The sequence below is a fragment of the Arvicanthis niloticus genome, chromosome 6, assembly GCF_011762505.2.
Source record: "Arvicanthis niloticus isolate mArvNil1 chromosome 6, mArvNil1.pat.X, whole genome shotgun sequence".
Classification (NCBI taxonomy): domain Eukaryota; kingdom Metazoa; phylum Chordata; class Mammalia; order Rodentia; family Muridae; genus Arvicanthis; species Arvicanthis niloticus.
In genome coordinates this window covers 51,013,741-51,074,688 of record NC_047663.1, presented here as the reverse complement: position 1 = coordinate 51,074,688, position 60,948 = coordinate 51,013,741, and the positions used below count along the sequence as shown (strand labels likewise).

General features: G+C 45.7%; 2 protein-coding genes across 4 annotated transcripts; one reads left to right on the top strand and one right to left on the bottom strand.

Moving 5' to 3' along the window:
* The first annotated feature begins 13,497 nt into the window (after positions 1-13,497).
* Zfp3 (ZFP3 zinc finger protein) lies at positions 13,498-24,715 on the top strand. Of its 3 annotated transcripts, XM_034507788.2 has the most exons (3): positions 13,498-13,867; positions 15,236-15,299; positions 21,895-24,715. In XM_034507788.2, the coding sequence occupies exons 2-3, from the start codon at positions 15,281-15,283 to the stop codon at positions 23,412-23,414; spliced, it is 1,539 nt and encodes a 512-aa protein (XP_034363679.1). In that variant the 5' UTR covers positions 13,498-13,867; positions 15,236-15,280; the 3' UTR covers positions 23,415-24,715. The 3 variants fall into 3 exon arrangements, with proteins under 3 accessions (XP_034363679.1, XP_034363680.1, XP_076792535.1); XM_034507789.2 differs by lacking the exon at positions 15,236-15,299 and having other exon boundaries at positions 13,501-13,867; XM_076936420.1 differs by lacking the exons at positions 13,498-13,867; positions 15,236-15,299 and adding an exon at positions 15,335-16,431.
* A 15,440-nt stretch (positions 24,716-40,155) lies between these two features.
* Scimp (SLP adaptor and CSK interacting membrane protein) lies at positions 40,156-60,449 on the bottom strand. Its single transcript, XM_034507812.2, has 5 exons — positions 60,327-60,449; positions 48,793-48,916; positions 46,487-46,550; positions 43,543-43,616; positions 40,156-41,206 (listed from the first exon to the last, which is right to left on the bottom strand). Exons 2-5 carry the CDS (start codon positions 48,902-48,904, stop codon positions 41,001-41,003), a joined length of 456 nt encoding a protein of 151 aa, XP_034363703.1. The 5' UTR covers positions 48,905-48,916; positions 60,327-60,449; the 3' UTR covers positions 40,156-41,000.
* Between the last annotated feature and the right edge of the window lie 499 nt (positions 60,450-60,948).

Sequence of the window (60,948 nt, the reverse complement as noted above, 5' to 3'; positions counted from 1 at the left end):
AATAAATAAATGAGTAAAAGAAAAAGAAGGAAGGAACAAAGTCAGGTACCCTTCAGAAGAGACAGGCCAAGAGCACCAGGGCTGTGAGGTTTGGGCTAGCCCTCCAGAAGATACAGGCCCGAACCATCAGGGCCGTGAGGCTTGGGCTAGCCTACCAGAAGATACAGGCCAAGAACACTACCAGGGCCATGAGGCTTGGGCTAGCCCTCCAGAAGATACAGGCCAAGAATACCAGGGCCAAGAGGCTTGGGCTAAGGCTAAAGAAGCTCTCCCTCATGGAGCCCAGGAGGTTAAACCCAAGATCCCGAGGAACACTAGCCAAGCTCCATCAACTGGACTGTACCACTTATCCTGAGCTCGGGAGGGGTCCTCATAGGCTCACCATGGGGGCGGGGTCTCAGAATGTACTGCTGGCTCAAGGCCAAGACTCAAACCAAAGTCCAGGCTCACTCTGGAGTTCCACGTTCAATTCTGGTTCTGGTTTAGGTTCACAACGGTACCGGGTTCACATGAAGACCCAAAAATGTCCTTTCTCTATCCTCTCCTTCCTTTTTCCTTCCCTCTCCATCTCTCTTCCACCCCACAACTTTCTCTACCTAAATGTTTGTGTTGAAATAAGTAAAAAACAACTGTTTGGATTAGGAAAACTAAAACATCAAATCCTGGACTGCAGTTTCCGTTCAAGGGGTGGATTGTCCTCACCTCCACGCCCTGCTCCTGTGATGACAAGCTGGCCTGTCCCGGCTCATCTCACAGGCCTTTCCAGTAAGAACAGATAAGATGGGGAAAGATAGAGCCCAGGCACATACCTAGAATCGTGGAGGTGACAAAGGTCACCGTACAGCACACTGAGGCTGTGTGTGTGCCTAGGGAAGGTTTGTTTAATAAATAAGAGGTCATGGGAATCCATGTGCCTGATAACCACATGGAGAAGTGCTCTCCCTGACATGTGACAAATCAGGCAAATCAGGGCCACCAAGAGGCCTCTGCAGGTAAAGGCACTTAGAAACTGAGTTCTATCTCCAGGACCCACATGGTAGAAAAAGCAAATGAACTTTTTCAAGTTGTCCTCTGACCTCTACATGGGCACCATGGACACACACACACAAATTTTAAAACGAAATCAAAACACTGATGTGATATCATGTATCCACTGCAATGAAGGAAAAAGTATTTGACAACTATTTTAGGTGGCTCAGTGACTCTCTGATTCTGCTGATCCATGTGGTGGATGACAGACGGCTAAGCTACAGGACGAGGAAGCAAGGCAGCAACAACATCCTGTGACAAAGCTGTTCTGATGCTGGTTTTCTTCCTTGGGTAAACAGGAGCTCAGTTTGTCTGCAGGAACAGCCGGTGCTCTGAACTACTGAGCTACCTCTCTAGCCTCTCTCTCTTTCCTTCATAAATGTGTATTTTTAGTAGGTTGGAGAGGGGCCTCAGCAGTTGAGAGCACAGGTTGCTCTTCTAGAGAATCTGAGTGTGATTCCTGTGACCCACATGGGGGCTCACAACCATCTTTAACTCCAGTTCAGGAGATTCAATCTTCTGGCCTCCATGGGCACCAGACAAGCAAGTGGTACACAGACACACATGCAGACAAGATACCCAGAACCATAAAATAAAAAATTAAATATATATTGTGTATAAATGTTCGTGCAGGCCACAGCACACATGTGGCCAGAGAACAAGTTTCAGGAGTTGGTTCTTTCCTTCCACTTGGTGAGGCAGGATCTCTCTCTCTTTCTTTTAGTTGTTTGTTTTTTGAGACAGGGTTTCTGAGTGCTGGCATTGAAGGAGTGTGCCACCAGCCCAGGCTCTCTCTTGTTCTTTCTACTGCTGTACTGTTTAAAGCAGACTAGCCAACCTATGAGCTTCTGGGTCAGTCTCAGGACTCTGCCTCTCCTCTTGTAACTGAATTATCTGAGTAAGGGATTACAGATGCATGCCACCACATCCAGCTTCTTACTGAGTCCAAGGGATCCGAGCTCAGGTCATCAGCACCTCTATTAGCACCACTAGCACCTCTATTGCCTGAGCCACCCTCTGGCTCAGATTCACCTATTTTTAACAGATGACATTTACTGCATGTGTGTGTGTGTGCTGGGGCTCGACCCCAAGGCTTCATTCCTGGGGCAACTTTAACAGCAGCATTGGTATTTTATAATTTTACAACGAGAGCTTCTCTATAGCTTTAAAAGGTTTGGGGGCATTTATTGTAAGAATAATAGTTGGCAGTCATCTGTTACCAGGAACCAGGACAAGTTAGAATCCTCAGACAAGAGTCTGGAGGAGGAAAAAAAAAATGCAGAAAACAACTAGTGTGAGTGAGCCCACAACCAGCCAGAGTTGTTCAGTAATGATGTGCAATATCCTTTGGTGACTCATACAAATACTTGGGGATGGCCTTGTCTCGATCTGTAGATCTTTGACCTACATTGGATTTTGCTAGTCAGGGCTGAGCCATTGGCTTGTGGGACAGGAGTCAGGGAAACACAGGTTATGTCAACACACCCAGTTAAAATCTCACTCGGCCCACCTTTTTTTCACCTGTCAATTGTATCACTCACCCTGGCCTCAGCTTTAGTGTCCCTTTGACTTCTTGCCTTTTCTACCTGGCTATAGCAGCCCAAGCAACCCCTACAGCCTGCTGAGTAAGAACGTGATAGATGTTCTCTGGCGTCCGTTCCTGCTAAACCATCAGTAGAACCAACTTAGCATTGGTTTCTGTAGAAAGGATCTTTATGTACTGTGTGGAAGCATCACCTGCCAATAAAACCCTATGGCCAATGAGCTGAATTAGAAGGTGTGACATCCAGCAGAGAGAGAGGGAGAGGGAGAGGGAGAGGGAGAGGGAGAGGGAGAGGGAGAGGGAGAGGGAGAGGGAGAGGGAGAGGGAGAGGGAGAGGGAGAGGGAGAGGGAGAGGGAGAGGGAGAGGGAGAGGGAGAGGGAGAGGGAGAGGGAGAGGGAGAGGGAGAGGATTCTGAGAAATAGTCAAGCTGGGGAGATTTACCCCAAACGCTGAAGGAGGTAGTCACATGAAAATGAGGAGAGGTAACCAACCATGTGGTGGAACTTAGAAAAAAATAAACCGGTAATGAAGTTATGAGCTAGTCAGGGAACACACCAAAGCTTTTGGCCTAGGCATTTATTCGTGAAATATTAAGGCTCAGAGTCATTATTTCGGGGAACAAGGAGGCTGGGTAGAAAAGCCCTGCGTCTGTAGACTGCACTGCCCATTGAACGTGGGTGCACCTATCTTGACTTAACTAGTGAGTGGTTTTTCTAAGCAAAGATACCACCTCCTACCTGGCTGTGTCTTCCCAAGTACCTTCCGCCTCACAGCCCCGTGGCTCACCAGATGCCCTGAGTATCTGTAATTAAATGTATCTAGATGGTACTTGTGGTGCCTTGACAAGAGAAACAGGCTCAACTGTTTGAACACTTGGTCTTCAGTTGGAGGTGCTGTTTGGGAAGGTTTGGGAGGTATGGTCTTGCTGGAAGAATTATGTCACGGCGGGGGTGGGGGATGGGGTGAAACTTTGAGGTTCCAAAAGCCACATGTAATTTTGAGTTCGATGTCTCTCTTCATTCCTGCAGTTCAAGATGTGAGCTCTGTGATTTAAGTTCCTGCTCCTGTGCCTTTGCTTCTCGGTCAGGTATTCCAGCCCTCTGGGACTATAAGCCAAAGAAGCCCTTCTTTTTATAAGTTCTCTTGGTCATGGTGTTTTGTTACAGCAAGTAGCTAATGCAATACTGTTCTAGTGTCTAGGGGCAGAGAGGTAGAAAAAAAACCAGACAATGGTTGATAGGAGGTGCATGGCTGTGTCAGACAAGGAGCCAAAGGGTTCCTGTTGTGTCCCCTAGGTTTCAACTTGGTTTGACCATAACTTCCCCCGCTATGCCCTCATTCTTCCCTTTTGGAATGTCTATGCCATTGTGTGTTGGAAATGTGAGCCGATGGGTTCGTGTGTCCTACCACCATTGCTGAGGGCACTTCTGCTGTCATGTCTTCCCAAGCATATGGAGTGCCTCAAAACGTGAATCAAAATAAACCTTTCTTAACAAAAGAACAAAAGAAAGAAGGAGAGAAAGAGAAAGAGAGAGAGAGAGAGAGAGAGAGAGAGAGAGAGAGAGAGAGAGAGATATGTAGGGCCACTTGTGATGGCCCACATCTTTAATTCCAGTACTCAGAGGCAGGGCCAGGCAGATCTCAGGCAGATCTCTATGAGGTCAAGGCCAGCCTGGTCTATATACTAAGTTCTTAGTCTCTTAGTCTGCTTGAGTTATACAGCGAGACTCTGTCTCAGGAAGAAAAAAAAAGAACGATCTATAATGGGAATTCAGCTCTCATTAGATATTGTTGAACTTACTGTGACTATGAAAGTGGAGCACAGTGGTGTCAGTTTCAGACGATGTCAGAGACTCACAGTGCTGAGGAGGAATGAGTGTGGAAAACTTTCTGGGGGAGGCTTATACATGTTCAACCGCAGAGGGTTCATTAGGGAGAAACCGTGGGAGCACACTGAGTGTGGAGGAGTCTTTAGCTACGGATTTGATCTTCTTCAGTGTCAGCAAACACACCTGGGGAAATCTCTGTGAATGTAAGGCAGAATTCAGCCTTGCTAGTCTTGTTGGGACCTCAGGTTAGAAGAACTCTGACTTTAACAAGCGCAAGAAAGACTTCCTCAGCGCTCCTGCCTGATTCCACATCATTGCATCCTTGGGAGACAAACCCCATCACCTACCGACCATGGCAAGCTTTCCAGCAGAACATGGCTCTTGCTACACAGCAGGGAATAACTGGAGGTTAAACACCGAGTGTCATAAGTGTTGGAAATCTGTCAGCTTCACACTTTGTTTCCACCTCAGAGAGTCTGTATTGTTAAGAAATTCTTTATATGCAATGAATGGAAATTCTGGCTGGCCTAGGTCAAGCTGTATGATAACACTGAAGAATTAATACCAGAAAAGAGTGTTGGAACTGTAATGAAAGTGAGGATGCTTTAGCCAAACTCCTTTTTATATATAGATTATTGTTGTAACAGGCTAGAGAGAAGACTCAGGGGGTTAAGAAAACTTGCTGTTTTTCCAGAGGACCAGAATTTGGATCCCAACACCCAAGTCAGGTGGTTTACATCCAACTGTGATTTCAGCTCCAGGGAATCTGACACTCTGTAGACACCTTCACACATCATACACACACTCACATACACATTCACACCACACACACATATACACACTAACATAGACACCATACATACACATATACACACTAACATAGACACCATACATACACATATACACACTAACATAGACACCATACATACACATATACACACTAACATAGACACCATACATACACATATATACACATAGACATCACATACACTCATATACACATATACTCACTCTCCACATACATTTATACACTTACATACACACCACACACTCACACACATATACCATACATACACACCATATACACACAGATACATACACAACACACACACACATATACCACACATACACACCATATACACACACATACATACATATCATACACTCACACATATACATTCACATACACACAGACACTTCCATACACACACACACACTCATGCACACATATATACTCACACACACATACATATACACACCACACACAAACACACATATACACATACATACATACATAGGAACATAAACACATATACATACAGTCATATACAAACACACACAAACACATACACATCTCATTCTAAATAGAAAAGTAATGAGTGAAATTCTTAGAAGGAGATGGCAAAGGCTTCTTGTATCTCTGTTCTGGAACAATTCAGCCCTGGTATGAGGACTGGCAACCTCACAGCAAAACTAAAGCAAGAGGCAGACAGATCCAGGACAACACAGAATTCTCTGTAGTAGGGGACTTACTGACCATGATGCATGGCCCTGGGTGGCTGTAAAATCACTTGCATCCCCACAATTTGGGTAAGAACAAAGGGTATTTATTGGTCAGATCAAACATGACTTCAGGGCTGGATAGATGGCTCAGCACTTAAGAGCACAGGCTGCTCTTCCAGAGGACCCAGGTTCAACTCCCAGCACCTACATGGCAACTCACAACCACCTATACCTCCAGTTCCAGAGGATCTAATGCCTTCTTCTGGATTCTTCAGGGCACCAGGCATGTGTGTGGTACACAGACAAACAGAAAGACAACACACACTTATTCACATAAAATAAACAAAGAGAATGACCTCATTGTAGTCACAATATACCTGGTTTATCTAGAATTCTATCAAAACGTTAGATGCCTCCAGTGTCGGGGTCTTGTTGTAAGTTGTCTCTGTTTGCCACGCTCATTGCTTTCGTCATTGTTCTTTGCTGAGAAAGTGCATGAAAAACTCAGTGGGGTTAGTTTGGGGCAATCATGGTAGTTATAACTCAAAATGGCAGCAGTCATGGCAAGCTGAATACAAAACACTTACATAGATCGTAAACAGTTTAAATGTCTGTTCTGTGAGACTCTGAGATCTTTGGATCTCTTAAAGCCACGTTTTGGTCTCTATAAAGGAAGTACACTGGTAAATTTGTTACAACTAAGGCATGGCTTGTAAGCCGGAAGATGGAGTCTAAGACGCTGTGCAAAAGAGTCCTCGACCCTCTGAAAGGTAAATGGGTATTGGATCAAATCTGAGGAATGAATGCTGACTCTTGGGGCCCACTTTCATCATATCCTGGTATTTGGAAGGGGATTGAGCCACCTACCCTTTAGGATGAAACATGTTAGATGGGTTTGTACAGACACACCATTGCTGCCTGAGTGAATACACAGTTCCATTCTAAAGCAAGTCCCCTGTGAGCTTCTCACACCTTCCCATTCCCTCTTAACATGCACACAAATGAGGGTGAGTTCCCACGCAGACACACTGATTCAAGACAGGGCATGAGCCCTGGAGCCAGGGAAGGCAAGTTCAGCTTTCCAGAGGTGACTCTGAGAGGGAACACCACCTCAGGGTTGTATTTCTGTGTCTCAGCTGTGCCTCACCTTCTGCGAGGACACAAGCGCTGCGGTCTTGACCACTTGCTTGGAAGGGACTTGTTCCAAACAACCTCTGGTGCTTAGGAATTTTGGAAAAGCTGGATCAGACAGAAATGGCTGGAAGGAGGTCAGGAGGCAAAATGCCTGGGAGGAGGCTAGCCCAGGGAGAGAGAGCTGCAGGGACTGCCTTAGTCACAGTCCACAGAGAGGGAAGCGAGGCATCTCTAACACACAGCTCTGTCTTCAGGTCTCCATGCATTTGTTTGTAGCCCAAATACCCATGATGCTAGACAAACACTAGGTGTTAGGAACATGTTTTGGTTGAACTCTATATGGGGAGTGGAGGCCTTTGGAAGTGTCTCCGTTTATGGGGTTTACAGTAGAGGGCTACCCCAGCAGGTCTATGCCACCTAGTCCAAAGGTCTTCAGAACTAGCCCCTGGTTGGTTCCTGGGAGATAACTCCTAAGGCCTTGCAATATTCTGTCTGATAAGAGGGACTTTGTATGCCTGATAAAGACTTTTATGAAAACAGTACGCTATCTCATAAATGGTTGTTTGAATATGGCCAGGGATGGGGGCCAGGCTGTACTAGTTGATTTTCTGACAAGTCTAGAGACTGAGGAGCCAAAGGTTTGTTTCTTGAACTTTCTATGCTTATGTAGTAAACCGTGACCCGTCCTCTAAAAACACAAAACAGAAAAAGACTGAGTGCCAAGGCTTGAGCGAGTTTTCTTGGCTGGTAGTATTTCGTCTGCACTGTCACACGCTGCTGCTGGGAGAAAAAGTGATGTTCGTGTGATTGATTATCCTGGGAAAAGACAACCGGAAGCTGGTACCTGGACTCTGTGCTGTGTAGACAAGGCCTCAGATGATTCAGGGCAATGTAATGTAATCACAAGCTCCAGGGATCCCAAGAACCTGAGGATTCGTCTTGGAGGTCTCAATGAATGTAATCATACCAAGCTGAACAGACAGACTCTAGATCCACCATAGTTCAAAGGGTGTCAAAGATAAGAACCTGTAGGTAGCTGGGTGTGGTGGCACAATCCTGGAATTCCAGCACTCAGGAGGGCCAGCCTGGGCTATATGATGAGACCTCATTTCAAAAAACCAAAATTTATGCCTTTTTACGCTATCGTTAGTGTTTCTTTCTTTCCTTTTTACTGAGTATATGATATGTGTGTGCAGGCACACGTGTGCTACAGAAGTCTGTGCATGGAGGCCAGAGGACAACTTTCGGAAACCATTGTGGGTTCTGGAGGTTGAACTTAGGTCACTGAGCTTGCCTGGCAAGTGGTCTAACCTACAGTGCCATCTTGCTGGCCTTACCCTTCTTCTCCCGTTATTTGTGATTTAACCTGTATTTTAAGTTGAAAGTTGTCATTGCATTTGGTGTGGCGGGTGTGTGTGGGGGGTGGGGGGAAAGCTTGTGGCTCATACCTTTAATCCCAACAATCAGGAGGCAGAGGAAGGCATATCTCTAAGTTTGAGGCTAGCCTGCTCTAAGTTCCAGACCAGCTAAGGCTACCTGGTCTCAAAAAATAAAATAATACTAAATTTAAAAAAATGTAAATTGTTTTTATACTTAGTGGTCTCTTCTCTATTTAATCTCCAGTTCTTTTCACCTATATATTTCCTACAAAAAAATTTTTTAGCCTGTTTTTGGAGACAAGATGAACCACAGGCTGGTCTCAAACCAGGTATATAGATGAGGATGGCCTCGAAAACCTAATTTTCCTGCTCCGCCTCCTAGGTGCTGGTGTTACTGGCGTGTGCCTCTATGTCTGGCCCTACAAAAGTATTTTTTAAAAGCTAAATGGGCATTTTTAGAATACTGCAGCAGTTTGATTGCGTTTGGCAACAAGTAGAAGAAACTGGAACTGACAATTATAAGGTTTATGCTTCTCTCATCTCAGAAGCTGCAGTAGAGAGTTCTGGTGCCTAGGAAGCCCATACATGCTGCTAGCTTGCCACCAGACACCCTTAGAGTTCTAGGACTGTCTTCAGATCCAGTGTGGAGCATCTGTTTCACAACCGCCTTCTGGCAGGAAGTAAAGGAAGGTCTTTGTCCCTTGTCGATCCAGGAAATCCCCTGAAGGGGTTGTCTCATTCAGGTTCCAAAAGTCACATGGCCACCCTCAGCCCACAGAAGCCTGGGAATTGTGCTAAGTTCAAATGCATCTTCCCTCTCTTTTGAGAATACAGAAAGCAATCCTTGAAAATCCGAATAAGTAACAGGAGAGAACACAGCGACTTAAGAATTAAACATCTGTATGAAAAACTTGCAAAGTATGGCAAACACGCCCACAGAACATTTGGTTATTTAAAACAAAACCAGAAGAACAGTCCAAAACTCATCACATGATTCTGTAGAATGAACATTAGGTCCCCACCAGGAGCACCGAGGCAGGTGCCATTGGAGGCATGTCTATACACAGAGCAAACACCAATCTGTTGGGGAAATTGGTGACTTTTGTAGAAATTCCATGAAGGCCACAAGCTCTACCATGTGGTTCAGTTCATTTTCTTTGCTCCATCTCCAGTGCAAGCCCAGCAGGTGGCAGAACCTGTGATAAGTCAGCTTCTCCGTCCATTGTGTTAATTGACACAAATAGCGGCCACACCCTGAGATCTAACAATGGGCAGCACCCATGACGAAGCTATCATACATCCACAGGTAGAGTCTTCTTCTTCTCCTCCTCCTCTTCCTCCTCTTTCTCCTCCTCTTCTTCCTTCTCCTCCTCCTTCTTTTTGTGTGCATGAATACCTTAGCTTTAACATGTCAGTGGACACAAAGAAACACTTTAGAGGGTGGAGGTTGTAGTGGGAGCCTGCTTGCCTAGCAAGTGCAGGGCCCCGGGTTTATGCCTCAATACTGCTTAAAAAACAGTCTCCTAGAGGTGTGGTATTCCACTTACCATTGTTATAGCTGAGGTGCTGCTAAGGCTGATCGTGAACTCGTGAACTCCTGGACTCCAGCTAGCCTCCCGAGGAACAGGAAGAAGGGGTACCACTGTACCTGGCTTATCCCCTGGATTTTATACATTCATTGATATGCTAAACCCTTGGCTGAAACCATTTCATCTGTACAAAACAGCAGCTGCATCAGATTGACAAATACCCCAAGACTCAGTTTGTTCTTGTTTAATCCACTTCTCCAGCCGAATGGTCGGAATGCGTCCTGTTCACAGTCTCTTGCTGTCCCCTGGTGCCCAACCAGGGAACTGTCTCATTGTTGAGGCATAAGGAGAAAACACATCAATCAAAGGGTAACTAACAGTTTCTTCCTCTTTCAGGCATGTTTTCTGAATTCCATACCAGATAATCTTATACCCCCCCACACACACACACACAGTTCTTCAAACCCTTACCTTCTACCTCCAGAAAATCTGTCTCCTTCTGGGGTGACAGACTTCAGTGGTAGCTGCCATTATACACAGCCTAGTTTGGCAGGTGCTGAGTGTCACGGAGCATCCTACTTCTTCTCTCTCATCCTTATTACCTCTCAGAAGACACCATAACTCTCCCCTTCCTCGTTCCTCCTCTCCTAGACACCCCACCTCTTTCCAAGACAAGGTCATTGTTCCGAACCCACAAGGTAGCTCAAAACTGTAACTCCAGCTCAAGGGGATCCAATGCCTGCTTCTAGATAAACGTGATGCACATACAAACATACATGCAGGCAAAACATTCATATATACAAAATAAAAATAAATAAAAAATTTAAAGGACTAGTGAAAAAAGGACCACCTCCTGCTCCTGTCTCAAATTCAATTTGAATTTAATTGAGCTAGATGAGGCATGGTGTTGTGAACTCAACTGGTCAGCCTCTGTTGGGTCTGTATGATGAAGGCCCAATTCCCAATATGACTGTGTTTGGAATAAAGAAGAGAAGAAGAAACTGCTGTTCCTAGGTGGTTCCAACTCCCTGCAGCTGGAGTGGCCCTGGTCCTACCTGTAAGCCACAGGCACAGTGTACCTGGATGACAAGGAACATTCCTTCAAACTACCTCTGAAGTCAGAGGATCTGGTTATCTAAGCATGGGAAAGACATGAGGTTTTTTTTTTGGGGGGGGGGTGAGGCTCAGAACTGGTACCTCTGGTCTCCCTCATATGACAGTTAAGTCTGGAGAAGGAATTGCCCTTTGGGTGAATTCTTTACATCTTCACAGCTGGAGGTAGGGTTGGGTACCAACGACTCAGTTAAGCCTGATTCAGCAGCACCCGCAGTTGCCTTAGTGTACAAGAATGAGACAGGAGTGTTATATTTAACACATTAGGACCCAACCCTGCCAATGGCCCCAGAGGGGTGGGTGACAAGTTATACATAGAGAGGTGCTCAAGGAAAGCCGCCTGTTCTCTTGGTGCTATCTGTCCTTAGGAGATAGTCACATCACTTAAAGCAAGGTGCATTTTGTGTTGCATCATGTAACGTTGGGAGTGGAGGCTATTCTGAGGTCAGTCTAGCTGATAGGAGAAACGCAGAATATGGAGACATTGGATGGACAAGGACAAGAAGTGTGTACAGGTGGTGGGATCAAAAGAGTGGCTAACAGGAAGAGAGAGCTGTCTGAGCCAGCTCCTTCTGTTAGATAGAGTGCCCCTATCCTTGGCTATGTGCCTGTGAGAGAAGAAGTGGCAAACACCCAGAGGCCATTCAAACCTTAAGATCATTTCTTTTAGCATCCTAACATAAAGCCATTTAAGTTTGAGATGCCTCCAAATAAGATGAGGGATATGGCCCACAGGTGACTGAAACTACAACAGCACTAAATCTGAAACAGTTGTAAACTAATTTGAGGAATGTGATTTTAAAACATGAGGAGCCAGGTGTGGTGGCCCACAGCTGTAATCCCTGCACTGTCAGCTGCTGCAGGAGGACCAGGAGCTCTAAGCCAACCTAGGCTGCATAGATCTAACCTCAAAGACCAAGATAGGCAGCCTGGGCTTGAAGCTCTCTGTCCCAGATGTTTCACCGGTAAGAAGGGAAACAGAGAGCAAAGCAGTTGATATTTTATTTTATTATTTTATTATTTTATTTACTCTGAGAATCTAGAAGTATGCTCAAGGTTTTAGTCCTACAATTTTATTTTTTTTTCAAGAATAAATCTGTTCACCCTTACCTATAAACTCGATTCTGTTGGGATCCTGAGTCTGCTAGTGTCAGCGGCTACAAGGAGACACAGCTGGGTACAGCCAGCAGCAGCCTACACTGTCCCTTTCTTCCTTAGGGACCCCTAATCAGGTGAAGCCAGAACCATGACTTCAGCACAGAAAAAAATTTCAGAATGATCCAGTATTAAACAAAGGAAGTAGCTTCATTGTTCAGACACTGTCCTGGTTAGTTTTTATGTCAGCTTGGCACAAGCCAGGGTCAGCTGAGGAGACTTCAATCAAGAGGATGCTTCCATTGGATTATCCTGTACACAACTCTGTGGGACATTTTCTTGATTAGTGATTGATGTGGGGGGACCCAGGTCACTGTGGGTGGTGCCACCCCCGGCTGGCAGTGACTTAGCTGAATAGGAGTCTCAAAAGGCAGTGAGCAGTGCTCCTCCATGGCCTCTGCTGCAGTTCCCACCTCCAGGTTCTTCTTGAGCTCCTGACCTGGCTTCTTTCACTGTGGCCTCTGATTGGGATGAATAAGCCAAATAAACCCTGTCCTCACCATATTGTTTTTGGTCATGCTGTTTTATAACAGCAACAGAAAGCAAACTAATACAGAAATAGTTACCAGGAGAGAGGACAGTGTGCAACCCCAAGGTTTCTCAAGGGAGAGCTACACTTAGGTGTCATTGGAGGTACATTTATGGTCCTAAGTTACAATCTTCAAAGGATGTAACTTGCAATAAGGTGGATTTTTTTTTTTTTTTTGAGATAAGGTCTCACTGTGTAGTCCTCTCCTGGAACTCCTTATGTAGATCAGGCTAGCCTCAAACTCAAGACATCTTTTTTCCTCTATCTACTGAGTTTTGGGATTAAAGGAATGTATTACCACTTCTGGCAAATAAGGTTTAAAGCTTCAGCAAAGCTTAAGATGTCAACCTACCCTTCCCCACATAGAGGTCTACTTCACTGGGCATGGTCGCTCATTTCAGGATCGCCATATTCATAGTCACATGCGTACTGAGCTAAGAGAAAACCAAATTTAGTCAAGAGAGGAAAGCCAGCAAGTAAAGCAGTTCTTATTGCCTGAACAAGCTACGGAAATCACACTCAACCTTGAGATTTTTGTCAAAGCATCACTCCCTGAAGCCTTCCTGACCTCAAAGCAGGTCTCCCCATCGCTCTTAGCGTACCCTAAATCTAGGAGCATGGGTTGACAGACTCTGGAAAGCGGGAGGTGAGGCACAAACGCAGCTGCTCAACATGTCCCTGTGGAGACTTGCGGAGCTTCAAGTTTTCCAGCCCAAGGAAAAGCCAGGGGCGCGCAGAGCGGCTGCTGCGGGGCGGAAGTGCAGCCCCAGAGCCGTTCTAGGAATCGGGGAGGACCCTGAGCGTCAGTGGTCTGGGACACAGTGGGTTTCGCGAGGTGCACTGGGACATTCCAGCAAGCCGACCGGCTCTTGCCCGGCGAAGATGGGGTGAATTAGGGCGAGAGCAGCAGAAGGGAAAGCTGGGACGGGCTTGGGGGCGTGAGCCTGCCGGCCACCTGTTCCTCCCGCGAGTGCGGCTCGCGCGGATTGGCCGCAGTGCCGCCCGGCACCGGAAGTGGCCGGTGTGGGTCGCCGGAGACAGCAGACAACAGCTGCGGTTCTGTGCGCGCCGCGGTGCAGCGCCCCGGGCCCAGCGGAGTGAGCGTGGGCGGCATCCGCCAGCGGTGAGGCCTCTCTGGTTCCGTCATGGCCGGGGGAGGAGGGCGTGGGGCTCCCGGCCTAGAGCCGGAGTCCTGACTGTAGGCCCGCCCCTGACTCGGGTTTGCTGTGTGACCTTGGACTTTATGGCACCGGGGGCTCCCACTCATTCGCACACGGAGAGGGTGGAGCCTGGCTGTCAGGGACGGAGCCTAATTCTGCTTCCAGGCCTTGTCAGCCAGGGAAACTGGAGAAGCAGGCTCCGACATGGGCATGCCTAGGACCTATACCTATTTTTCTTTTCTCTCTCTCTTTTTTTCTTTCTTTGGTATTCCATTCCCTAAGTATACTGTTAGAACGAATAGCAGGCAAAAATTGAGGGCCCCGTGGCATGTTGTGACCTGTGCTGGCGGGCAAGACATTGGCTTATTAAGGTTAAAGAAGGACGATAGAATTGGGACTAAAGAGAAGGCTTAGCGGTACTTGCTGCCCTTTCCAGAGAACCCTGGTTTGGGTCCCAGAACTCAGTCAGGTGCCTCATATCATCTGTAACTCATGTGCATACACGTCTATAACTCAAGTAGCAACACACATTTACATATAAATTAAAGAGTAATAATAATAATCATAAAGGATACTGAATTGAGCACAGAATTGACAGAGTTCCCTTGATCCCCGGTACCGGAGGAGGAAGATAATAGTGTCTTGGGAGAAAGAACTTTTTTTGTTGTTTTAGTTTGATTTTTTTTTTGAGATCGGGTCTCACTACATATCTCTGGCTAGTCTTTATGTAGTTCAGGTTGACCTCAAACTTTGAGAGATCCATCTGCTCTGTCTCCCACGTGCTAGGATTAAAGTTAAGTGTCACCATGTCCGGCTAACAACTTATTTTTATAAAAAATTGATATCAGTTATTTGTCAAACACTTCTCTGGTTTCTTTGGGGACAATGATGAATGGAATCTCTAGTTAACCTTCAAAACAACCGAAGATTTGTCACTCAGATATCACACAAACTCCACTTAATATTTACCAGGTATCAGAAATGTGCTAAGCACTGAGATTAACAAGATAAGTCGAACATTATTCTTGGTCATAGTCTGAAGCAGTGGTTCTCAACCTGTGAGGTACAACCCTTCTCAGAGTTGAATGTCCCCTTACAGGGTTACCTAAAACCTTTGGAAAACACAGATATATACATTCCCATTCATAACGGCAAAATTATAGGTCTGAAGTAGCAATGAAAATAATTTTATGGTCGGGGGTCACCACATGTGTATTATAGGGTCAAAGCGACATTAGGAAGGTTGAGAATCACTGCTTTAGAGAAAAGTAAATGCAGAATACAGTGGCATAATATCTGTATGAAGAAGCAATGCTTGTTGGGGCTTGCAGATCAGAAGATGGAGGAGGACTCTCTATATCAGCTGCATCTCGAAGATGTTTGCTAAGTGCACAGGTGAGCAGCAGTATTCCAGGAAGTGAGAACGATCTGTTTCCAAAGGCAGAGAAACTTTGAAGAATGGACAGTGTTTGGCCTGCAGGACAGTGGGCACACCTGCAGCTGCCGGTTGTTGTTGGAGAATGTGAGGTAGGATGTGGGGAAAGGAAACAGGCTCGATTAGGAAAGCATTGTGAGCCATAGGAAGTACTCATTCTGGAGGCCTCCGAGAGAGTAGCAAACAGGAAGTAACGGAAACTAGTTAAGGAAAGGTGAGAAAGGGGTTGGGGGAAAACCAGATTCACAGGACCGAGGGCTCTTTCCTGCAGAAGTTAGTGAGGACTTCCGGAGGAGGTGGGCCTCAGGCCAGATGAGTAATGGAACCTGGCTCACCCTGGCTCAAAAATACGCACTTCTCATTAGTTGCTGTTAATAGTTGTGCAGGTCAGAGCTTTCTGAATGAGGTTTCTGAGACTTTTCTCCTACAGTGCAGTGCAAAGACAAGTCAGGTTTGCAGAGTTGAGGGCCCTGTTCTAAGCCGTAGAGACCTGGTAGAGGTCTGTCTGTCATCCCTCAACATGAAAACCAACTGTGTTCAGCCTCTGTCTTCAGATGGTAGTCTCCACCTTCAGGGATATAGCTCCTTATAGATTATAGATTAAGAGATGGGAGACAAAGATAGGAAACACTTGGGAATGTGCATCTGGGCTCTGGGTGCTTTCTCCTAGAGAATGAGGGTTCACGTGTGTCTTTGTTTCTGAGAAAACTAAGTGGAAAGTGACTCTGATTTCTTTGTGAGACAGCACCTAGAACTAACGCTCTTATTGTGTCACTGGCAGAATTTAAAGTAAATGTAATAATGTGAGTTTTGTTTGTTTGTGATAGGGGCTCATTGTAGCCCAGGCTAGCCTCAAATTTTCGATCTTCCTGCCTTAGCCTCCTGAGTTCTGGGATCACCGATATGGGGATCCTATATCCTATACCCTGCTCCTATATCTAACTTTTATTCTGTCTTGTTTCACTCTGATCAAGTGATTTTTCCATATCTGGTTGTACAGATGTAGATTTTCCAAATGCCGACTTCCTTTAAAACAAAAGAAACCCTAGAAGGTGGTGATCCACGCGTGACACTGATTGTCTGTAATCCCAGGTACGCTGGGGGCTGAAACAGCAGCACTGTGAGTTGGAGGCCAACTTTGAAAACTTAGTGGGAGCCTGTCTCAAATAAAAGAAGAAACAAACAGTGTGTGATGACACACGCATTTAATACCAATACTTGGGAGGCAGAGGCAGGTAGATCTTTATGAGTTCCAGGCTAGCCTGGTCTACATACAGAGTTCTAGGCCAGTTGGGACTATATACTGAGACCCTGTCTCAAAAAAAAAAAAGGAAGGGTTGGAAGTATAGCTTAGTGGTTGAGTCTTGGGTTTAATCTTTAGAACTCTGAGGGGAAAAAAAATTCATCAAGACCCAAACTATGAGATAAGCAACTGTAGAAGACATGAAGATTTGAAAAGGAAGGGCAGAGGGAGGTGGGAAGTACATAGATGCTGAAATACCTGCTCCTGAAAACTGTTCTTGGCTGGGTATTGGCATTCACTTGTGGAAATAAGTAATTCTCCTCTACTTTTATTTTACACAGCATCCTGTAAGTGATCCAGACTGGCTTCAGTCCATGATCCTTCTGCCTCATCCTCTTAAGTGATTAAAGCCTGTAAGGGAATTTATGCGAGACAGTTCTTCCCAAATGAAATGGTGCCATGGACAGAGAGGATAGCAACAGCTAGCTCAGCATGGCGATGTGTGCCTTTACCCCAGTGCTCGGTAGGCAGACAGGCAGATCTCTGTAAATTTGAAGCCATCTTGTGAGTTCTAGGCCAGCCAGACTTACATACTTCCAAAGAAAAGATAGTCACAACTTCATGATGTATGTATCCTTACACAGATTTTGACAAAAAAAAAAAAAAAAAAAAAAGGAGAAATCTAGATTTGGGGTCTTTCCTTACTCCATGTTCTTATGCTAGGCATCGCCCCAGGTAGGGCGGTGGTGGTCAGCAACCTCTTGTGGCTAATTAGGAAGCTAGATGGAGAAAAGATCAGAGGAAGGTCACCTGCAAAATCACTTCCTTCTCTCAGCACCTGGCTCATCCTCCAGTCTCTCCCGTCTCTCGGGCTCTTAGTTCTTCGATGTTCCAGTGTTTTCTTACTCTTTAAGCCCTGTCTTTCTACCCACACCATCCCTTCTAATATGAATGAACATTTAAGTCTAATATGAACATATTTAAGCCAGAGAAAATCCATGACCTTATAACCCCGTCGTCATATTGCAGCAAATTGACTTCTCAGTCACCGTCACTAGTGTTGCAGGATATTTGATGACACTGTGAACCCCAAGATTGTGTTATTTACTGAAAAAAAAAAAACAAAAACTTTCTAGTGGGTGCTCAGCCCTTAGCACCCACCTTTAATTCCTCTGGCAGGAATACAGACACACCCTTAGAATATGCCTTTAATCCCAAACAATGAAGGTAAAGTTAGTTTGTAGAAGGAAGTAGCCATCTTTGAAGTGATGTCTGATCAAGTGACAAAGTGATTAATCAGAGAAAGATTTGACAGAATAGGATCTGCCCAACTCTTAGAAGAAGAGAGAGGAAAGGGAAGCTACTTGAGGTGCAGTGCAGATAAAAAGAAGGCAGCTTTACCCAGACGGTTATAGAGATACTGGTTGCAGAGAGAGAACAAGTTAGACAGACAGAGAAGACAGAACAAGCCAGCGAATGAGAAGGAGCCAGAAGATTAGAACACATTGCCAAAGTTAGTAGGAGGCTAAATAGAGCAAATCAGTCGGAGGCCAAGAGAGAAATCAGATTGAATCAGTCGGCTTGGAGGGGAGTTTGAGTTGGAACAGCTGAGTTAAACCAGCCAGCCAGAACTAGAAAGGGTGAGGTCATTCAGCAGTAAGTCTCAGAAACTGAAAACATTCTAGGCCTAGATAAGATTATATGGAGGTAGAAGCTTCCAGGACTAGGCCTAAGGTAGGAGACTGAGACAGTAAGCCTCCGAGATGACAGTTGCATCAGGAGAATAAAAAAATATATTTACACACTATACTTCTGTTTCATCTCTGGCTCCTTTATCGTCCCAGTAGACAGCTTCTAGTTTGTAAATTACTGAACCCATTCTGGGGCCTTTCATGCTGTGGTAAATGTTATATCACTGTGGTAAGTGTTATATCACTGGGCTGCATTCCCAGGGTTTTGTTGTTGTTTGTTTGTTTGTTTTTAAATGAGGGGGCCGAGGTCTTGTTAAGTTGTCCAGGCTGGCCCCCAATTCACAGTCCTCCACAGCTTTCAGAGTACTGGGATTCCTGGCATATCCCACCATACCTGGTAACATGAGATGCTTTACAGTTCCCTTTCACAACCGTGGTGACTTCCGTGACTCTATTGTGACTCTTCACTAACCATTTTTTCTCTTAATGGCAGATTTCTCCACCTACCTCTTTATTCATAGACAATGAATAAAAAACATATAATCTACTCAAGTTAGGTTAATTTTAGTTGCCAAGAGGGTAATTTTATGTGATAAGAATGAGCAAAATGTTGAAGAATCAGGTAGAATAGATTCCGAGAGGACTTTTAATTGAGGGACAGCAACAGCCCATGGCAGTATCACAGGAAGGAATCAGGAGCATCTCCAACCATGGTCTTCTGTTTAGACTCATCTGGAAGCCAGAGGACCTGTTAACCTGTTATGTGCCATACAAGCTAATGTTCTTAGCCAAAAAGCAGGTGGAAAGAGAGGTAGAAAGATGTTGAGGGGATGAGGGAGGAGGAATTGATAGGCAGCGTTCTCACCATTAATTTTAGATCCACGGTTCTGTCTCCATGTCTGATGGTTCTCACATTACACGCATGCTTGGTCCTCTCAAATCTGTGTCGAGAGTATTGACTATTTTAAGCTTTTAGATCAGTCTGAAAATGGACTCTATAGATATCTCAAAACCCATCTTGTCCAAAACAGAGTTCATTCACCACCTTCCTGCTTAAACTAAGATAGCTCTCCTTTCAGTATATCCAGATCTTGGGGCATCATTATCCATCCCATTACCACCCCTCAACTTAAATGTAATCTGACACATTCTTTGATTCCTACTCTCTTGGATTTTTGTTATATTTAAAAAATGTTACTGAGCCATCTCTCCAGCCAGCCTATCTCTTCTTTACAGTTGCTGTCACACACTGAGTGGATTATGGAATTTGACCTTTTAAATATTCCTCCTGTCTATTTCTCTTCATTCCCACTGCCACTGCTGGCCTCCACCTCATTTCTTTTAGCCTGGATGACTACACTAGCCCCGTAACCATCACGTCTACTGATTCTAGTTCATCTACTAAATGGCCACTTGTATGCATCTACCTGATATTCTGATTTGAACAGAGGCTACTCCTCAGCCTCAAATCATTCCACAAGTCTACTTTTTTTTTTTTTTTAAGATTTTTACAGTGGTGGCACACGCCTTTAATCCCAGCACTTGGGAGGCAGAGGCAGGTGGATTTCTGAGTTCGAGGCCAGCCTGGTCTACAGAGTGAGTTCCAGGACAGCCAAGGCTATACAGAGAAACCCTGTCTCGAAAAACCAAAAAAAAAAAAAAAAAAAAAAAAAAAAAAAAGATTTTTACTGGGTTGGGGTGGGGCAGTTACAGACAGGGTTTCTCTGTGTTGCCCAGGCTGTCCTGGAACTCACTCTGTAGATCAGGTTGGCCTTGAACTCATAGAGATCCCCCTGACTTGCCTCCCACATGCTGGGATTAAAGATGTGCACTGCCACTCAGCCAAATCTACTGTTTTTAAGGATGAAGTTCTTTGCCCTGCTTATTCCCCATGAGGGTCACTTTTGGATTTATTTAGTGATGTGTGTGTGTGTGTGTGTGTGTGTGTGTGTGTGTGTGTGTGTGTGTGTGTGGTGTACCTCACCTTCCTTTACACATTTAGTCCTTTGACCAGACTCTGGCCGATGAGATAGTGACAGGCAAAGGGAAGCACATGGTACTGTTGCATGTCTGTTACTGGGGCATGATGTCATACTTGGCTATCATCTTTAATTAAGAATGTGCCAGCATGCTCTTAAGACTGGGAAAACCAACCAAGAATGCCTGCCTCTGGACTTCTTTTATGCAATACAGAAATAAGTTAATGCCTTGGCTAAGGCATGGTGCCTAAAAAATCTTATTGCCAGGTATGTTGGTACATGCCTCTAATCCTACCACTCAGGAGGCAGGGGCTCTGAGTTCAAAACTAGCCTGGTCTACATAGTGAGTTCCAGGACAGCCAGGACTACAGAGAGACCCTGTTTCAAAAAATAAGTTATATTCAGGCATAGTGTCTATAATCCTAAGGCAGAAGTAGGAAAATCCTGAGTTTGAGCCTTGATTGGACATAATGAAACTCTTTTTTTTTTTTTTTTAAGTATACATACATTATCATATGAAGTCAGGCCTACTTCTAATATAATAATCCTGGGAATTTTACTATCCCTGCCACAGAAGTGAATTCCAAATGATAAGAAAGTGAGCCTGGTCTTTGCTCAGCTGGCCAACAGTGTAGAGCTAATCCTGCAAGGGCTCTTTGGGTAGTCAGAACGCTAGTGCAGTCCAGCAAACTTACCCTCACTTCACCCAAAAGTAAGGGGCTCAGAAGTTACTCTCATGCTGATTACAGGCTGCCTTATCAACCCTTTGAGTAGGTAACCCCTACGTTGTGCACTGCTCTATGGGGCTATTGGGTAATGCAAATAAGAATACATCCTCTTGCCAAACACTGTATGGCTCTTTCATCTTACACTCAAACATTATCTCTGTTAACTTATCACTTTGGTTTTTCCTAATCCTTTTCATACACCCTTTGATTAATATGGCCATTAATTCCCCGAAGTGCTTTCTTTATCACTTTGAGTTCTCCTGTAACTCTGTCAGTGCCACACAACTCTTGCCAGTATCTCTGCACCACACCCTTCCTGTTGCTGTCAGATGTTCTGCCTCTGATGGTTTTTTCTCACTCCTTTAAGTCAGTATCCACCATGCCGACAGCAGCAGTTTGTCATTGCCTCATTGGCGGGGTTGTCCCATGTAGCCACCAGTGGCTACGGGAACTGGGTTCATCTGAGAGGAAGCCTGGGAATGAACGGGAATGGAGGGCGAGAAAAATGTGGGGCCAAGACAAAGTTCTCTGATCAAGGCCCAAAGTTTAATATTTTGCTTTCACATATAAAGGGGAAGCCCCGCCCCCCAGAGTCTCTTCTTGGTTCAGCCCAGGGGCTGGGTTAGGAGATAGCAGTCCAAAAGGTGTCAAGGCTAGCTCAGCAGGTGGTCCCTTTTTTTTTTTTTTTTTTTTTTTTTAATATCAGTAGCAGACTGTAGGGTGCCAAGGCTGGCAAGGCAATGCCTCTCCTAGGTCCTACTGTTGTTTGGTCTGTTGTGGTAAAAGACTCAGGCCTGGGGTAAGGGCACAGTCCCAAGTCTTAACCAGTGCCATGTCTAGGCTCTGTGTCCACCTGCAATGTCATTTAGATAGGACACAGATCAACCTCACATGAGCACCGTCTCTCGTTTCAGGTTGTGATATGGGGACTGAGAAAAAGGAGGTGCTGCCCAAGGAAGAAATTTCTGAAGACTCTGAGCCACATGGGCCAACATTAGAAAAACTTGCACAGGAGGTTTACCAAGGCCATGAGTTTGGAGCAGCAAGTGAGGAAGACATATTAGAGGGACATTTGAGAGAGTCCTCAAAAGAGATTATAGAACAGATGTATCCTCAGGAGAGAGACTTTGCATCAGGGTTAATTATCTTCAAGAAGTCGTCCGTAGGTGAGAAAGACCAGAAAACCAGTGAGAGTCCAAGAGGCTTCAGTCCTAACCCGAGTGTACTGATGTGTCATGGAGGTGCTACAGCCGAGAGGGACAGCGCATGTGCTGCCTCTGGCCAGAACTTCACGGAGAGTCTAGAGCTTACTAAAGCACAGGGGACTCCTGTGGGAGAAAAGCCTCACACATGTAAAGAATGTGGGAAAGCTTTTAATCAGAACTCACATCTCATCCAGCATATGAGAGTCCATAGTGGAGAAAAACCCTTCGAATGCAAAGAGTGTGGAAAGACCTTCGGGACCAACTCCAGCCTTCGAAGGCACCAGAGAATTCACGCCGGAGAGAAGCCCTTTGCTTGTACTGAGTGTGGCAAGGCCTTCATTCAGAGCTCACATCTGATCCACCATCACAGAATCCATACGGGAGAAAGGCCTTATAAATGTGAAGAATGCGGTAAAGCCTTCAGTCAGAACTCGGCCCTTATTCTGCACCAGAGAATCCACACTGGAGAGAAACCGTATGAGTGTAATGAGTGTGGGAAGACCTTTCGGGTTAGTTCACAGCTCATCCAGCATCAGAGAATTCACACAGAAGAAAGATACCACGAGTGCAGTGAGTGTGGCAAAGCCTTCAAGCACAGCTCCGGCCTCATCAGACATCAGAAAATCCACACAGGAGAAAAGCCCTATCTGTGTAACGAGTGTGGGAAAGGCTTTGGTCAGAGTTCGGAGCTTATTCGGCATCAGAGAATCCACACAGGGGACAAGCCCTATGAATGCAGTGAATGCGGGAAGACTTTTGGCCAGAACTCAGAGATTATTAGACATATCAGAATTCATACTGGGGAGAAGCCCTATGTGTGCAAAGAATGTGGGAAGGCCTTCAGGGGTAACTCGGAGCTCCTGAGACACGAGAGGATTCACACTGGGGAGAAACCCTATGAATGCTTTGAGTGTGGGAAGGCGTTTAGGCGGACCTCTCATCTGATCGTCCACCAGAGAATACATACCGGAGAGAAACCCCATCAGTGTAATGAGTGTGCAAGAACCTTCTGGGATAATTCTGAGCTGCTGCTTCACCAGAAGATTCACATTGGAGAGAAACCTTATGAGTGTGACGAATGTGAGAAGACGTTCAGCCAGCACTCCCAGCTCACCATCCACCAGAGAACTCACACTGGGGAGAAGCCATACGAGTGCCAAGAGTGCCAGAAGACCTTTGGCCGGAGCTCCCACCTCCTCCGGCACCAGAGTGTTCACTGTAGCGAGTGATCTGCAAACCAGGCAGGTGCTGTGTGGAGGCTGGAGGCAGCCTTCTCTCTCCGCTGCTCTGTTCCCAGCCTAAGATCAGATGAAGGGACAGGGCCTCCTCTGCCCATCCGCTGAGTGTGTGTCGGTCGTCGTCTGAAAGTGATGAGGCAGTTTTATGAACTATTGAGAAATTTTAGTGTACTAAATTAAATCACAAAAGTTGTTTCCAGTCTTAATCCTCCTTTGGCCTTTTCTTCCTTTCTGTCTCCACAGGGGTCTGTACATGTGTCTAGCCTAAATTGTTGTTGTTCTTTATGAAAAGTGGGGACAGGATTCACCATTCCTAAGAACCAGAGAGTTGCCTCAATATCTCCTGAAACGTTAGAAAGTTATAACCTATCCTGTCCACTGCTTAGCTTTGGGATACTTTAGTTAACCTTTCCCTCCGTTTCTTTTTTTAAGCTTCAAAATCTTCCAGCCATAATGAACATATTGTTTTGGCTTTTGGTTTTCCCAGATCACCAAATCCTTCCACCCAAGTTCAGCACAGTTACTTTCTTTTTTCCTTTCTTTCTCTCTTCTTTTTTCTTTTTAAGACATGTCTCAAATAGCCCAGACTGACCATGAACTCCATTTGTAGCTGAGGATGACCTTGAACATCTGAACCTCCTGCCTCCAGAGTGCTGGGATTATAGTCTCAAACCACCATTCCCAGTTCATGTGCACTGGAGATCCGACTCAGGGCTTTGGGCATAATAGGCAAGCACCAACTGGACACTGTTCTCAACTCGGTTTCCTTAAACCACCACTATTTAGCAAAAGAAAAGGCCCTCTACCCAATCCGTTCACTTGAACATTAGTGACAGGGTTTTGTTGTGCCTGACATGCTTGGAAGAGAATGAAGGCCTCATGTTCCCAAAGGAATCTGTGTGTGTGTGTTGCCTGAGAGGAGTTCTGGTTGACAAAATAGCCTTCATCTTACGTTTGCTGTATGTGTATCCTCTGTCCTCTCTCTACCTGTCACTTGGTTGTTTCAGGGAGATTTCTCAGCTTTCCTCATTTAATCTCCTTCCCCTTCAACTCACCCTGGTGTCAAACGTCCCAATATAGCTGTGGCTAGCAGTCATGATTCTATGCAAGGAGAATCTTGCCAAAGACAAGTCATGAGTTAATTTCAGACCCACTCTCAAGAAATAAAGGCCTCTCAGTCTGAAGCCATTAACTACCCAGAGAAATTCTGCAGAATCTTCAAAGGTATGTCAACACCTGTCTTCTCCCTTCCCTAACATGTTAAGCAAATAAAGTATGTCTTTGCAGATGTCTCAGTAAGTCTCTCTGTTGTGTTTTTCTAGGCTGCCTTGTATTTCCTTAGGGCCTCAGCATGACTTCATACTGCTTTCATTCCCACCTTGGCTCACCTTTCCCCAAGTGCACCATTGTGCCTCGCTCTGAGGGCGTGTATTCACTCTGCCCTGCGTCTGCTTTGCTGCTTCAGATTCTTTCTCTTTCATAACAACGTGCTGTCTTTCAAACTCCTGTGTGTGTGTACATGTGGTGCTTGTGTGTGTACATGTGGTGCTTGTGTGTGTGTGTATCCATGCAATGCCCAAGACCATGTGTATATATGCATGTACATGAAGTACCTGTGGAGGCCAGAAGAGGGCATCAGATTTCTCGGAACTGGAGTTGCATGTGGTTGTTAGCCACCATGTAGGTGCTGAACCTTGAACCCCAGATCTTTGAAAGAGCAGCCAGTTCTCTTAACTGCAGAGCAATCTCTCCAGCTCCACCAAAGTTTCTTTCTTTCTTTCTTTCTTTCTTTCTTTCTTTCTTTCTTTCTTTCTTTCTTTCTTTCTTTCTTCTTTCTTTCTTTCTTTTTTTTTTTTTGGTTTTTTTGAGATAGGGTTTCTCTGTATAGCCTTGGCTGTCCTGGAACTCAACTCTGTAGACCAGGCTGGCCTCGAACTCAGAAATCTACCTGCCTCTGCCTCCCAAGTGCTGGGATTAAGGGCGTGCACCACCACTGCCCAGCCCCACCAAAGTTTCTTGATTTAGAGTTTTAGGGACATGCCTGAGACTAAAACACTTGCAAAAACAGAGTGGTAGACAGTTGCAATATCAGCCAGAGGTGATAATTAAAAACAAACACCCAGGACTAATAGGCTGGAGAGATGGCTCACCATCATTCCCCACCACAGCTAATTTCAACGCAGGACGGAAGCATTGTGCAAAATTAGCTCTGGCAAGGCAGAAAAGTTGGCTCTAGTTCACCTCTGAAACAGTCCTATAGCTCATCTGTGTGGTTTACACTTGTCTCAGCAGGCTTCAGCCATTTATGAACTAAAACAGCAGATCTTGGTGTACAGGTACCTGATAGAGTCGAGTTAACATATGCCCATTGGTTGACGTTGGATCCCGGTGAGATACGGAGTACACCACCAACAAAACTAACAGACGCGGAAAGGCAAGCAGCAGGATGAAGGACCTGGGTAGTGTGCAGTAAGCCCATCCCCGTGCACCTCGCACCTCTACTCTCCGTCCCCATGACCTCCGACCTCTTGATCTAAGGATACCAAGTCAGGTCCCTCTTCTTGCATTCGGAGGAAGTCGGGCCGAGGGCCCCCATGTCTGCGAATGCACCAGTATCTCTTTTAGGCCTCCCTAGCTTCCAGCTCCGCTGACATTGCACATCTCTTTGAAGCACCCAACCTCAGATCCCAATACCCTGTTAACTTCCACTTCCAGGGTGCTCTCCAAGTCGAGGTGGTTCTCTCGAACCCTACCCTGACTGCCCGCGCCTCCCACAAGCTGAAGTGTGCTGTGTTGTGCGGGCTGGGTTCTGTGAGCGCCGCTGTGGAGAGCTGGATGGGTGGAGGCTGCCCTCTAGCGTCCACAGAAACCTCTTCCAGCGCAGCGGTAGCGCCTCGAGGAAATCACCCTCCCTCTTAAAAAAAAATCACTGTTTGTTCGGTGTACGTTCAGGTCATTGTACAAATATGTAGTGAACTCTGAGCATACTCTCCACATAATTCTTCACTTTCCTTGCTTCTCATTAGACCTGTCTGTTCTTTATATCGTTATCCTTCAACTTTCATGTCATATAATATCTATATGAAATCCAGGATTCATAAAAATATGTGCTATTTTTCTTTCTGAGACTGATTAAATACATACACACAACACTTGCACTATCCCACTTTCCTATCCGTTCCTCTGTTCAGAGTCACCTAAGTTGATTTCATAACTAAGCTTTTGTCAATTGTGTGCAATAGACATGGGTGTGACTGTGAGTGTCTCTATAATATGTTAGCTTAAGAGTGCTTTGGGTAAATACCTAGGGGCACTGTAGCTGGGCCTGTGGTACATCCATTTTCAGTGTTCCGCAGATTGTTCATACTGTCTTCAGGGGTTGGACCAGTAGTATATAAGTTTCCTTTGTCTCAGCACCTTGTCTGCATTATTTTCTGTTCATCTTTGCAGATGTGCGTGCATCTGTGGATGTGTGTCCCTGAGCGCAGGGGCCCTCAGAGACCAGTCGTGTTCCCTGAGACACTTGATGTGCGCACTGGGAAAAGAACCTGAGTCCTCTGAAAGAGCAACAAGTGCTCTTAACCGCTGGCTCATCGCTCCAGGCCTGCTCTTGTTTTCTCTGTCTCTCTGCTTTTCTTCCTTCCTTCCTTCCTTCTGAAAAAAAAAAAAAAAAAAAAAGGATTTATTTTGGTACAGTTTGAAAGTTCATCCCATTGACCTGACCTGTCAGGTCAAGACAGCAAGAGCTTGAAACCACTGGTCATATTTCATCCTCAGGCAGGAAGAAGAAATCAGTAGGTGCTGTTTAGCTAGCTTTTTCTGTCTCATGTAGTCTGAGAACCAAGACCAGAAAATGGTGCTACCATCTTTTAGGGTGAGCTTTCCACTTCAATAACGTAATCAAGATAATCCCTTGCAGGCACATCCCCAAACCAGTGTAGTTTAAATAATCCCTCACAGGTGATCCAGAAGGGTTACCCCCTGGGTGACTAAGGTCCTGTCAAGGTCACAAACACAGAGCTTCACAGTGTATAATACATTTCCTGATATATTTATATAAATCACTAAAACACTATAAAACTTAAAATTCATCATATAACTATATTTTTTCTGATTACTTTTATAGTGTAATTTTAATTTTTTTATTAATTAACCTTACATCCTGCTCACTAACCCCTGCCACACCCTCCCACAGTCCTTACCATCACCTTTCCTCCCCTTCTCCTCTGGGTGGGTGGGGTGCCCTCTGTGTATCCCCCTACCCTGGCACAACAAGTCTCTGCGGGGACAGGTGCATCCCCTCCCACTGAGCCCAGACAAGGCAGCCTAGCTAGAACATATCCCATGTACAGGCAACGGCTTTTGGGATAGCCCCCACTGTAGTTGTTCAGGACCCACATGAAGACCAAGCTGTACATCTGCTACATATATGCAAGGAGACCTGGGTCCAGCCTGTCTGTGATGCTCTTTGGTTGGTGGTTCAGTCTCTGAGCGCCACCAGGGTCCAGGTTAGTTGATTCTCTTGGTCTTCTTGTGGAGTTCCTATCTCCTTCAGGGCCCAAAACCCTTCCTGTCAGCCAGCAGCTAGCTCAGACAGATGCAGACACCGACAGCCAAACAGTGGATGGAGCTTGTTGTTTTCTTAATGACTGTGATTTCCACTGGGCTGAGATAGAATCTCAGTGTAGTTTAGACTTGCACGTCTCCGATGTCCAGTGAGGTTGAACTTCGTCCGTGTTTGTTGGTGGTCTTCGTCTTTGGAGAACTGGCTGTTCGTTTCACTGACTCGTTTACTGACTGAGGTTTTTTGATTTATTACTTAGTTTTGTGAGTTTTTGTTTTCATTCTAGGTAATTATCATCTGTAAGATGTGTAGGTAGTAAGAATTTTCTGGGAGAGAAACTTTCCATCGGTTCTGGCTTCAAAGACCTGCACATTGTCGAGAGCTTGAGTCCTCCAGGAGTCCTAGCCCTGCCCAGGGCCCTGCCTTGGCCTGTAGGGTTCAGAGTAGACAATGCATCCCATGAATAATTTCATGTTTTCCTTCTATCTTTTTTCTGTGTTTTTCCTTCCTTTTTATTACCATCTGTTGGTCTTGTCCTGACTTATGATACAGAAATAAACAAGGAGAGCATAATGTTTGAAAAGTACAAGTTGTGCGTGTGTGTGTGCACATGTGTGTAACAGTGGCTCAGTAGGTAAAGCTGCTTGCTGACAAGGCTAATGACCTTGGTCTGATTCCCAGAACCCACATGGTAGAGAGAACTCGTTCCCAGCTCCTTCAAGTTGTCCTCTGACTTCCTCTGCACACTAGCACACCCCCACCAAATAAATAAATAAATGTAAAAAATTAAAAGGCCACAAATCATGCACTAAGAAAGCCTGTGTCCTTGCCCCACCATTTAGGGGCTGTGCATCTTTGAAAAAATGATTTTATCTCTTCAAGTCTTTTTAAAAAAAGATTTATTTATTTCATATATGTGAGTACACTGTAGCTGTCTTCAGACACACCCGAAGAGGGGATCGGATTCCATTATAGATGGTTGTGAGCCACCATGTGGGTGCTGGGAATTGAACTCAGGACCTCTGGAAGAGCAGTCAGTGCTCTTAACCACTGAGCCATCTCTCCAGCCCCATCTCTTCAAGTCTAATTGTGTCTTCTGTAAGGAGAGAGCAGTTGACAGTTCCTCACCTCAGACACAGGACGGTGACATCCGGATGTAAAGAATTCCGGTAGTTGTTAGTATTATTGGTACATATTTCATAGGACCATCATTGGAGTTCCATGTGATATGTGTAAAATGTAAGGTGCTTGACTCTAAGTCTTTCCCCTCACAAATACCAGCATGCAGATCACATTGGTTTTGGTCTCTCTTCCCCGCAGGTTCCACTGCACAAACTATTAGGTTTTGTTTCAAGGCAGCAGGTACATCTGCTATTTGTGTTTTAATTCTCACAATTAGATTTGAAATATTATTCTCTATGACATTGTGTGTGTGTAGTGTGTGTGCATGAGTGTGTGCATAAGTGTCTGTCTTTGTGTGTCTGTGTGTATAGTGTGTGTGAATGCATACTTCATGTGTGTATGTGTGTGTGTGCGCGCGCGCGTGTGTCGTATGTGTATCCATGAGCGTGTGTTGGAGGGGTGCTTGTTGGAGAAAGATATTCTTTGAGCAAAATGGCCACCATGTTTCTTAGATCAACGGTGTCAGTTTGCAAGAGACTTTGAGGATCTGGGCTTGTTGACTGTTGACATGCCTCCCTTGTAGGAGGGGATGGACAGAGCCCCTGTGGTCCCACCTGAGAGTCCTGCTGCTCCTAGCTGAGTCTGTACAGTTCTGCCATGATCGCTCTTGGCCTGGGCATCTCGGGTGGAGTCTATAGGCTGTGGGTGGAAGGAAGTTAAATGAAGAGGAGCTTCATCTGTCTGTGTGTGTGTGTGTGTGTGTGTGTGTGTAGAAGCGGTCATCCATGCTGGGTGAGGATTCCCCAGTGCTGCCGCCACCGAGCCCTCACTCACAGCCTGTAAGCAAGCCCAATCAACTCATTTTTTCCAGGGGCTGGAGAGACAGCCCAGCAGGTTAAAGCTCTTGCTGCTCCCACAGAGGACCAGGTTTGATTCTTAGCACCGATGTGGGTAACTTACAACTGCCTGTAACTACGGTTCCAGGGAATCCAGTATCCTCTTCTGACATCTTTGGGCACAAGACAGGCATAGTGTACATAAATGCATGCTGGTAAACATTCATAAACATAAAATAAATAAATCTAAAACAAACGTGTTGGTTCCCCAAGGTGACCTTTGGTGAGCTCATACTCCGGTTTGTTGTCGGGATTTTATGAGGAAAGGGATTCTTGAAGCTTGGAACATGTGCCATGCAAGGCAGAGGCGACTGTGGGAGTCAGCTTGACCATGGGTCTCAACCGAGGCTCCCTTCTCTCTGATGACTCTAGCTTGTATCAAGTTGAAGGGATGCTAGCCAGCACACTTAATGGTATATCTTGTAATGGGAACCAAGTCTAAACATGAAATTAATTTATGTTTCATTTACATATTTTTCTACAAAAGATTTCTGTTTGTTTGCTTTGAGACAGATTCTCATTGTATAATTTTTTTTTTAAACAGGAAGGGTCCCTATGTCCTCAGGGTGTTGATATCTTAACTCACCTATAGGTGGCAGTGTTTGCAACCTGTGGTTTAAAACCACAGCTTCAGGTCAAGACATCAGAAATAAACCTTCATTTTGGAATAAATAGATAAATAAATAAATAAATAAATCCCCAGACAGGTGGTGTGACTTACACACATAATTCAAATACTTGGAAGACTGAGGCAGGAAAATTAAAAGTTTGAGAGTAGCTTGGGGCTACAGAGTGAGTTTGACGTTGGCCTGAATCACCTAGCAAGCGTCTGTCTCCAAGAGGTGTGTGTGTGTGTGTGTGTGTGTGTGTGTGTGTGTGTGTGTGTAGAAGCTAAGTCGATGGTTTAGCAGGTTAAGTGTAAAAAGAAGGAATTGAGTTTGTATCCTCAGAACCCATTCAAATATCTGTGGCCCTAACTGAAGGGCAGACACAGTTGATCCCAGAGCACAGGGCCAGCCTAGCCAAGTCACCAAGTCCCAGGCCAGTGAAAGATCATGCCCCCAAAACTAAGGTGGACTATGACAGAAGAAGGCACCTGACATTGGCCTCCACATGAACATGCATAGGTGACCACACACGCATGTACGAAGCACAGCTCTCTAGATACGCAGGCTTATGTTGTTCTCTTCCTGTTTGGTGGAAAGGTAAGAGTTAAATTAAAATGGCGAGTTTCAAGTTGTCCCTTATTTATTATCTTTCTTCCCCCTCCCACAAAAAACACAAGCATCATGTGTTAACCCATGCTAAGTGACAGAAATGTCACTTTTGTGTGGCTCCCAGGAGGCTGAAAGTCCTTGTTGAGGGACAGGTATGTTGGCTCCACTTTCTCATGGCAAATGGCTCTACAAGGGACATCTTACACAGGCTCTTGGCTTCTTGAGGACATTGGTTCTTAAAGTGTGAGCTGGGTCACAAGACCGAAACTATTTTTGTAACGGTAACAGGTTATTTCCACTGTTTACATGGCCTCGTATAAACGCACAGTGGAACTTGCAGAGAGACCATGTTAGGGTATTGATTGTGACAGACTGACTGTAGAGACAGCCAGCAATCTGGATGTTCTCTGTTTGGCTATAGTGAAAGAGATTTGAAAAAACTATAGCACACGCAATGAGACGCTTCTTAATCTTTTTCATTTTGGAAAATAGATGTGTTTATAATATTTTATTTGTGTGTATGTGTGAATGTGTGTGCATATATGTGTATAGGCGACAGAGGGTGACAGAGGGTGACAGAGGGCAGGTTTCAGGGGTCAGTTTTTTCCCTCCACCAGGGCGCAGACTCAGATTGTCAGGCCAGTAACTGCGCTTTACTTGGTGAGCCATCTTGCCAGATTAGATTTGTCTTTTTTTTTTTTTTTTTAAAGCAGGGTTTCTCTGTATAGCCCTGGCTGTCCTGGAACTCACTCTGTTGACTGGGCTGGACTCAAAGTCAGAAATCTGTTTGCTTCTGCCTCCAGAGTTCTGGGATTAAGGCACACATACCACCATTGCCCCTGGCTCAATTTTCCTTCCTTTCTTTCTTTCTTTCTTTCTTTCTTTCTTTCTTTCTTTCTTTCTTTCTTTTCTTTCTTCCTTTCTTTCTTTTTCCTTCTTCCTTCTTCCCCTCCTCTTCTTCCTCCTCCTCCTCTTCCTTCTTCATGTTTTTTTTGTTTGTTTGTTTTTGAGACAGGGTTTCTCTACATACCCTGGCTGTCGTGGAACTCTGTAGACCAGGCTAGCCTCGAACTCAGGGATCCACCTGCCTTTGCCTCCTCTGAGAGGATGTATGTACGTATATGAGTATGTATGTATTTGTTGTTTTAAGACAGGGTTTCATGTAGCCCAAGATGGCCTTGAATCTGCTTTGTTACTCAGGATGGACTTACACATGGTTTCTGGCAACAGCACAGACCACGGACATCTGCATGGCCTTTGGCGGTAACATGGGCCACAGATATCAACACAGTCCTGGCTACAATAGAACCAAAAACCCAGACGTTGCCTTTGTCAGCAACACAGACCTTGGCAATCAATGTGGTCTCACGACTTCACAGGTCACCCACATCAGCATGTCTAGAGAGGCCTTTTAAGAGGTAACAATTCATGTTGTTACTGATCTTAGACTTTCGGATTATTGACATTTTTTAACTGTGTTACGTATACCTTAAATTGTCTAATCTAAGGATTGTCTAATAGACTACATGTTGGGTATCTTTTATTTAGATTGTTTACGAGTACAGGTGATTCAGACATCATGATTTTTTTTTCAGATTTTGAAATATTTTTAATGCTTAATGTCTAATGTAGGCTACCTTTGCTATGATGAAACACCATGATCAAAAGCAAGTTGGGGGAGGAAGGGGATTGTGGTTTACACTTCCACATTGTAGCCCATTATTTGAAGGAAGCCAGGACAGCAATTCAAGCAGGGAAGGAACCTGGACACAGGAGCTGATGCAGAGGCCATGGAGGAGTGCTGCTTACTGGCTGCTCCCCATGGCTTGCTCAGCCTGCTTTCTTATAGAACCCAGGACCATCAGCCCAGAGATAACACCACCTACAATGGGCTGGACCTTCCCCCATCAATCACTAGTTAATACTCTACAGGCTTGCCTACAGCCCCTTCTTTTGGAGGCATTTTCTCAGTTGAGGCTCCCTCCTCTCTGATGACTCTAGCTTATATCAAGTTGATATAAAACTGCACAGCACACTTAATAAGATATCTTGTAATGGGACCAAGTCTAAACATGAAACTAATGTGTATATTTCATTTACATATTTTTCTTTAAAAAGATTTTTTTTTTGAGTCAGGGTCTCACTGTGTAGTTCTGGCTGTCCTGAAACTCAGTATGTAGATAAGGCTGGCCTTGAACTCATAGAGGTCCATCTGTGTCTGCATCCTAAGTACTGAGATCAAATGTGTGCACTGCTGCTACACCTGGCTAAAGTCTGATTTTTTATTTATGTGTATATCTTAGCTTGTTTATCTAGACAAGCATTACATGAATTCCGTGTCGCCAAAGACCAGAGGAGGGCATTGGATCCCCTGGAACTGGAGTTACAGATGGTTGTGAGCTGCCATGTTGGTGGTGGGAACCAAACCCAGGTCCTCTGTAAGAGCAGCCTGTGCTCTAACCACTGAGCAATCTCTCCAGACTTACTAAAGGTATTTTTAGGAAGTGAATGAGCATGGCAAACTTCACAGAAATAGACAAGTCACTTTGAACTGTTACATTCAGGAGCTCACCCATTTCAGTGAATTAAGTCACAAAAAAATCTGAGGCAGTCCAAACAGCATCAGCCTCCGTATACACGTGTCTCATACTCACATCCTGACAGGACGGCTTCCATGTGCTCGAATCTCCACTGCACCCTGTATATGAACTCAGGTATAAGAGTTTCTGTTTGTGGCTTCCATTGTGATGCCCACTTTTGGATTCTGAAACATTTTGTGTTCAAAATTTTCAAGTGAGGAGTGTTGAGACCTGTATTTATTTAGTGGATTAGAAAAAGCTCTAGGTAAGGACCGGTCACTCGTGCCTTTATTTGACGACACTTTTTAAATGCTTGTTTCCCACAGACACTGACGTAATCGCAAACAAGTGGAACGAGCACACAACTTATTACCCAAAGCAGGACGCCTTTGACAGAGAAAAGAAGCACTAATGAGAACAGCAGGCTACGCCAGGCTACGCCAGGGAACGCCAGGGAACGCCAGGCTACGCCAGGGAACGCCAGGCTACGCCAGGGAACGCCAGGCTACGCCAGGCTACACCAGGCTACACCAGGGAATGCCAGGCTACACCAGGCTACACCAGGCTACACCAGGGAACGCCAGGCTACACCAGGCTACACCAGGCTACACCAGGGAACGCCAGGCTACACCAGGCTACACCAGGCTACACCAGGGAACGCCAGGCTACACCAGGCTACACCAGGCTACACCAGGCTACACCAGGCTACACCAGGGAACGCCAGGCTACACCAGGCTACACCAGGCTACACCAGGCTACACCAGGGAACGCCAGGCTACACCAGGCTACACCAGGGAACGCCAGGCTACACCAGGCTATACCAGGCTACACCAGGCTACACCAGGGAACGCCAGGCTACACCAGGGAACGCCAGGCTACACCAGGCTACACCAGGCTACACCAGGCTACGCCAGGCTACACCAGGGAACGCCAGGCTACACCAGGCTACACCAGGCTACACCAGGCTACGCCAGGCTACACCAGGCTACGCCAGGCTACACCAGGCTACACCAGGCAAAAGCCGCACCCCTCCCCAGAGCAGCGCTGAGTGGACAGTTACCCCAAAACTCTTAAGGAGCCTGAAGTCTAACGAGAAAGACACATGTGACCACAGGATGGTGATAGTTACGCTCTACAGCTGCAAGGGAAATGCCAAGGAAGGGTAGAGTGAGCCACAGGGAGGAGCCCTCAGGGTAGGTGATGCTTTCTCTGGGCTCTGAGGGAACTAGAGTTCCCAGCAGAAGGAGGTAAGAAAGAGGAGAGAGAACTTAGGACTGATTTGACATGTTGGGGAACTGCAGGTAGTTTCCAGAGATCTATCGGGCTGTGGGAGTGTAAGACTCAAAAGTTAACCTGTAAGCCCCACCCGCCCCACCCGCCCAAGGACCAGGTAATTTTCTGGGATGCTGGAAACGGTAGCTCTTGGAAAATACAGTGGCTGTATGTGTCTGTCCTTAAACAGCCCTGACAACACAAGTCTTGTTGTTGCCACTCAGCTTGGAATTCCAGAGAGTGGTCTTGTCCAAAACCTATCCTAGTCACTATTTCATTAAAGCTTGCTTCAAATTTGACTCAAAATTGTGAAACTGTTTTGTTTTGTTTTGTTTTGTTTTCTTTGTCTTATAAATCTCAGGATTAACAAGAACCCTGTAAGAGAAGGGTGAACTGCAACATTCAGGGGCCATGCCTAAACCCAACACTCTAACACCTTCAGAACTGCAGCTGAAACAGAGCAAATGACGTGATGACCCAGTGAGACAGCTGCGTGCAGCTCTAACCTGGGGTTCCTTTGGTGACAAAGCCCACCTCCAGCCAGAAAAGACGACACGGCACTCTCACCCCACCTCTCTATAGCACATCGTGGCATTTGTGATGCATGTGACACTGTCTGAATATTCGTTTGTGTTAGGGCCAAAACAAGGTCCCCCCAAATGGCAGTGCTGGTGACAGTGTTCTTAACAGAAGGACTCTGAGTGGGTGAACCCATGGATTGTTACCAGGAAAACAGAACCCAAAAAACAGAAACCAAAACTTTCTCAGGAAAGCCATTTCTTACTTCCCTTATCCAGCCCAAGGCCAACTACCTCAGGCAAGGCCATCTTGTCCTGGGATAGCCTGCTGTTCATCAAAGCACGCTTTTCTGCAGCCTGCAACCGTCCTCCAGAGATACCTGTCCCCTAAGACTGACAAGGCTTTTCTGACTGGAGGTTGTTCTCTAACCCTTGCAGTTTGGTTTCCAAAATAGACTTTTCTTTCTATTCACGGTGTGGTCTGGCTGAGTGGTTTCACTCACTTACAGTTTGTATGCCCAAGATCTCATGTGTTGAAGTATCATCTTCTATGTGGCAGGGATAAGACATAGAACCTATGTTCTTATGAATGGGATTAATGTCCTTATAATAGAAGCCCTGGAAAGCTGCCTCCCACACTCAGCATGTGAGGACAAGGCAGGAGGCACCATCTTTGAAGCTGAGTGAACACTTACCAGACACTGAGTCTGACACACCTTGCTTTTGGATTCCTTGTCCTCCACGATGACGAGCAATAGGTTTCTGTTGTTCCTTAAGTAACGAAGGCTATATTTTTGAATGTCCCCATTCAAAAATCTCCAAAGGGGAGGGGAGGTGGTCTTTAAGTGGTGGAGCCAGGTGGGAGCTCCTTAGGTTGTTCAGGGGAGGGTATCCTCAAATACATTAGGGAGCCTATGACTCCTTTGTTTTTCCTTTGCCTGTCGGCCGTGAAGTGCAGGATTTTGCTTCAACACGCCTCCTGCTATGATGCAAGCTCACTTTCCTACAGGTCTAAAGCACCAGGATCAAACCAGTCATGAACTGGAACCTCCGATGACCGAGAACCAAAATACTTTTTATTTTGACAAATGTTTAGTTTGGGTATTTTGTTACAGTGATAGAAACCTGAGAACACACACATAAGTTACCTTCTTATGGGTGCCCAGGATCTCAGACAAAAAATGGTACCGAGAAATGGTGTGCTGTTAAGAAACACCAAAGAATGTGGAAGTGTTTTTGAAATGCGTGTTGGACAAAAACTGTATTGCTGTTCACAGACCCTGAAGGGAAGTTCCCTGTAAGTGCTCAGAAGAGACCAGTTACGGAGAAATCTCGGAGATCACGTGAGAGGCAAAGGACAGGACAGCAGCGGAAAGAGGAACATCAAAGATTATTCTGGTGGGTTATCAGCTGGAAATGGGAATCAAGGAGGCTGGAAAGCAGAGGAAGGGCGAGACTGTTATAAAGCCTACTCGTGTCTTGGCGTTTTCTGAGGTTCTGAGCAATAACGAGGCCAATTGGCAGATGGAGAGGAAAGTGCTGTGTTTTGGCACTCTATCTTGACTGCTTGTAGGAAATGTGAAAAAACAGAAGCAGAACTTAAAAGTCTGGAACATTCTCATTCTGGCCCATATTATAAAGAATGAAAAAGTGTGTTCAGAAAACACCAAAGAGCCAGCCAGGGGACTGTCGTTAGGAGATTCACTTGGCTAGCTGCTCAAGTGAACACGGGGAAACAAAGAAGGCATCTCAGAGATCTTGGGGCCCTTCTTAGACCAGAATGCTCAAGCCCTGGGGGTGGAATGGTTTCCAGCCGTGGTTCAAGGCAGAGCTCAGGCCACCAATGGAACACCATGGATGCCTGCAAAGTGTCATCCCCATGAATAGGGAAGTGTATTCTCTGTGGGCAAGGATACTTCCACCTCAGTTTCAAAAGATGCCCCAGACATCCTTAAGGCCAGGCAGAGAGGCCGCATCAGGGAAGTGACATCAGAGAGTCCTGTCTAAGGTATAGCCCAATGCAGTCATGTAGAGAGAGACCTTCCCAAGACTCCAGAATTATACAGATACCAGTGGGTACCTGAAAGGCCAATGTATCCTACAAAGGCAGAGAGGCGGGGCTCTAGAAGAATAGAAGAGTTCTCAACCACTGAGCCATCTCTCCAGTCCCATAATTTTGTTTGTTTCATAAAGAAGACCAGACTGTAACTATTATCATATGAACCATGGAGGTGCTGGAGAGATGGCTCAGTGGTTAACAGCACTGACAGCTCTTCCAGAAGACCCGAGTTCAATACCCAGCAGCCACATGGTGGTTCACAACTGTCTGTAGCTCCAGTCCCAAGGGACCCAACACTGTCTTCTGAGGACACTGCACACACTACACAGACATACATGCAGGCAAAACATCCACACACACAAAATAGATATAATTTTTTTAAAGGAGGGAACTGTGGTTCTTGATTTGTGGCATGAGTTTTCAAAGCTGTTGAGGTGGCCAACCATGAGCTGTTTCAAAATATGTTAGCACCATTGTAGTTACCATGGTTACCCAGGGAGTGAGCTCAGGATGGAACTTACCTTCCTATTTCTAGACTCAAATCAGTGACTATGTAGCTGGGTCACTTGGCTTAGGCTCTGCTGTGAGACTGGAATATACACTAAGGTCCTGTGGGGCCTTGATACATTTAATTTTGTCATCCAGATTGGCAGTAGAAAACACAGTCTTATTATAAGTACCTAGCTCAATTCTGAATGAATTTATAAATGTCTCAAAACTTTTATTCTATTTTATTTTACTGGCAATTAAACTGGTTGTTGTATTTCCCTGTGTATTCGGCATTCAAAAATATATTTATTAAGTGCCTTCTATGTGCTGGGGCTTATTCTGGACACTGGGAAAATAGAAATTAGCCTAACAGGCTCTCCTCTAAGGGGCCTCGTATTCACACCGCTGGGACCCAGACACTTGAGAGTACAGCTTAAAGAGTCTGTTTCAGCTTCTGGTTCCAGTGAGCTCCATCCATGACTGCCTGGCTTGTTTCTGGGCCTGTGTGAGGCAGAACATCCAGGTGGTGTGAGCACGTGGGAGAAGTTTCTTCAGCACAAGAAGCAGAAGGAGAGAGAGAAACAGACTAGAGAACCCAAAGGCAGGACACAGCCCTTGACAACACACCCCTGGCTACCTACTTCCTCCAGTTAGACCTCACCTCCTAAGGTTTCTAGACCCTCCTAAAACAAAACCATTAGCTGGGCAACACATAATCAACACATGGGCCTGGGGGGCACACTTTATGTTTAAATTATGATAAGCCTCTAGAATAGAAAGAACAGAAAGGAAGGCCTGGAGTTCACTCATTCATTCATTCATTCATTCATTCATGCAATCATTCACCATACTTATTCACCATCCTTAGCATGCTAAGAACAGGGAAAACAAAGAAGAAAAGGCCCATTTCTGCACTAGTGCTGCCTTTGTTAAACTGGAAACAGAAGTCTCATAAGCAGATCATTCAGGATATGAGAGTTATGCAGGGGAAGCACCTAGAAGGCCACCACTACCACATGGGGCGGTGAGGATAGCACGCTGCCTAAGATGCAACGGTGGGGAGGAACACTGTATTGAGCAGGGACAAGAGAGACTACAGCAAAGGTACTTTCAAACAGAGGGAAAACACTGGGGAGGGTGGAGGTTGCCAGGAGGCAGTGGTGTGTGAAGTTAGCCAGTAACAAAATCCTGACAAATCTTGTAAGCCATGATTAAGAGTTTGGCCTCTTTCTGAGGCTGATGGGTAAGGATGAGCTTTAAGCAATTGGAGGAAGTATTCAGTTGCTCACTTTAGAAAATCACCAGCTGCCAATCAGTATTTTGGAGTCTGAGCTGCCAGAGGCAGGACACTGGTTAGGGGTTCTTAAAGTTCCCTTTGGGAAGTGCTGGCCATGGGCTGACCTCAGAGTGATGGAGACAGAGCCCTGATTGAGGCACAGTCAACAGGAGGTGGGGACACTGGCAATAAAGAATGTGAGAAAGGACCTAATTTCTGCCCTCAGCAAGGGAGGAAGTAATCTAGCATAAGAAGCCCGGGTTGGGTCATCAGTTCTCCATGGAATATATTGAACTTGGGGATCCCGTGGGATAATCAGATGGAGGTGTCCTGCAGTCACTGAAGCCTGGAACTGGAAAGAAGGGGTCGACTGGAGCTTGTGGTTGGGAAGTTGCTAGGGTAAAGGAGACCCTGAGCCCTGTGGTACTGGCCACGTCACTCCGCAACGCTGAGAGGGAAATAAGTAGGAGACAAAAGCACCCCAGGAAAGACAGGATGGAAAAGGAATGAATGGCCGCTAAAGATGTAATAGTGAAGGCTAGAAGGGACATTAAGGCCTGAACTCCCATCTTGAATATGCTGCTGCTGGATGGTGCTGACTGGGCTCTTCCCGAGGAAATCTACTTTCCCCGGTATAGCCAGCACACCCATGGCCAAAGAAAAGACAGCCGGGGGCGGAAGTCAGAAATCACTTGTGTCTTGTGTTGCTCATTAGAAATAGTATCTAAAAACACAGGAAGTAAACTTGTGTCAGAACTTGATTCTCTTTCAGGGTTTGGTTCACATTCTATAAATGTACTGGGGGTTGAGGTGTGAATGGGTGGGGTGGCTTCACAAGAACAAAAAACACTTTCTCACCTTACAGACTCTCAGAGTGTGGTGACCTGCACATCACAAGATCCCTCAGCTATGACAAGTCATAGCTTCTGGGAGGTTCAGGGTGGGTGAGGCCTGAGAGAAGGGAGACAGGCATCCTTAACCCACAGGCGACATAGGGATGGGGACTGGGAGGCTCTAGACAATCAAATATCAAGACTATGATCCCTTGCAGTGGCTCTCAACCTATGGGTCTCAACCCCCTGAAGGGTTGACTATCAGATACCCTGAATGTCAGATATTTACATTACAATTCATAACAGTAGCAAGATTGTAATTATACAGTAGCAACAAAATAATTTTATGGTTGGGGATCACCACAATCTAAGGAACTGTATTGGAGGGTCCCAGCATTAGGAAGGCTGAGAGTTACTGCCCCACAGCCACAGTCACCAAGGAAACAAAGGGGAATGTTGAGAAATGAGTCAATTCTCACAGGCACAGTGGTCTGCACTAAGGACACTTCCTCCATAGAGGTGTCAAGGCCACACCCTCAGAGTCTCAGGGCAGAGCGTCTGCACTGTCAGAAACATCGGAGCATCTGGAGCAACAGGAGACACATCTGGAGCAACAGGAACATCTGGAGCATCATCTGGGCCTCTGGAACATCAAGCTGCCCTGTCCTCTGCTCTGGCTTTCTCATGGCCGAGGCGGCCTCCTCCAAGGATTAGGAAGTGCTTGTGTTACAGTCCAGCCATTCTAGATTATTCTAAAATGAGTTATGTAAGCCTGTTTCAGCTTGCCAAAAAGGTATGGTTGTTTTAGAGTGCTGGATTTCAGTGGTTGCTGGGATCTCAACATCATCGTAATCATTTTCTGGCTCCGTGGAGCCCGAGATAGCAAAGACCTTCTTGTTTCTAACTTTCTTCACTGATGAGTACCAAGCTGATGGTTGTCTTGGAGCTTCCTGTGGGGCTAAAGCACAGAAAAAGGTTGCAATATGCAAGGCTACTCTGTACTGATGTATTTTTAACCAAGTGGCTCGACATGAGCTTTGAACACATTACAGATCTTCCCACTTCCTGGGTGACCAGTTCCCCATTTCACAGAGGAAAACCAGTCACAGACATGACACATGTCTCAGGATCATCCAAGTGCACGAATGACAAATGTTGGGCAGATCTCTTGACTCCCACATCTCTGCGCTAAGACCCCACTTCAAGGGAACCATGATGCAAACACTCAAGAAGCAGACCACAGCCAGTTGCTAGGTGACCACAGTTATGTCCACAGATCCCAGATCACAAGGATCAACTGGAGTTGATGGACTTGTTGGTTCATCCCTCCCTGTACCGTACTCTAGGATGCTCCCAGGATTGTTTGGTATTGCTTACATACAAATCTGCCTGCTAAGAAGGAAGGAAACTTTGTGTGTGTGTGTGTGTGTGTGTGTGTGTGTGTGTGTGTGAGGGAGGGGTAGTGTTCAAAGATAGACTCGGTGCAGAATGGTCTGTAGCAGGAACAGGAGTGGTTGCTGCTTTTCGTCTGTGACTTAAGATTCTCCTTGAGGCTCATGTGTAGAAGACTTGGTGTGTTACCAATATGGTAACATTGTGTGTGGGAAGGGGGGTTGATGGTTAAGAGCTTCTATTGCTCTGCAGAGAATCTGACTTCAGTTCCCAGCAACCACATCAGGAAGTTCATAATCACCTCTAACTCCAGCTCCAGGGGATCTAGTTCCCTCTTCTGGACACATGTGTATTCATGCTACAAATGCGGGCAGACAAACACATACGGACACAAAACTAAATGAAGGGTAAAAGGTGGTGGGACCTTTAAGAGATGGAGACTGGTTAGAAGCAGTATGGGTCCTCCCTTTGCTCTGCCACTCAGCCCTAAGATGTGATTTTCTGCTCTCACATGGGTTCTACCATGATGTCATATTTATCCCATGATGCAGCTTTTCAGTGCCATGCTGTTTGGACACTCAGCCACCAAAGCTGCAAACTAAGTAAACCTCTTTTTTAAAAAAGCTACCCAGCCTCAAGTATTTTGTCATGGTAACAGAAAATGGACTGATACAGTGAGGAACAGCTTAGCTACACCTATAATGAGAATCAGATTTGCCTCCACAATGATCTTGTATTTCTCCAAAAAAATCGGAAAGCCTCTGCCATTTCATTTCCTGTAAAAACGAGTTCACCTTTGGACTCCAGGACTTAGTTAACTAACTTGGTAACTTGGATTGTGGGTAAATCACTTAATGCCTCTGGGCCTCAGTGTTGTCAACTGTCACAGGAGCAACAGCACTCATCAGTTTCACAGAGCTCTGAGGGTTTAAGTGAGATTGTGTCTAACAGGGGCCAGTCATGGGACTCAGGGAACTCCCAGGCCTGATGGTCCTCATCTGTAATCACAGTGCTGGGGAAGGAAGGGAAGAGCACTCAAGGAGCTTAAGGCCAACCTGGGCTACATGAGACTGTCCCAAAAAAGGGGGAAGGGAGACAAAGTCTGCAAAGTCTTTGCCTCACAAGTATGAGGACCCAAGTTTAATTCTCAGAACCCATATCTGTCTATCTATCTACCTATCTATCTTCTATCTATCTATCTATCTATCTATCTATCTATCTATCTATCTCCATCCATCTATAGGTCAATTATCTATCATCTATCTATCATGTATCTATCTCTGTCAATCTCTATCTAATCATCTTTCTATCCATCTTTCTATCATATGCCTATCTATCATCTATCTATCTATCTATCTATCTATCTATCTATCTATCTATCATTTCTATCTACTATGCTCATCTCATATGTGTTATTTTCATGGGGTGCATGTTTGAAATCTCAGCACAGGGCAGATCCCTAGGACTCACCAGCCAGCTTGCCTCACCTGTTTGGTGAGTTCCAGCCAATGACAGACTGTTTTTTTTAAATGTGGATGGTGCCTGAGGAATTGCAGCTGAGGGCTGTTCTCTAGCTTTCAAAGATATATGCACATTCATTCTCGAGCACATGTACACACATGTACATACACATATGAACATGAGCAGGCACATAACCACACACACCCCCACATGTTTAAAAAAAAATAAGCCACCATCTGCAAGTCAGGAGATGCCCTTCCCATATACCAAACCAGCCAACACCTTTATCTCAGACTCCCAGCCTCCACAACTGTGGGGAAGTAATTTTCCCACTGCTTATGCCATCCAGTCTATATAATTTTGTTAGTAAGCTAAAAAAGATACAACAATACATTCTTTATCCCACCCAGAATGATGCTGTTATCAGCAAACTGTACTTACCCAGGTCTCCCAGAAAAGGTGAACCCCTGGGTGGCAGAGGAGGTAACTGACCTGATGAAGAGTTAAGAACATTCCTAGGGAGGGAGAGAATGAGGGAGGGAGACACACACATACAGAGAGAGAGAGAGAGAGACAGACAGACAGACAGACAGACAGATGTAGAGACACAGAGCAAGAGATAGAGAGAAACAGAGAGAAACACACACACACACACACACACAGACAGACAGACAAACAGGCAGACACAGAGGGAGAGACAGCGGGAGAGAGAGTCAGTAGTTGGTCTGAATCAAGCATACTGCTAGCTGCTTTATAAGAGAGCAGAGCGAGTAAATGGGTTGAAGATTCAAATCTAGATCCCTCCAAGTTGGAAACATTTCCATACCGTTCTAGATTCTGCATTTCATTTCTGTCACCCCAAAGAAACCATTTCCTCCAGCCCACATACATAATGGGCAGGGATTGTCGTTAGAGCACAGAGCACAACCTCTTGTGGGAAGGCGTGGTATATCAGGTATATTTCAATTGCAAGGCAGATGCACTCCCTCCTAATGTTAAGTATCAATAGTGGAGCCTGGCATGTTATATGTGAGGCCTGGGATTGAACTGACAACCTAGTACTAAAAAAAAAAAAATAAAAAAAAATTAAAAAAAATTAAAAAAAAGGTAAAAAATGCAAAATACCATGTGCTATTCCACTCACATGAAGCACAAAATGATCAAATGCCTGGCTGATTTCTTCTGGCCAGTAGGGATTTGGGGGTGCCATGGCTGAAGGCCTTAGAAGTAAGTGTCTATGATGTTAGCAAGATCTACTCTTGTTTTTTAAAAAGATTTATTTATTTTTTATTTATATGAGTACACTGTAGCTGTCTTCAGACACACCAGAAGATGGCATCGGATCCCATTACAGATGGTTGTGAGTCACCATATGGTTGCTGGAAATTGAACTCAGGGCCTCTGGAAGAGCAATTGATATTCTTGACCACTGAGCCATCTCTGCAGCCCAAGATCTACTCTTGAGCTGGGCATCTTTTACCTATGTCTGCTTCATTCATAGCAACTCGTTGAGCTGTATCCTTCCTGAAAAAAAATTCCATAGTGTACTGGCTGGTTTTGTGTGTCAATCTGACACAAGCTAGAATTATCACAGAGAAAGGAGCCTCCTTTGAGGAAATGCCTCCATGAGATCTAGCTGTAAGGCATTTTCTCAATTAGGGATCAAGGAGGGAGGACCCATTGTGGGTCGTGCCATCCTGGGCTGTGGTCCTGGGTTCTATAAGAAAGCAAGTTGAGCAAGTCAGGGGAGGCAAGCCAATAAGTAACATCCCTCCATGGCCTTTGTATTAGTTTCTTCTTCCTGACCTGCATGAGTTCCAGTCCTGACTTCCTTTGGTGATGAACAGCAATGTGGAAGTGTCAGCTGAATAAATTCCCCCCACCCCCCCTTCAACTTGTTTCTTGGTCATGATGTTTGTGCAGGAATAGAAACCCTGACTAAGACATGTCATAATAGCACATTTCTGTGGGAAGTTTTCACATTGTAGCAAGGCCTTGGCCATCGGCTCTGTGATATTTGATTGACTTACTCATCGATGGAATCAGATTGGACAAGGGAAGGTTATATTTGCTGGTCTCTTTGAACCCCAATAAAACCCATTTTAGAAAAGTGTAGATTTTCTTGCAGATAGGCAAAGGCTGCCCCTTAACCGGTTTCTGATCCTGGGTGACCACCTCTCAGCTTTTAGAATACCACATGGTTAACCACTGTGTTTATACGTCTGGGATTTTGACTGCTCCTGATGGCTATGCTCAAAATCTCATTTACGGGGCACGCCTGCTTCTGTTCATCTGAACCCCTGAGTCATGCTATATCGATTTGACTCCTGGAGGGGCTGGGCACTGAGTAGCTTAAGTCAGTGATGGGTTCTCTGTCACTATTTCTGGGTACCAAGGCTCTGAGCTGCTTGGGTCTGTGAGGCTTCATGTGTGTTGACATACACGCTCGCTGGGACCTGTCCTCAGAATCACCAGGGAAGGACAGCTGGAGGCTTGTGGCTGGTTTCTCCTATATTCCTCCTTATGTGCCTTCTTTTCCTTTGCTGATTCTATCTGGTTTTGTCTGTATTAGACTATAGCTGTGCTGGGCATGATGGTGCACACCTCTGATCTCAGCACTCAGGAGGCTGGGGCAGATGGATCTCTGTGAGTTTGAGGCCAGCCTTGTCTATATAGCAAGTTCGAGGACAGCCAGAGATATGTAGTAGATAGAATCCTGTCTCAAACAAAGAAACAAAAAACTGTGAGTAAGATAAGTTCTAGGTCCCATAGGTCCCCCTCATGAATTCTTGTTCCTAAAGTGTAGCCTTGGGAACTCGTCATCATAAATAGCAAGCCCCAACATTTCACAAAAGGCAAAATGTAAAGTCAATGCTCAGGGCTAGAGGACCCAGGTTCAATTCCCAGCCACACGGTGGGTTATAGCTGTCTATAACTCCAGTTTCAGGAGATCTAGATGCCCATCTTCTTGGGTATCAGGCACATACATGGTACACAGACGTGCACAGAGGCAAAGGGCTCATACGCGTAATATAAAAATAAATCTTTAAAAGGGGAAGCAAATGCTATACTTTTATGCCACGTTTTCAGACATGTAATCTGCTTAAAGAAAAGAGGTATGACTGAGCTTGGGACACAGAGCTTACACAGTAACCTCTGTCAGAATAAATATGACCAGGGAACCCATAACAGGGTGCCAGAGGTGCCCTGCACCCACAAGGCCTTCCTCCTTGCATAGCTCGAGAACGTTGACAGATCCATCTCACCAACTCCATAGGGAAGGAGGCATTGCAGCCACACCAGAACAGAGTCGGAAGGGCGCTGGTGGCAGTGAACAGTCTATTCTCAGAGGTGAACCACAGGGGTCTTCCCTCCCCCCACTTACTCATACATCTTTTCTTCATCTCTTCCATCCTGTTTCGAAGGCTTGGCAATTTCCCAGTTCCTGCCTAAGGGAGGGAAACCATATTCATTAGAGCACATTAGTGAAAGTTGTGACTTCAGAATTTAGAAGTCCTTGGAAAATAATCAGATCCAGGACATTAGGAGGGGAACTGCCAAGAGATAAGAGACCTAGGAACACCCAGCTTGCAAGTGACAGAGCTAGCTAGCTAGCATTTAGACCCTGGCCGTGAAGCCACAGAACCTGGGAGGCAACCCTTGGCCAGCAACAGCAATAAACAAACAAATGGATAAATGGAAAAAACTTAAAAGATAGCCAATGGATAGAGAAGTATATGAGCCCAGAACACACTTTCTAAAAATTATATATTAAAAAAAAAAAAAAAAGATGCCAGGCATGTGGCGTACACCTTTAATCTAGCACGTGGGAGGCAGAGGCAGGCAGATCTCAAAGCTCAAGGCCAGACCTGTCTACATAGTGAGTTTCAGGATAGCCAAGGCTACACGGAGAAACCCTGTCTCAAAAGAACAAAAAACACAAAATATAAAAACTAATATATATATATATATATGTGTGTGTGTGTGTGTGTGTGTGTGTGTGTATTTTATGTATAAAATAAAGTAATAGAGTTCTGAATAAATCCTCTCCTTTTATTAAAAATTAATTACTTAAGGGATAGTGGGAAAAGAAGATCAAATTGAGAACCCAGCACACCTGAGATCTGATCCCAATTCTGCCACTAACCCTTGAGCACCTCTACTGAGGCTCTGTCTCCCTGTGGGCTAGGAACCGACTAAAAGGCCTGCCTTCAGCGCTCGCTGAGCAGATGCCTGGGGACAGTGTGCTGAGAGCTCAGGGAGGCTCACCCAGGGCACCCTGTGTACTGTCCAGTCTGTTAGCTGGGCATGCTCCTGGCTTGGGACACTTTGTATTTTCTTTTAAATGGCTAGGAACTCAAAGGACTATGCTACTGCTTGAGGAGTTCATTTTTCTGGACATAAACAGCAAAATGGAAAACCTAGTTGTAGATAACCTAAAATTAATATTCATCTCCAGTCACCTTGTCTGGGGAGGCTCAAACCTTCTGGTCAAGATGGAAAAAATAGCAGAAACCAGGTCTTAGAGAGAAGGCAGCCAGGCTACTGAAACATGTTCATCATGCATTGTATCTGTGTTTGCTTATCTGTTTGTTGTTTAATTCGCACATATATTACATCCCAGCTGCAGTTTCCCCTTCTTGCCCATCCCCCAGTCTCTCCCCCACCTCCCCTCTTCCCCAGGTCCACCCCTGCTCTGTCTTCTATCAGAAAACAACAGGCCTCCTAGGGACATCAACCAAATATGGCATAACAAGCTACAATAAAACCAGCACATACGGTCACTTCAAGGCTGGATGAGGCAACCCAGTAGGAGGAAAAGGGTCCCATGAGCAGGCAAAAGAGTTGGGGACAGTCCCTGCTCCTACTGTTAGGATTCACACAAGACCACCAAGCTTCTCAGCCATAACATACATACAGAAGATCTAGGTCAGACCCCCCTACAGGCTCCCTAATCTCTGTGAGTCCTCATGAGTCCCAGTCACTTGATTCTGTGTGCCATATTCTCATGTTCTTCTGGTGTCCCTGACCCAGCTGGTTCCTCTGATCCTTCCTTCCGATCCTCTTCAGGACTCCTCGAGCTCTGCCTAATGTTTGCCTGTGGTACTTACACTCCGTGGAATCTACAAGAGTAACCCTAGCAAAGACTTCTAGTAATGGGGGACATGCAGCCTGAGCTGGCCCTCTTCTGTAACCAGGCAAGGCCTCAAATGGAGGGATTGGGGCACCAACCCAGTCATAAAACCTTTGACCTACAGTTTATCCTGCCTGCAGTGGGCTCTGGGACTGGAGCCTCGTAGAACTGTCATCAAAGAGACCAGAGAGACTTCACCTAGCAACTGATCGAATCTGTATTTTAATGCTTGAGACAGTTAGCTTTCTACAGACTTCCATCTGCTCCCTTTAGAGAGTCGCAGAAAAGACGATATCTATTGGTGCCTGGAAGACAGCTCCAGTGACCCTGCATCTGTTTTCACCCAAATCCTCTGGCTTTGGAATTAATCTCCTCCCCTTTGATATGCACATGAGAAACTGAGGCCCAGGGACAGAGAGGTTTGTGGCAAGGCTAGAACTCACACCCAAGGCTCATGATGCTCCCCCTAAGCCCACACAGGCCAGCTTTATGCTGAGTTTTGCTGCACTGACATCACCTGTCCCCCACCCCCTGCCAGGTAAGATGGCCATCATTACCTTGTCTAAGATGCCACCTGCAGACACAGTACAGGATGAGACCCAGGACCAAGGAGATGAAGATGATGGCCACAGCTAAGATAATCCAGAAATTGTTCCTCCACCAATTCATTGCTGTGGAAGCCTAGGAAGAATAGAGATGGAGGCATGAGGCGTAAGTGGAAAGCTTGCAGGCTGGGACTGTCATCTACCATGCTTCCTGACACACATGCTTAGGACCCAGACAGTCAGACCTTACAGACAATGCCTTAGCAGACCACAGGCAAGTTGCTTACTGTCTTTGGAGACTGTGTCCCATCTGTAACACGGGATCAATGTTGCAAAGTACTTCATAAGAGTCTGTGAGGCTTAGCTATGAGCCGTGTAACTATAGACTCTCCAGAAATAGGCCACAACCAGGGCTTGCTTCCACTGCGAAGGCACGGCAGATGGGAGACATACCACCAAAGGCAATCCCCAGCTGCAGTTCTTTAAATCACAAAGATAAGATACACTTTTTATGACTGTGGAGAGAGAATTTTGAGAGTTTTTTGTTTGTTTGTTTTGAAGGTGGGGCTAGGAAAAGTACCTTGCTAGGTGCTATGATTTGAATATGGCATGTTCCACTAGAACTCATACTGAGGCTTGCCCATCATGACACAGTATTGAGAAGTGATGGAATTCTTTTTTTTTTTTAATAAAAAACTATTTTATATATATGAGTGTTTTGGCTGCATGTGTGTCTGTGTACCACATGCATTCCTGGTGTTCATGGAGCCAGAAGAGAATGACAGAGCCCTTAGAACTAGAGTATTAGACAGTTGTATACTGTGGGTGCTGGGAATCAAACCCTGATCCTCTGGAAGAGCAGCTGGTGTTTTTTAAAAGCCAAGCCATTTCTATGGCAGTCCCCCAAATTGACTGTTCAGTGCCCACCATGAAGAATGCCCTGAAGTCACCCCCGTCTCCGTGGACTGCTGAGAGATGCTTTTTCAACAGAATAGGCTAACTTGTCTTTCTGAGAGTAAAGCCAAGAGAGGGAGCCCAAGAGAATCACATTCCATTTCCAGTGTGATATCACCTGAGATGGCCGAGCTGGTTCAATGGTTAAGGTGCTTCCAGACAGGAGAGGTATACAGGGGAGAAGTGTGGGGAATTCGTATTGGGGGAGGGCATGGCCAACTACAGGCCCTAGAAAGATACAGAAATGGAATCTTACTCTGGCCCCAGGCCTGTGACCAAGCTGGTAGATATGACCGTAGGTTGCAAGATTGCAGGAAGCCACCAAAGCATGGCACAAGCAAATGCCTGCCTGACAGGATGCTGAGAACCAGCCTGACGCTGTAGCCACAACTCTCAGAGGGCTACAGAGGACAACAGACTTCTCAAGAGATGGCTGTTGGAAAGGCTGGGTCAGGGGACTCAAACCCAGGAGTCTGGGTCCAGGCTAGGCAACATAACAAAGCTATGTATCTTTAAAAGATGTTATATTAGGACTGGAGAAATTACTCAGTGGTTAAGAGCCAATGCTTGGACTTGGGTTCCATTTCTAGCACTCACATGGCTGGCTCTAGTTTCAGGAAATGCAATGCCCTCTTCTGGTCTCTGCAGATACTACATACAAGATTCACATATATAAATGCTGGCAAGCCATCACACACATAGAATAAATTTATCTTTCAGTTCTGAAGGTCGGCAGTTCATGAATATCTTACTTGTAAGTCTGAAACCAAAGGGCTGTGGGCCTTTAGGCAATACCCTTTTAGATCCTCCAGGAGAGAATCCATTTTCTTATCTCTTTGGCTTTGAGAAGTCACTCACAGTCCTTGGCTCAGGACCACTTCCTGTCTTCAAAGCCAGGCCTATTACACAGTTCTGACCATTCTTCTGTTGTCATATCTGCTTCTGATTATCCTCTGCTGACTTTCCTCCCAGTGTGTCAGGACTCTCAAGGTTGCACTGGATCCATCCACTGAGTCAGGATAATTTCCTCACTCAGTCCGCTGATCAAAAACCTTGATTCCCATTTTCTGTGAACTCTGACATAATCCAAGTTCCGGGGATTTGATTCGAACATTTTGAGGAAAGGAAGGGCTCTGACACAAATGACTCCATGCTTACTCCTCAATGAAAGGACGCTCTTTGATTAAATCAGACCCATGGGCTTATATTGTTTTTGTTTGTTTGTTTGTTTTTGTTTTTGTTTTTCGAGACAGGGTTTTTCTGTGTAGCCCTGGCTGTCCTGGAACTCACTCTGTAGACCAGGCTGGCCTCGAACTCAGAAATCCACCTGCCTCTGCCTCCCAAGTGCTGGGATTAAAGGCGTGAGCCACCACCGCCCGGCTTATATTGTTATATTTTAAAAAAATATTTTGCCTTTTTGTGATAGTTGGAGAAGGAGAAGAAAACAGTGTGATGATTCTGCCACCTTTGACCTGAAGTCAGTCACATGGTGTCTGGTATTGTCACCATGGTCATGCAGCAGCAGGGTCTTGCTTCAAGGCAGACTTGGGATGGTGCACAGAAGTAGTCTTTGTTTGCAAGAGGCAGGAGGGGATTCTCAGGGCATAACTCATGCTTGAGATAAGGCAGGGCCCTCAGAGCAAAAGTGGGTCCAAGAATGATCTGTGGGACTCTGTAGTCTAATGCACGGGTATGTGAGTCACTTATGTAAGACAGTGTATGAACAACTACGTCTCTGTGTAAGCCTATGCACATTCGTTTCCACACTTGAGATCGCCTGTTGCCTACTCTTACGTCCTAAGTACTATATAGGTAGTTGCTACAGTGTGTCACTGAGGGAGCAATGGCAAGGGGGTAGAAAGTGCATATGACCAGTGGAGAGGCACTTGGTGCTTGGAGCCTTTTCAGTCCTCTGTTGGCTGAATCCATAGATGTAGAACCTGACTGAAGAGGGATGACCGCATTTCCGTTTCTCAGAAGGGGAAGCAGAACTTGGACAGGTTAAGAACCGTGCTAACTGGCAACCTGAGATTCCAGCTCAGACACCAGAGTCTGTCTATTCTGCCACCTTGACATGAAACCCACAAATTCCTTCTCTTCATACGAGAACTGAAAGCAGAACCATGCTCAAAATTTTCCAATATTCGCAAGACTTCAGTCTCTCGGTGCAACTTGTTGTTCATAAAGGGAACCTCAGTGTGAAGAAAACCACTTAGAACACCCGTGTGTAGCCAGGCGTGGTGGCACTTGCCTCTCTCTCATCCTAGCTCTCAGGGGTCAGAGGTAGGTGGGGCTCTGTGAGTTAGGACCAGCCTGTTTACATTATCAAGTTCTGGGATTACATAGTGAGACTTGTCTCAAACAAACAAACATCAAGAACAACAAAATAGCCATATGTATTGTGTGCTGACTTCCCTCGAGTTTAATTACTCTACCTGCCCCAGATCATTTAATCCCCACAATAGCCCCATAAGCTAAATAGTCATCATTATCATCCCACTTTACAGGTTAGAAAATAGAGGCCTGGAAGAGCTTAACAAAATTGTAGAGCAAATAATTGAAAAAAATCAGAAACCAAAGTTTGTCTGACTCTAGGGTCTTAACTTTTGACGGTTATGTCTGAGCATCTCAAAAAACGTTCAATTTCTGGGCACTAAGATACACTTAAATACAAGGTCTTGTGCACCTACTCTGCGTCAAAGTCCAACTTTCAACTCTTGTGGGTCTGGTGTGAGAATCTGAATCAACATTTTTTAACAAGCCATCTAGAAGGATCTCTGGTCTGAGTGAGGAGCCCCACATTCGACTGGTCTGCAGGACTTCTAATTGGTGCTGGTGAGGCCATGTGTCTATTCCTGGGAGCAGCCATAGATGGTGGCAGCAGAAGCTGGGTGGGATACAAGGCACTGAAAAGGTTCCTCGAACTCAAATACCTTCCCTGTGTGCTTGTCATGGCCCCTGGAAGGCTACCACCAATGAACAAGTTCCCTCTCACCAGCAAAGCTCCAGGCTGACCTTTTCTCTACTTCTTCATTTAAACTCACTTGCCTCCACATTGAGGAAGAAAAATTAACTCCCTGGTGCCTCAGGTTTTCTTTCCAGGACTCTGAGGTCCTTGGAGGACAGCTATAGCCGATGTGATGAGGGTGAAGGAACGCAATTCCTGGAACATGAAGTGGTCCCAGGAAGCCCCCTGTGTCCTCCCTGCTTGGTGTCCTCTCCCTAACGCATAACACTTTCTGTTCAGGTGTCCAGAATTCCCAAACTTTCTTTTTTTTCTCCCCAGTCATCCTGGGGATTCTCAGAGCCTTACAGATTCTGTAGATCTGTAGCTCTGGGTGTGGGGGTTGGGGGTGGGTCAGAGTGGTGGGGTGGAGATGAGGGATGGAGCCACAATCATCAAGATGGAAAGGAAGAGGAAGAAGAACTTGGGAGGAGGGGTTGCCACAGGAATAAGGAAGGGGGAGGGTGTCTTCACGGAAAAGGAAACCCTGAATTTCAAGAAGGGAAGAATCCAAGACCCAGAGTTGTTTGTTTATAATGGGAGGGACTTCAGCCTGTTGCAGACTGTGACAGGTTCCAGTTCCGGAAGGGAGGAGAAAAAATGGAACGTAGGGATGAAGGGGAGAGAGGGAAGAAGAGTCAGAACTGAGCCGGGAGATGCTGTCTCCAGTCAGTAGTAGATTGAGCTTTCAGAATGGAACAGTGGTCAGAAGACAGGAGGGAATCTGAATGGAACTGGATGAAAGATAAGGACAACACAGGGACAGGAAGTTGGCGGATCACACCAAAATGTCCATTTTCTCCAAAGTAGGAAGTAGAGTTAATAACCTGGGTATGGGGGTGTGGGGTGGGGTAAGCCAGGGCAGGAGACAGGCTAGCTCTCAAGTGAGGACAGTGCTCTCAAGTGAGGACAGTGCTCCCAAGTGAGCCAAAAAATCTTCCACCTCTTTCCAGCCCTGCGTTCCCACTCTACATCTCCCTGTGGCGCTTACTTCTGGGGCCTTCCTTCCCTCCTCCCTGAGCCCCAAGAGTGCCCCTCAGCTACAGGAAGGGGCACCTTAGACCTAGGTTACTCTGTGAAGTACAGATGAAACACATCTTTCCCCACCCATACAAGGACAAGAAGGCTGGCATCTCCTCCCTGTCTGCCTGTGTTCCTTGTTCACTGTCTCTCCCCACTTCCTGCCCCCCAAGCTGGTATGTAAGTACCATGCCAGCAGGACCCTGTCTCCTCTCTTACTACCATGCTCCTGGTGTCTAGGTCACAGGGGCACAGCAGATTCTGCATGTGTGACTGTGGATGTATAGATGAGTAGATTTGACAGCCCTTTTCTCCACTGTGGGTAGATATCTCGTGGCCCTGCAGCCCAGGAATATAACGGCAGCCATGCTGTTGTGAAAAGCCCTTTGCAGTTTCTGTCCGCTTCCTCCCCTGCAAGGTTAGTTCTCTTCCCTCAGCCTGACACTCTAGACTCTAAACATAAACTACCCCAAATGAGTAAGACAATAACTGGGGCTGAGGATGTAGCTTCATGGTAGATTGCTTGCCTCTTACACAAACGCTCAGAGATCGACTCCCAGCACCACAAATAAAAAAGATGATCATCAGCCGGGCGGTGGTGGCACACGCCTTTAATCCCAGCACTTGGGAGGCAGAGGCAGGTGGATTTCTGAGTTCGAGGCCAGTCTGGTCTACAGAGTGAGCTCCAGGACAGCCAGGGCTACACAGAGAAACCCTATCTCAAAAAAACCAAAAAAAAAAAAAAAAAAAAAAAAAAAAAAAAAAAAAAGATGATCATTGCTAATTATCTTTATTTAGATTTAGAGAACCCAGAACATGTGCTGATCTTGGATTACACCAGAATATGTAATAATTCTTTTTTTTCTTCTGTCCAATAGCTAACACAAAGTGATTCAAGTACGACAAGGCTTGACTTGTAGAAAACAGATAGAAAACCAGCCCTAGGCCGGGCAGTGGTGGCACATGCCTTTAATCCCAGCACTTGGGAGGCAGAGGCAGGCGGATTTCTGAGTTCGAGGCCAGCCTGGTCTACAGAGTGAGCTCCAGGACAGCCAGGGCTATACAGAGAAACCCTGTCTCAAAACAAAACAAAACAAAACAAAAACAAAGAAACCAGCCCTAGGAGGCTGCTACATTGTAGCCAGAGAAAAACAAGAAAGGAAGCAGGTGCTCTGAATGATGAAGCCCCACCCAGCAGTAGCCTTCCTGCCTGCTGCTCCCGCTGTTCCCGGCCCTTCCTTCTTTTCTTGTACCTAACTTCTCTGGGAGGAAGCATTGGGGACATCAGCAGGCACCTTCTCAGGCACTGCTCCTTGAATGAAGCTGATGTCTTTCCTACCAACATCCTGTTTTGGCGTTTATGCAGTGAGCAGTCAGATTCATATATTATTCATATAGTACAGAGTTTTGAGTGAGGGTCTCAAATTCCTGCCCTGTGTAGTATTATTCCCGAGTCACCTCTTTAGGACATATGATGTCAGGTGAGACCCCTGCCTTCCATCTGCTACCCACCCTTGGCAGAGGCCAAGGCATGTATTGGGGAGGGGCATTCTAGCTACTCCAGGATGTCCTGCATTCCTCAGGTTACCTAAGGCATTTTAAGGAACCTCAGTGAGCCTGGTGCATTTCTGTGTGGTGGAAAGGACTGAGCAGGACATTCTACAGGATGATGGTGGTTGAGCAAGGTAGGGAGGCAAAGAAAGGCAATGGCTACCCCAGCTCAGTGTGCTCTTCTTCAGAAGGCATTTCTGGGGAGCCAGTGGCAATACTTTATTCTTTATCATGAATTCCTGAGACTGGTGATTCATGACTTTAATCTCCAGCACTTGGAAGGCAGACACAGGCGGATCTTTGTGAGCTCCAGGTAGCTTAGACAAATAGCAAGTTCCAGGCCAGCCAGGGCTACAGAGTAAGACCCTGTATGAAAGAAAGAAAGAAAGAAAGAAAGAAAGAAAGAAAGAAAGAAAGAAAGAAAGAAAAGAGAAAAAACAAAGAAAGAGAAATAGAAGGAAAGAAAGAAAAGGAAGAAAAGAAAGACAGGAAAGAAAGGAGAGAGACAGGGGCAGGTGTGGGGGCTGGGGAGAAAGATAGTTTGCCCTGAAAAGTCACACACATTCACAGAACTGTAAAGCACTCCAGGGCCTTGAGCTGGGCACCCAGGGAGTGGGCTGCTTTCCCCCATCTTCCTGGTGCCCAGCATCTGTATCTGGAGCAAGATCCATACAGGCTCCAAAACTTTTCCAAGAGACTGACACATGTGAAAGAGCTCCGAGGATCACCAGACACCGGCACTATCAAGAGCAAACCAAAAATGCTCAATTTACAACTGAAGTTACCTTCAGGAAGTACAACCACCCTTCAATGGGAGGCTACAGAATACCCACCCCTTAGCTGAGCTGCTGGTAGGAACCAGGAATCTTCTCCTCTGGGTCATAAAAGAGGATATTTAGAGGTGGGGACCTGGAAGGACAAGTAGGAGAAGGGACAGGAGAAGGTGGAGCACAAGCCAGCGGCTGGTACAGAGTCTGAAGAAGCAACTGACAGAAAGGGTCAGGGATGCGAAGGCAAAGATGGCTGTACCGTATTCAGTCTGTAGTTGCTCACAGATGCACTGTGCACCCCTCTGGTCATCTCTTGCCCAATCCTTGACAAGGTTTCCGAGTCTACCAATGCTTTCCTGAGCAGGCTTAGTTTTAGTGGTGTGGGAATCAGGAAAGGGGTTTGGTTCCTGAGTCAGTGCAGTACAGTCTTACACAGAAGCTGCGAGCCTGTGCTGACCAGGAGGAAAGAGGTATCGCCTAAATTAATCCACAGGCTTACCAAAAAGGGCTTTGGAAAGTCCTAAAGCAGAGGATGGGATGAGGGAGCTAAGCACTCATCAAGCCTGTCGTCATCGTGAGCAGTTCTTGTCTGGTTCCTCTCTAGTTGCCTGTCCATCCATCACTGATGATGGTCAGGATGTCCACATTCTCACCTGACCACCTTGCTGCCATGTGTGCTGGAAATGGCCGTGTGGAAACTTAGTGTTCACTTAAAATTGAGTGTGGACAGGGTGGGGCTACAGAAAGCATCCACTGTCTGTTCATTCTGTAGTCTTCCATTTCTGCGAAAGGCTGGCAAGCTCAACCACCACATTTTGCCTCCTTCCCCAGCCTTCGAATCCATTATCCTGTATTTCCACTTCCAGTGCACCAGCCAGGTTTCTAGACTCCTGTGCAAAGGGCCGTCTTGCTGACCTGTTCTAGCTGTTTGGCTCCCTGCTGGCTGCCGCATATGGATATGACCTCTTGTCTTTCTAGAGTTCCTTGCCAGTGAAGCAGAGTGAAATATGAACTCTCTAAAGTCTGCCCGGCATGGCCAAGATCAATCCCAACTGGCATCTGCCTACCTCGACAGCCTCAGGACTCCCCTATATTTCTGTGTCCCATTGAGCTTTTGTCCTGCAAGGGACATGCAGTTCCACAGACTCCCTGCATTCTCCCTGGCCTTCTTGGGGGTCACTCTGTCAGCTTAAAGCAAAGATTCTCAAGAGTCCTGAACTGACCAACCAATGAGCCTCCAGGGGGTGACAGCCCCATGGGCTCATATACAGAAGCTCCCTGGGGATGGCAGCCTGCTGGCTATCTTGAGGCTCCATTTGCATACCAAACATTGTGTTTTTTATTTAGATATTATGCAAAATTAATAAAAATGGAAGGCCCTCCTGTAGATGCATAATTTACAGTTTAGAGTAAAACTGAAACAAAATGGAGAAAATGTCAACTCTCTACCCACAAGCCTGGAAATCCTTTTATTCTGATGGCTTGAAGAAGAGATAGGTACAGACACTTCCTTCTGACTAAATTCCCCCCCTCCACACACACACATTGTCTAATGCTGAGAGGTCTCGGGGTCCTCCAGATGGGTCTTAAGCACATCTTTTCTTGGAGTCAATCTTCAGTTCTCTAGTGAGATGGGATACAATGTATAACTTTCATTTTTATGTAAAAAGAAACGGCTATTGTTTACTAGTAACTTCTTAAATTATTAATAGCTACGAAAATGTGATGTTGATGTCCTTAAACTAAAATACCTGGCTCCTAGAGTTTGCTGAGGACTCTAAATAATATTTTGCCAGCAAGTCTAGACACTGTGACTCCTGGGAGTGTTACCAGCACAGCTCTTAGAAGTGCAGCCCTTCCAGCTGGAGGGAAGGCTGCTAGCCTGGAAGGGCACAGTCATGACTAAGGTTAGCTGGTATGATACATGAGTTTTGTTTGTTTGTTACTTTTGGATTTATTTGAGACAGTGTCTCTCTATGTAGCCCTAGCTGTTCTGGAACTCTCTATATAGATGAGGCTGGCTTCAAACTCACAGAGATCCACCTGCCTCCACTTCTCCAGTGCCACTATATCTGGGTTGATACATTAAAAAAAAAATTGTTTTGAGTCTAATATGTATAGGGTATGAGATGAGAAACCTGAGTTGACTAAACCAAACTTATGACCATTAAACCTGTTGCTAAAGAAGACATACTGATGTAAAATACAGTTACATATTTAAGTATTTGTTTTGAATGATGTTTCCTTTGTGATCTTTTGTGTGTTTGTTTATGTTGAGAATTAAGCCTAGGCCCTTGCACATACACAGCAAGTACTTTACCACTAAGTTACATGTCCAGCCCATGCCCTTTAAAATCACATGCAGTATTTTACTAAAGTGAACGGGTTAATTAAGGTCATTGTAAATGAATGTACTGACATTGTTTTATATACAGAATTATACATTTTTCGTGAAGGGTTGAGGCAGGGTCTCTCTTGGATGTCCTGGAAGTCACTAGGTAGATGAGGCTGACCTTGAACTCACAGAGATCAACCTAACTCTGCCCCTCCAGTGCGTGACTAAAGGTGCAGCTATAAAATGATGTTTCAATAGAAAACCCTGTGAGGAAGTTTATATTCTGCTACATTGAAGTGCTGGAACACACCGTAATCACATCCTTATTCTGTATTCTGGCTTGCAAGCCCACTATATAATGATGACATCATGGCTAGTGTTCCATTAAAAACAGTGTCAGGCTGGGCACATGCCTTTAATCCCAGCACTTGGGAGGCAGAGATAGGTGGATTTCTGTGAGTTCAAGGCCAGCCTGGTGTACAGATTGAGTACCAGAGCAGCCAGGGCTACACAGAGAAACCCTGTCTAGGGAAAAAAAAAAAAAAAAAGTCAGATCAGAATGCAAATGCTGTAGAACTAATGAGGTGAGGATACTTATGCATAATGAATGGCTATCTCCATTGTTATTTAAATTTATTAGGAGCTAGCTGTGATGCCTGCCTGTCTGCATGTGCTAACACAGTGTTTGGGCCAATAGCTGGATTGGCAGTTGCCCACACTGTCATGCTGCTGCATGTATGTCTCAGCATGATAGCTTATCAAGCCAGGACAGCCACACATTAATTTTGAGTCTGATTTATTTTATCACAGGACTCAATTCTATCCACACACACTCAGTCCTCATAGCTTATTGCTTGCCTAGCAAATCTGTTTGCCTTCAGTTAGGAAATACATCTATTTGCTAGGGAAAAAGGAAATGGGAGCGGGGGGGGGGGGCCGGGGGGGGGGGAGAAAGGGAGGAAAAGGGGGAGGGAGAGAGAGATGTAGGGAGAAGAGAGGAGAAAGAAGGAAGAAGGGAGAACTCTATCCTGACAAACTTCTGGAGAAGCTGATTCTCCTACACACGGTCTGTGGCATAACACATGGATTAAAAAATGATTTTTGAAGCGCTAGAGACATGGCTCAGTGGCTAAGAACAATGACTACTCTTTCAGAGGATTCCCAAGTTCAATTCCCAGCACTGCATTGTGGTTCACAACCACTTGCAACTTCAGCTCAAGGATCTGATAGCCCCATGTCGCCTCTAAGGACACCAGGCATACATGTGATACACAGACATGCATGCAGGAAAAATTCCCAAACACAGAAAATAAAATATTTTCTATAAGAAAAAAAAAAAAAGAGAGAGTTGAGAACATTGATTTTTCCAGAGGTCAAAAGCGCATGGCTCCGTCAAGGCCTCACACCAGCTGAACACCTCCTGAAGTTTGGCAGGTGCCTTATAAATCCCAGACACCAGAAGCCGAGTGCCAGAGGTACCAAGAGCCACACTGTTCTGATTATTTCATCCAAGAGCACCAATGTGTAGTCTGAGTTTCCGAAGTGCAGTGAGGGCCCTCCACCAATCGAATACCAGATATTACAGACATTACTCAGACAGTGATAATTCCTTACATTGTACGCAGCTTACTCCCAATGGTGACTTCATCCTTGGAGGTAAACTTATCGTGCCTGGCACACACACTGGAGGACTGAAGAGATGGCTGAGGTCACTCGGCAGCAATGTCAAGTGGACTCTTCAAGGCCACTGTTACTCCAGTTGTACCCGGCTGTCTACCACAGCCTCAGGCGACAGTCCCCTCAGCCCATGCCTGTGAGATTGCCTATTTGGCCACTTGACTAACAACACCATGGACAGATGACTATGGTGAAAAAAGCAAGAAATTGTTCTTAGGAAAGTTGAAGCACTTACCTAGACTGCCAGGGTGTTTGCTGAAAGCAGCTGGGGAGACAGCTGTGGACTGAAGGCGTTTCTTAAGCACAACTGGGGAGAGGCTTGATCGCCCACATACCCTCACTCACCCTTGGAGGCAACAGGCACTAGCCTGACCATACTTCCTCTTTCTGGTCAGCCCATGGCAGTTATCCCCATTCTAGAGAAGCTAACTACCCCAGTTTTTTTTTTTTTTTTTTTTTTTTTTTTAGCTACCTTCCCACTGCCCTTTGTGGCTCCAGCAGAGGCTCATGAAGGCTGGTCATGGTGTGGAAGAGGGTCGTGAGAGAGATCAGGCTCCAGAGTGAGTGAGTGAGGGGTTGTCCGAGGGAAAGTCTCCCTTGAACATTCCTGGGCACGGTCATGTGGGACTCAAAAAGAGAGGCAGGACCCTGAGTCCATCCAGAGATGCATTGGTGGGAAATGGGAGACAGATGCATCATCCCACAAGAGTGGCTCTTGAGCCCCTGGACCTGTTGGCCCAACTTCTGTTTAGAGGAGTCAAGAGAAAGGCCAAGGCCGGGCGTGGTGGCGCATGCCTTTAATCCCAGCACTTGGGAGGCAGAGGCAGGCGGATTTCTGAGTTCGAGGCCAGCCTGGT

Bases quoted from the DNA above. Each gene is read 5' to 3' on its own strand.
- Scimp (XM_034507812.2), bottom strand. From the start codon at position 48,904: ATGAATTGGTGGAGGAACAATTTCTGGATTATCTTAGCTGTGGCCATC. The intron at 46,551-48,792 runs GTAATGATGGCC...TCCCTCCCTTAG, and splicing joins CAGGTGGCATCTTAGACAAG to GCAGGAACTGGGAAATTGCC. The intron at 41,207-43,542 runs GTAAGTACAGTT...TCTGTGCTTTAG, and splicing joins ACCTTTTCTGGGAGACCTGG to CCCCACAGGAAGCTCCAAGA.